Here is a 60948-nt window from a genome sequence, read left to right on the forward strand (position 1 = left end):
ATAGTCCAAATGACGTGGATTTAAACAACTATCACGGCCGAACTGCTTTCAAAAAATAGCAAACTCCATATCGTATAGTCAGCAATAAGGCGCCTACATGAAAGATCACTAGAATATTTGCATAAGCAACTTTGTACGAAACGAAAACAAATAATGCAAAAATAATCACATGTGGTCAATAAGTCTAATCTTTTTTGTACACAATTTAATCGTAATAAATAATATTAATTTGCATATTTAACTTTGATGGACCAACATTCATGTAAGCTTGTTGTTAGATATAACCCAAATCTAAGAATTAGAATTAATGGTACCAACTTAACGTACTGTAATGATATTTTTAAATGCAAAGAGAATAACTCTGTTTTGGGGTTCTGATTTAAGCACTCTATCAACTATTCTAGCATTTCCGTTTGCATCTTATAACTGTATAAATAATGGGTTAAAAATGGAAGCCGAGTAGTCAAAAAGAAAAGTATATGATCAGCATGATAGTGGGTATTGCACGAATGTTATATCCAAAATAATGAAACAATATGTACATGGTTCCGTGGCGCTTTTCTGGATTTTACTCCATCAGAAATTAAAATTTAGAAAGTCAAGCATTTATGAGAACCGAAACATTTGAAGCTATATTACCAAAAAGGACCTAAAAAACAATCTACTCATGAGGGAGTATGACATAATACCAAGGATCAGTATTTCTGTATTTGTTATAAACCAATCATCAACTGCGCATAGGCATCTTAAAATGAAAAAAAAAACATTACAAACTTTGTTGAATTATAGTTTTCACATTTAAATGCAATTTGTGTGTAACTCACATACATAGAAACGGTTCTTGTCACTTTTATCTTGTGAAGCATTTTGACTTTACGATAATAAGTTGTGTTTTAGAATATGTAAAAAGTCATCAAAGATACCAAAAGATCTTACGACAAAAAAAGTATCGTAAGTTACTGTAACAAGGATTTGTGTAGTGAAATTATACAAATCCTTGCAGTAAATGGATATCAATTCAAACCTGCAATGATCTTGGCATAAATAAATTATAATGTGCATGTGCCATCCTAGTTGAACTAATGCATGTGACATATGATAGACTATTCGATTAGCTAACAAATTGTTCCCCGGGCTTTCTTGTTATTTTTACAGATATTGTTTATTGAAATTCGCTATTATAAAGAAAGTCGTATGAAATTATGGAATGCATCTCCCTCATGTATTGCTCGGAATTTTTTTCAACTGGTTTTGGCCATTTTGTGTTGGTCTTTTTGATGATATTGGCTCTTCGAAGTTTTAATAAGGTTTTGGTTTTCACATAGCATGGCCTCGTTGAAAATACTTTTTTAATTATCGATATGTGCATCTGGTGAAGTAAAGTACGTACCGTTTAATGTGATTAGAAAAGTTTTTTCTAATCGGTGTTTCATTCTGATAGGAGCAATTTTCTCCAAAATGAGACGATGAAAGTGTTTAACGACCTTGACTGCCTTTTCAGTCCTCGCACGGTCGGCTGGGTGTCCGAAGGCGTTTGGTGAGTTTTACATATTTTGATTGGCATATGATCAGGTTATGGTTTTGGGAAAGTACAGTGCAGTATGTAAAAGTTAAGGGATCTTGGTAGAGTCTATTGGAAGTTACAAAGAGGACAGAATAAAGTGATAAGATATTAATCATTTTGCACTGTAAATGAAAGTTGCGTTCATCAACAAGAGCCGCAATCGTATAAATATATTGATTAAAATCATAATTATGTTTTGCACTATTGAATGTTTCAAAAAACAAGAATAGTAAGACAAACAATTAGAGAGAACATTAAAAATGCACCGGATATGAATGAACTGCCCCATGAATATTTATTGTTGATGTACTCTATGCATAAAAAAAATGTTTTCAAGGAATTTAAAAATGCGATATAGATCTCCCTTTATTTAGTGCAGTAGTCATTTCACAGTTTTATACTGCAGTGGTCTGATTGTAGACTTTTGTTTATGTGTGACTTTATAAAATAGTATATATACAAAGAAAAATAAGGGAAAAAAAGAAGATATATTGTTAATCTTGGACTTTCCAAAATGCTCCATTTTATAATAAAGTTTTTTTGTAAAACAGAGAGTAAATTAAGTTAAATGTTGTTTCCCCCTATTAACAATTGCAATCACAAAATAACCCGAGTTTTATCTACGGAAATGTTGATAGCAAAGTCTTGTCTGCAAGAAGAGTTCATATCAATGATAAGAAATATAATGAATAAAAATATCATAACGTACCAAATCTCTCAATATTACTGAACAACTGCAGAGAGAGTGAATGTGTTCAAGTTCATACTGAACAACTGCAGAGAGAGTGAAGGTGTTCAAGTTCATACTGAACAACTGTAGAGAGAGTGACGGTGTTCAAGTTCATACTGAACAACTGCAGAGAGAGTGAAGGTGTTCAAGTTCAGGTTATTGGAAAGAAAAACAAGATAACAATATTCACAAAAGTAATTCAGTTGTACTTGTAGGTACTGCATCGTGAATAGTGAATTATGTTGCCTTTTTGACAAATTATAAAAAAAAAACATCTTTTTGTTGAACTAATTAATAATTTGAATCTGAATTTGTGAGAGAAAAAAAATGGTTCTCTGAGGTACTATTTCCCACAAAAAGCAACTGGTTTCAGGTTATTAGATGCAGTAATGTAAACAAATTGTTTAGAACTTTTGTTCATCTTACCAAGAAGGAAGATGCTACACATAACTCTTAATGTTTCTACAAATGTTTTGCATCTCTGACTGGCTTTTTCAAATACGTGCGTTTTATATATAATTAGTTCTCCTGTTCGGAAGCTGAACCCAGAAAAGGACTTCAGATGCACGAAGTTTATAAAATGATGAAGTTAGAAATTTGAATGAAAGGTTGGCGTTTCATGACGTCTATCGATAAGAATTTAACCGATTCGCTTTTGAAAATGAAAACGTTCCAATTCGATAAAGAAAAAGTATATATACATTTCGGTTTTGAGAAAAGGGTGCAGAAAAAAATATGAACACATATACGCGTTGTCTTAAATATAATGTTACAAATTATACCAATGAAAACTTGAAATGGATCGAGTATGTACACAGCAAAAATATAATGATACATTTCCAGTTTGATTTCTATTATCATAGCGAACCCTGGCCAATAGTACACTGTCAATATTATAATTAGTTCCCACATAAACCAATGCAAAACGTTTTCGAGTTTTTGGTTGATTGATTGATTGTTAGTTGCTTAACGTCCAGTGACAAATATTTCATGCAATATCAGGACGACCGACCAAGCTTCATAGACCCGCCAAAGCTCAAAACCTCGAGCTCAAAACAGTTATTTATTATAGTAAGTTGTGCTTCAGTCTCTTAACTAATATGCATAAAAATACTATTCCAATCTAAAACCTTCTTATTTGCAAAAGTTTGTCAGTTCCACACATGTGTAGCAAATAAATGTTTTTGTCCATGTGGATATACTTTTATGTGGTATAGAAAATTGTCATAATTGTGTAAGAACAGTCAACTTGATAATTTATTGTCGTTATCAGTTTAACCTTGTTAAAACCACATGCTCTCCGCTCTATAGGTATTTCCATGTCACGTGACTTCTAACTTAATCATGTTTAGATTTTCATATTGTAGAGAATTAGTGAAGTTTTCACTTTATTTACATAGAAAATAAGGCTGCACTCGTGAAGGTGTGTCTATTACAAGGAGTTTAATTCATATCGTAACTTATAAAGAGCAACCAATTAATATACTTGTTTGTATAGCTGAGGGCTGGACGAATACAAACTCTTTTCCAATGTTTACTAGGAAAAAACTTACTTCATTTTCTTACTTTTGTGAATTGAATTTCGAATCTTTGTTATATTAACAGATGATAACATATAGTGTCGAGTGACAATTTATAAGGATGCGAAAAAGTTGACATATATGATTACAATATTTCATAAACAGCTGCCTGGATTAACTATTTTACAAGGTGAGATTTCTAATCTAATTTGTTACCTAACACAATTGGTAGATTTTCTGCATTGTATTTTTTTTTTGTAACATGTACAAGAAAATTTGCATGCAATTGATTACTCGATATATATGCATAGATAATACAATGAACTTTGTATAAACTTACTAGTTGTATTTTTTTTAAATGTTGATACAGTTGTCATGTTTAGGTTTTATTGATATATGTAATTGTTGGAAAATTAATATGGATGTCATGTAATTGATGACAAAAACTCTAAAAACACCTGAATTACGATTGACACGTATAGTGCAAGATTTTGTCTTACATATATGATATACATCTGAATTAATGAGACGGGACAATATTGTTTCTTGTCTTGTATTTTTGTTATTCTTGGTTAAGATAAACAGAGTGACATTTTGTATGGATGTAGTTGTTACCTTTGGAAGAAAATCTACGGTATCAAAGCAGGTATGAAATTTTATCTAAATTTGATAAAAATTGTACATTGGTTGGCATGCCAGGTATGTCTGATAACAATCTCTGTCATCATAAGCAGGTAAGAATCCAGGTGTAAAGTGGTATTCACCTTTCACATTTCCGTGATTATTTCTTAAATAACTATTAGTCTTGTATTCCATGATTTCAAGTTACAGATTTTAGATATCCCATAGAGCTGCTTACTATTCTGCAACTTTTTTTTATGGATGACACTTGCAATAATACTAAAAAAATATATAATACCTGCATTTTACAACTATAACCCTCAATAAAAAACTTTCATTGCCAACTGAGGGAATATTGACAGGTCTCGACCACTGACTTTGATAAAGTTAGTACTGTTATAAACTAACTTTAAATGATTAAATACCGCTATGAAAAGGGCTTTCATTAATTTAGTGTAACGGTAGATTTTATCTTGCATTTGACCTTGCCAGCGAATTGATATAAATCATAATTCCACCCGTGTCAAAACCGTCAGTACTTATTTTTAGTTTTGTCAATTTTTCTGTCAAATATAAAGAGGTTTCTTGCGTCATTTCTGTGTTGTTCCAATGAATTTATCATTCACGGAGATAAACACAGCTTTTATTTTACGTTACAATCTAATTTTCATTAATCAAGTAATAGATTTTTCTTCTGTTTTTGGTCTAAATAAAAAAAAACACACATTAAAACTCTCAAACTGTCAAGTTCGTTTTGATAAATTAAGTTGATAAAAATAAATCAACATAACTATCGAACCCCAAGGTAAATTCAAAAGGGGGGCTCATAAAACCTGACCACAAGACCTATTCTTAGTAATGAAGTCCCTGGACAAGATTAGTCCTTTAATTATTACAATTATTATTATTATTTAAAATGTCTCTTTAGGTCCAAATAAAATATATGTTGTTCTCAAAACTTCTGGTCCTAAGAGTTTATTATGACGGTTTACCGTGACAGAAAACTGCTTCAGAAAGAAAGAAGCAAACTTTGGTTTGAAAGAGCTAGACTTTCTAACAATATTGGGCGATTAATATTTGACCAAAATATAATATTAATATGGACATGAATATTTGTGTAAGCCTAAAATAATGAGAAAGGGGATAACAGTTAACAACCATGTCACAACCCACTGTTACAAATACAGAAACAAATACATAAATCGATGTTATCATTGGCCTTCTAAATGAATTAGTACGTAAAATACCGTCATATTCTAAAATGACATATATTGTTCATTAAAAACGCATTATCAACTTGTAATTCACCAAAAGACCATGTAATACTTGATGTAGTAACATAACTCTTAGAAATAGGATAAGATAAGGACAAGTGCTCGCGTGATTTGCGTCAAAATTAATTAAATCTTGCTAAGAAAATCGGCTACCGAATTGAAACTTCAGCTAACACTTGTCATCGGATAATACAGTAACGACATCTTTCTTCCTTTACAAAAAAATAGATATTGACTGCAAAACTAAAAAATCTATTTTAAAACAAAATAATGTGTTTCAGGTTCAGTCTCGGTGTTATATTGGCTGACGATAAATTCCTTATGGTCAGCAAGTTAGCCTTTTACAATAATACTCCATTAATCCATAACTTTTCCATCATAATTGAATAATATGTTCGGCTCTTATGAATGGAACAAATATAACAGTTTGGAATCGGAACTCTGTTGATTCACACATTTTTTTACCTTAATTACATTTTAAAACAAAAATTTTGTAAAAACTATAGCAACTGTGGACTTTGACGATATCTGTCACAGTATGGGTGAACACTTTTTAGATCTTAGATTAAATTATCATATAATAATATTTTGTATAGATGATTAATCATAATTGACCTGTCATTTGTCGCGAATTGTTCAAACACTATGTCACCTGATTAGATGTGTGCTAACCGATTTGACATTCCGCCCCGCTGGGCTTACTATTTTTACTAATTTTAGCACCACATATTCTGATAATGATAAAAACTTGCAACACGCAAGGTGCACTGTAGAACTGGATTAAAGGATTATTTTTTAAGCAGGTATTTATACAAACTTCACATCTTTTATTTCTATTTTAGGAAACATTGAACGTCTCATACACTTGAGTTTTTCTTTCAGATTTTGTATTTTCATCTCGGCTTACCTTAACTTTGAGCGTGTTTTCAATTTGTTTTATTTTAATTCGTTTAAATTAAATTTTTCAAATAAGACCATCTAATTTAATTGATTCATACCTAAGTTAACTGAACTATCTATACATTCCCAGGAAATGGTGGAATGCAAAATTCGCGTATACACAAACAAGTACACGGGGTCACACCCCGAAGTATAGTTATTTAACGGTAACTTTACAGTTTTATCTGGGTTCGTGTTAGAACTAAGAAATTACTAAGCAAAATAAGCATGCTATAGGTAGTCATATTACAAAAAAAATAATCTGAATTTTTTATTTCTTTAAAAAGAGAAAATCTGTTTTATCGCGTTGATCCAATATGAAACAATATTATAAATTTCTTATTAATTAATTTTCAGAAATCGTGACTTCTTTCGATACACCCCTTCCTATGTATTCAATTCAAAAAGCTTCATTTTAATAATGTTACATCAATATATAGCCTTTGTCGTCCCAGATGCTAGAAAAGCATAATATATATGTTAAAGATCACAGATTATATTTGTTCTGTTTTCACACGGTCCAATAAATACTGAATAGTTATTAAAACTAATTGAAAAGTTAATAACAAAGTTACCGCGTTAAACCATTCAATAAATACCTTGTTCTCAAGTAAACATTGGATGAAAGACGTTCGGGAAATTTATGTACCGAGATCAGCGTATACTCAATCATTTTCCAATAATTTACGGATTTGTGACTTTAAATGTTCACTGATACTTATGAATGATATGGAAAATGGTCGTAAGATAGCTTTTCTTGGCCGCCTTTGGAGGAGCACTCACATAAATTGAGATTGCGGTAGTTTTATGTTTTTGTAATACTTAGATAGTCAATTATCAGTTTATTTATTGGAAATTTATCTCTATAACTATGAAAATTAGAATAGGAAACTCTTTAATGATTTATAGGCATTGAATTGTCAATAAAAAAAATTAAATTCACCATTTCATATGATGTGAAAGTAATGTAACAAGATATATGTACCCTTCATTCACGACACACTCATTTATAAAGTGGAAACTATGACAAAACGGTAAATGACCAGAGAAATGTAAGCATGGTATTATATATAAGGGTGTGATGTTACAGATTAATGTACCTGTATCCTTATCAAATCATTATCCTATTGTGTTTTTTAAAAGAGAGAGAAAAATAATTGCCCCATCCCGAGAGACTTCCCCCTGCTCCATCCAAACTTCCATGCTTACAGACATATTAATAACACGGAGAATGGTGAAACTACCGACAGGTCTGTGCTGTAGATAAAATTCGGTGGCATCCAATCAAAATTAATTTATCTTCGATAATCCTCGTCTTTTCACCTTTGCATCCAAATCTGGACAACGTGCTTTTCGACCTTTGAGCAATTTGAGCCAATCGATCACAGACAATGTACAAAGACTGAGTACACTCATTCCCAAAGGTTTACATGCATGCTTGCAATTTATTTATTAAACGAGACCAGATTTTAATATGTTATAGCTACTAATAGATCATAATAAGAATAAAACAGGTAATTAGGATTTCGCCTGGAGAGCAGAATGCACGTAGCGGTCTCTTTTCAAGAGACGACTTTGTTTTAAAACCTTGACAGATAGTAAATAGAGCGCTTAATTATGATCGATGGAATCTTTTTAACTTTACAGTCTTTGTTCATACAACTTTTAGATGTTAAAAATAACTATATAAACACTGTAAATATTGATGGATATTTTTTTAAATAAAAGGATTACTCGATTACCGTTCATTAAATGTATTTGGGCTTTAATTGGCTTATGATTGATTATCAAGGTGATAACATGGGGAAATTGTCTAATATGGGTTCAGATATACTTTACTTAAACTGTTTGGCCAATTAGGTCAGATGTTTTGGTTGGTGATTGATGATAATCCACAATTTATTTCAAAAGCAGTTTTGAATTTTTTTAAATAATTTAAAACTTAAATGTCTGAACTTTATTTTTCTTTTTAAAACTGTTCATAAAAAACTAAAGTTAAAAAAAATAGGATTTTCTTGGTTATCTGGAAAAGCAGTATATTTTTTGATTTCTGGCAAAGAGGTTGCCCCTGTTTTTCTGTAGGAACATTTCCAAATTAAATGAAAAAGAATCAACCAAAATGAACAATGACATTTCTCTTTGAACTTTAAAATGTGAAATATATTACGGAAGAAAAATATATATGCATTATAAGCAATTTATGGCAATGTATAAAGTTTTCTGAACAAAATGAATTAAAAGTCTATAATGAACGGGATAATTTACCTGTCATATGGAGGCCAGTTTATGTTATTATCTGATCATCATTTCCTTCAATGACACTTTTGTTGGACCGTATCAAAATCAATGAAAAGGATTCGTTTATTCGCGTACACACCACTGTCAAGGTTTGAAATCTTCACAATCAAATCACTTTCTCTTTCCCAATACAGAACGAGAGGCTTTGGGATCTTAGCTTGCAAATGGATTTTTTTTTAATCTTTTCCATCAGAAGATGTGTGCCTATTGAGTCACCAACTCATTAACGTTTACAGATTTCAGTTTGACATTGTTCACACAAATATTTATACAGTAGCGGAGTAAATAAATACAGTTTTTGTCCGTTCTAGTGGCTTTGACATGTTTTTAATTTTACTTTCATTGTGAAAACCTTTGTAATTTTGGATTAAATTTGAGGAAACATTGAAATGAAGCAAATTTGTGGAGCTTCAAGAGAGAAAATTATGTACTCATAGTTAATCAATAGTACATTGAAGAATTGTTATGTATCTATCAAAAGGCTGAATTTCCTTTCAGTGTCATATGCTGAATTAAATGGAAAAATCTAATCCGGCTTTTATAGAAAATATTTGACATGAGTGTCAAATTCAGTATATATTAGAGGCGGTTTCAAATTTACTTTATACGAAAGCAAGTAGAAGTTGCTATTGAAAGAACACCTAATGATATTTTAAAAATGAAAATTTGTGGAAATTAAGAAAGTTATTGTTGTGTGGTGTGTATATTGAATTGACATTTAGCTGGAGTAACCACTTGTACGGTGAAGTACATTATATCATATGACTTTATAATGTGCTCAATTCAAGGTCTCATTCAATATTAAAAGGGATTAATTATTTTTGTAATGTAAGACTTTATTTGTTAAAGGTAAGTAAGAGATATCCTTTTCTTAAGTCATCAACATTCTTGCTGTATCAATAAAAATTTCGGCTATTTCAAAATCGCAAAAAAAAAAGTGAAGAATACTATCGGATCTTTCAATACAAAGAGAGAAACAGGAATTACCAAAAATATTGAACATTTATAAATTGTATGCAACCTATTACTACATGTTATGTATAAAAAAAGAAGATGTGGTATGATTGCCAATGAGACAACTCTTCCCAAAAGACCAAATGACACAACTTGACAACTAAAGGTCACTGTACGGCCTTTAGCAAAGCCAATATCGCATATGTACATACTATGACAAAGTTCTAGTATAAATGATAGTATGATCTTCTGTTATGGATATTTTAAGCTTTGTTGACAGTTAGACATATCTGATTCAAATTAGTATAATTCTTAAATTGCAAAGTCCACAACTGAAATAATAGGAACTTAATATATTGCTATTTTATGTGAGGAAAAAACTCTGCGCTATCAACTAATATTTTAGAAGGCGTTGATTTTTTATAGATTTACTGATTGACAGATGAGCTTCAATCTTGAAGAATCTTTTCTTTGTGAAGAATTCTTCCAACAACTCTGAAATTGACGAGGGGTGATGATGTATGCTCCACAACATTTGTTTTATATTTTGTAAGGTTTGCTCTCTAAAAGCATAAACCATCAAAACTAAAAAAAAAAGAAGAAGTTTTTATTGCAATTTCTCAGTAAACATAGGAACTGCTTCAATTACCTGTAAACATCAATCAGAAATTTCTTCAGCTTATCAGATGTTGAAAAGGTTTAGTGTAATTTTAATCTTTTAAATATATTATGCCATATATATTATATTTTAATGGCAAGATAACGAATAGAGTGTTTATTTTTTTATTTTTTGTCATTGCAGATCATCAGAAGTAAAGATGAAGACACTTGTTATTAATATAGTATTTACCCTGTTCTCATTCTGTACAGCTTATGGTAAGTCACTAATACAAAACTAAACCACTCCCGTAGTTCTTGGAGGGGGAGGGGAAGGGTGACACTTGGAAGCCTTGAATAAATCTGGATCAAATTTTAAAGATTTGTACATACATACATGTAATACTAAGCGGCAAACAAACTACAAATGCATAAAAAGTTGTCATAAAAAATAACAAGATCTGGGTTTATTAAGTTTGAATTATGGCCTCAAACTACCTGAATATTTGAATGATACTTATCGTTTCAAGTAGAATATGACTAGATCAGTGATCGTTTGCCATTGTTTGAGACTGATCCAACATATTTATATTACAATTTTTTTTCTTCATATTTTCACTTTAAATTGGGTTGTTTTTTTCACCAAAATCCAGTATTTTGAAAGATGATTTTGGTATATTATTAAAAATAGGGAAAGAATAATTCACCTAGACACCATCCCATCTTCAAAACTGTAAACAAATATTTGAAGGATGGTTTGAGTATTGACTAACTTATGACACTACTAAATCAGTCCAGTACAAGACCCAACTTTCATGCTTAATTTAATCTGGGGTAGTAATTAAAGCCAAAACACAAATTAGACTGGCCATGATTTCAAAAATTGATAAAAAAAATCAGTGTTTTTTGTGGTTTTTCAGTCAGTGAATTTTAATCAGATAAGAACAATTTTCTTTTTGTTTTGCTTTCTTGGAGGTGAAATAATAATAAGTTTTCAAAGTACAGAGTGATTACCATTTTCTGAAGTCATATTGCGTAAAATCAGCTGATATTTCTTAATTGTTTTAATTTTAGTTCTGTATTATAGTTGATTAAATCAGAAAAAGCTGGAGCCAAAAAGTATAATTGCTGTACATTATGTGCATAGTGGTATATAAAACATATATGTCACATCCCCAGCAAATTTTTAACTTCTACTTTAATTAAATTTTCATTTCTATCTGTCAGTTCTGGTTGTAATTTCGGCTAATTTTTTTGGTTAGAAATGATATATTTTCAGAGATTATCTCGATCAGATCAAAATATTTGTCTTCCTAAACAAATGACTTTCCGGAATCAGCTGATGATATTAATCTAAATGGGACATGTTAAAATCTATAAACGCTAGACATACTACCAAAGTAATTTGAGTTCCTCTAGTATAATATAATAAAGCTATGCACAGAATTATGAAATCGTAATGAAAGTTTGATAAAATTTGCAGGGACTCCATTTGTGTAATAGCATTTTGTAGATAAGTTGTTACCGAAAGCCCAACGGGATGTTGATTAATTCCATAATCTACATGTCGTTCTTTATAATATTTGATATTTTTATCCATCTTTTACAAAAATTGACATGTACCAGTTGCAGATGTATTTTCCTCGTTTTATTTATGTTTTTAAAAAAGTCATAAATCAGATCATGACTCTTAATTTAGTTTTGAGAAAAATATATATAGCTGTGTCAGAATTGTTGTCTTTGTTCTTATTCATAAAACAGTAGATTGTATATTCTATAGCATTCTGCCTCATCAACTGAAAGTAAAAGTAAGATTGAAAGCAAAATTATTTTTTTCCAACAAAGATCCCATTAAATTTTTTACTCTTTAAGTAGTTCTAACTTTATTTTCATGTATGCAAACTGGAAAAAAGGGGGTACGTAAGTTTAAATCTGAACAGTTATGATCCTCTTGCTTTTTCCAAGCGTTTTCTAGAATAAAATTGCTAAAAATTATTTATATTTAGAAAAAAATCTTTAGACTGTTGTCATATTACTTAAGATTCATCTGTTCTTGGTGGTCAAATGGAAATTTAAAATATTAATTCGTCATAGGTTCAGATGTATTTTACTATTTTTGCTAGGTCTGCTTCCCAAGAAAAATTAATTAGTGATGACAGAGGTTAAAACAATTTCCCTAAAAACCCAAATGAGAAATGAAGACAGAGATGACTTTGGATGTAATAAGTATAAGATAAATGATGACTTTTTCATCTGTTCCTTACTGTTTTCTAATAGGTTTATTATGTTTATACTAGCTGGTATATTAGTGTATGGGGAAGCCATTTTACAGTTGGTTTGCTTCACTAGAAAAATGTTGGTATTGACTTGGAAGCATCGCAAGCTGAAATGTAAACAATTAAAGATGGCTTGTTTGAAGTGGAATTTCCTAAATGAGCAAAATGTTTCTTGTCTCTCAAAACCATCTGGTTTGCTTTGGAAACAGAATCTTAATTAAAACACAGTTCTGGCACTACCTAACTGCTGAAAGATTGCAATATGAATTTAATTTTTCAATTAGAAACTAATTAATCTGTTCATCCATGTAAATTATAACATGTCAATATTTAATGTTCAGTAATTATGATGACGGACTTGGACCATGTGTGTTAGTATCACTTTCTACACCAGAATTCTTGTAGTAATTCTTATATTTTCTTTAAAAACATGAAAGCCCTTTTTATTGCTTTTAATTAAGTAAGATGTGTGATAAATTATTAATAAACCAAATATTTTGGCTTTGCCCCTTTGCGTGTAAATGAGCAATCCATGTACACGACCCATAATCTTAATAAAGTGGTGGACATGAACTTGACCTTTGGACCTTTATTGTATCATGTTCATAGGTGTGGATATGCATATTTTAATTGATACAGGAAATTAAAAGGGTTAATAATTTACTAAATTAACAGATACTAAGTAGTGCCAACTAATTTATTGAGATAAAGGAAATTGTAAATGATTAGGACAATGACACAAGTATAAGCACATGTATTAGATAGAAAATAATGCATATTAGTACAGAGAAAAGGCAAAGTCCACTGAATGAACATTGATTTTGGATATCTTTTTCTTCTTTTTGCATTCAGCAATTTCAAATTAGTGCAGTTTAGACACACTGAAATTTTTCCATTTAGGTTCTTTTCTCCTGTAAATCCAACCACTTTTTTTTTCATTGTTTGATGCTACATTTGAAGGTTTTGGAAGGTCTGTTTAAGTCATCATTAAAGGTTAATTTATAACATGTGCACTAATTATTTGACATGCATCATATTTACAGTTGATCTACATTTGATGAGAAGCATGTGATGACATTTCTGTGGGTGGGAAATTCATTTTAACAAGGAAAAAGCGCATATGCGTGTTTTGAATCCCGTTAAAATCTAGTCTTAAATGCATGCCATCTTCCATCTAAACAAAAAAGAAGCTAGACTGATCAGCATGTTAATCTGATTTAGTTGAATTAAATCAATTTCCTGATTAATCTTTTCTTTTTTGTGACAGACCAAACACGATTTTTGTAATTCACTTCTATTCAGAAGATTTCTAGTGTAAAAATGAAAGTTATTTGTCCAAGACATTTGTGTGACAGTGAAATTTTCTTGTGTAATGGTAATTCTATAAAGATGAACAAAAGAAAGTTTGTATTACCACAGTTAAAGGTTAAAAGCTGTTCTTGCTGTAAAAATGTTATTATATTTTTAGTTGAGGAATAAATGACACAAACTATATTTATTTACATGTGTCACTTGAAAGTTCTGTAATATGATGTAACTTTGGGAGGCAATTTTTGATATTTTATGAGAAAAACATCTTTTTCAAAAAGACCTTTGATAATGGGAAATTTGTGAATGCATATCTTATCTATTTAATATAAATAAACAGTCAATTTGCAGCACTCAATCTCTTGATTGACACTCCCAAGTGGCAACTTAGACATATCTTTATTTTCATGATATGATATATCATAATTATATAATGCATTTATGACCATTTGATGCTTAGGAAATAAGTGTCCCATTACCAACACATAAACTTGCATGTGCTTGTAAGAAGTAGGAGGGAATCTAATGCACAGAATTTTCAAGAAAAAAAAAATTGGAAAAAAAACAAATTCAGTGTTAGAAATAGGTAGACTTTATGAAGTAGTTATAAAGGATATGAGTTATCCATCCATGACACAAAATCAGTACATGCTGAACAAATAAAAACATAAAAAGGAAAGGAACAGCGCTTTTATTGCTGTTCTTCATCTCATAGTCACAGTGAGGTCTTCAATAAGCTCTTAAAGATTCTTGCACCTTTAAAAGAAAATATCTTCCTTGACTACTGGAATACCATGAATAATCTAAATTTATTTCTTAGTATATAAACAAATAACAGCTATGATCACTAAAATCACTCATTTTTTCTTAAAACTCGTGTAATGCCAAATATCTGGCCTTGGATGTAAACCATATGTTGTAAGGTGCTACAAAGTTTACTAAACAAAAGTGGATATAGATGTTGCTTAACTTACTGATTCTCTTCATTACTCATGATTTAAGCACACCCTAATAGCTTTAATATAGTTCGTAATGAGCCCAAGCCTCACAAGATGCTAACTATAAAACCTATTTCTTCATCACAACTTTCAGTTATATAAAGGAGACTGATTTTTCATTCTGGAGTTCCATGTAATGTTTGAAACTTTGTGGCTGTTTAGTGAAGGAAGCAATTAGTTTTGTAAACAAATGATTTAATTTGTTTATATTTTTGGCTGATACTGGCAATAGAAATGGTAGAATAAATGGATTCTGTTTCTATTAGTGATGTTTATTTTCACAAAAAAAAGACATGCCTGCTAGATGCATGGTATTTACTTTACTAATTTGAAGAAAAAAAGTGATGATTAATTCACCATAGAAGTCACCTCTACCATCTTAATTTTTTTAAGTTATAATTGTTAATAAATTGCTTAATTTTTATTTAGCATATTCCGCTATAATCTTGAATAGGAGACGTGACAGCCGTGTTTGTGGGTGTTGAATATAAATTACAAACATCCGCATATTTAATAAATTCAAAAAATTGTGACATTTTAGATTATCTTCATAGGAACACCTGCCTTATTTGCCATAAGATTGATAAAAATGCAACATTATAGCATAGTATTTAGTTAAGCAACTTGACTTGACTGTGATATCAAATTTCATAATTGTGCTCCTAGTTGCGTTTTCTCATTTAGTTAATGTTGACTGTCACTGCTAATCTTAAATGCAATTAATTAAGTGCTGTTTGAAGTTTACATAAGACGACAGCCAGAAGGAAATGTCATTTTGTGAGTCAGTTAAAAGACCTACTATTTACATACCTCATTTAATATCTATGACAATTATAAATGGACACAACTTTTTATACCTATTGGCACTTTGTAAATTATAAGCACAGGAATTTTATTATTTTTTGTGCATTAGCAGAAATAATAACATATAATTATGAAAAAACAACATCTAGTCCAATTTTAACTTTATTTTTCAAATGAGAAAACAGAAAAATCTTCATATCTTTTTAAAAAAACAAGATATTTAAAACAATATTGAATTATATATTTTCCCTAAGAAATCGTCATTTTCAAAATTGCAAAGTAGTAGAATCACACAGGCATGGGAATATATCCTCTCTGAAAAAAAATTGCTATTTCAATTGGGAAATAAATGAGAATTTGTTCAAAATAACTGAAAACAGATGGCTGCAAAGAAAAAGTCTTTTCTTTTCTTTTTTTTTTAAGAAAGACAAAATACATTTTAAAGAGTAATGGCATTAGTTGCAGGACGTGTGAATCATGATTTTAAAATACAATAAAAAAGATTATCTTGACATTTGAATTTCATGGTACAGATAGTTCATCTATCTTTTAGAAAACAGGTGCTTCTTTTACATTAGTTTGTTTCCCTGGTAAGGGCTGATCATATGGAAAGAAAGTTGGGCGTATTCCAATAACAGATGCTTTTTATTTAAGATCAAAACAAAATGATATATATAGGTTACCCCAACATTAATATTTCACCGGTCTCCTTTAGGGGTAAGTGTTGTCCAGCTCTCTGATTAATTGCCTGACACCCCTATTTGCCCTGTATGAAAAGTATTATTGAACAATTTATGATTAAATCAGGAAATGTATGAAGATGTTACCTAAGGAAAACTTCAGGGGAAAACATGATTTACAGTGTGGGGATGGTTAGCCATTAACTACATATAGGAGAAATGTTTTTCTTGTTATTAGATAGAGAAATATTATTTTAACCTTACAACAATGAAACAGAGACTGCTTTAGTCCATTGTCAACCTTTACATTTTATAACAAAATTCATCACATTCTATTAGCCTTATAAGTTATCCTTAAAGTAACCACAATTGAACTTAATAAAATTTTTGAATTTAAAAATTCAATTATGTGATAAACATATGACTTATAAAGATGAGTTTATTTTTGGAAGGGATTATCTTTTGTTTGCTTAGAAGGAGGATGTTTGAATAAAATTTATGAAGACATCTTCAACACCTGAACAAATATAAAAGGGATCAAAATTTACCTAAAGATCATGTATATTTGGCAGCAAAAAAAGCCTGACAGAGGTGTCAGACAGCAAATATCAAGGGATGACGGCTTCAGCCGAGGAAATCATTAGGATAATGAACAAAAAACAATAAAGTACATTCTTCACAAAAATAAAAATTGCAAAATCAAAAAGTTTTGCAATGAGTTGGCATGTGGTGTCTTTAATTGCGGTACCTACTGTGTTTTAATTGTAAACCAGACATTCTCCTGGTATTGTTAAAACATTTGGAATTTTGGTAGATGCACTCATTATTTTTTATTTTTGCAGATGTATTTTCATTCTCTGTTTTTCATGTAATAAGTCAAATCATTGTCACATAGCTTTTCAAAAGAAGAATTTCTTGTGCAAACCTAAATTATGCAATGATATGACTAGTTAAATATTCGTATATATAAGAATTTCTAGTTTGGCATTTTTATTATAACTTTTTGTCAGAATAAGGAATGTGTTATTTTAATTAAGTAGTCTGTCTTTTATTCTTAGGCCAGTCATGATTATACTGCATAAAAAGCCATGTCATTATTGAATGTCATCTATATTTGCACTAAGCCTTATTCTAATCAAGTTCAGAAATATTAATCTATTTCTAGGATATTATGACCCATTTAGTTCTGTCAGAGAATGAATAACAATGTTCTTGTGTAAATTAAACACTGATTAAATTATATTTTATTTAAATTTTGATTGATGCATTCATGTAATATTATACATTTTCAAATTTATATGTAAATTGACCAAATCTTGACTTGAAAAAACAATTTATTTTTTTGCAGGGGAACAATGGGTTTCTCTAATAACAAACCAAGTTTATTTTTACTTAATTTCTAAATGAAAAGTGTATTTTTCTCTCAGTTTTAAGGTCAATTCAAAGTCTCCCCAATTTGAATTTCATTTCATGTTTGGTAATTGTTTTTAACCTAAGGATAAAAGGTGGATCAACTTGTGTTCATAAAGTCCTGAATATGCACGAAATATCTGCCACTGGACATATTACACAATCAATAATTGTCTATCAAGTTCTGGAGTTGCTCAGCTTTTCACTCCTGTAACCTAATATCCATTTGTTAAATATCTATTAGAAATGTGTGCTCAAATCAAGTTATTTATTTTATCTTAAGCCCATCTTGAAAAAGGAATAAGGGGATTTGTCAATTCTCACAAATCTGTATTTTCTATCAATTTTAATTTGAGAACCAGGGATGATAAATTTATACTTGGTTATGTAATTGATTATTACTGCATCATGAACAAATTACAGAAAATAAATTTTCAGATTTTCCAAAAATGAGACCAAAGTAATGGCTTTTATATCATCAAGGTCCTTTCACCTTTGTGTGAAAATTCTTATGAATCTTTAAAAAAAAAAGCTTGAAAACATTGTTTTATTTGTAAGTTGTAGATATGAAAAATTACTATATTGGTCCTAGTTAGAAACAGAAAGCAAGACACGTTAAATGGGTCTAATATCGGCCATTTTGAAACACAAATACATTATTCTTAATTTAACGTGTTTTTATGGAAAATTAGACCAAATATCATATATGTAAACAAAATACAAGTTAGTATGCCTGTCATTAATGTTCAGTAAAGACAAATTACTTGATTTGCATAAGTAGGTCATTACGAAGCTGTTTTGTCAAATCTTTCAACAACAATTTCTCTTAACAAGAACAGAGAATGATAAATAAGAACTACTACAAGGGAAAACATAGCTTCCACACCTGTTACATGTATTATATCATTCTTATAATCCTTTTCAAACGCATTCTTATTTCTTTGTTTAGACACTATTGCCTTGAAATTGACAAGGGAGGTAATTAGCAACTGTTGTCCGTTTCAGAAGTCACAAGTTGCCAAAAGATTGGATGAATATTTGAGAAACTTTTCTTTATACTTTTAAGGGATTTGGCTTCATAATTAACAGGGATTGTGCTAGAATTCCCTAAGCCATTAGGTATCAATAATATTTTTGGTGAAAGGAAGTGAAACAGGAGTGGGATTAGTATTAACAATTAAAACTTGAAAAACATAAAATTTTGGGACCAAATATCAAGTATGTATAAGGGAAGGATATGTGTACTTGTATCACTATCTCAAGAGCTCACTCGGTAGGCCACTTATAACCAGGACTTAGGATTTCATCCCTGACAACAATACTGTGTTAAGTCTTTCCAGAGCTTGCAGTGCTTTAAAACCTAATTCCCACGTTGGTGTCAGAATACAACACCTATTTATAAGCTTACACCCTAAAACATTGTTTACCAGTCAAAATCCATTTATCAAAATTATTAAATATTTATAACAGATATATTATACCTAAATACTCTAATTTCATTCTTAATTTAATAAAATGGAGATAACTGTAACATCCATTTAGGAGAACTGTCCCCAGGGAGTGGATTCAAATGATATACCACAGGCTCATGATCTATTTATCATATGTACATACAACATGATTATTTTTCAATATTGCAAAATAAATTGTCTTTTTATATTAATATTTAATTGTCTACTTATTGTACCAGTCATATAATGCGAATTTGATCCTCTCTTGGTAGACTCGGAAGAAAAGCTGTCAAAGCTTCTCTATATAGTATACAATAACATAGTAATTAGTGGGAGTCATGTTAAAATATGGTATCACAGTGATACTGGTACTCAATGTGGAATATCAGTCATTTGTGTAGTTTTGAAATTGAATTTTAAGTCTCTTTAGATTTACACTAGATCAAAGGGTTTTACATGAAATATCATTCAGCTGGACAACCATTTTTTTCAATTTATAAACATTTTTGACAGTTGAGTTTGACCAGCAAAAATATCATAAAATTATGGCAAGTTTAATCTGAAGTTCTGAACCTCAGAATTTTCACTTTAGTATAGAAGTTTTTTTTTATCTAAAAATTTGAGTTTGCTGGTGGTCTGTATATATAAGTCATTTGACACATGCCACTTAATGGTAGGTATGTCTCACAACCCTGGAAAATCACTGAAATTTAATCGTAATTATTCTGCTCCAAAGCATCCACGTCATAAGAATCATGACGGGTACTAGTGAAATGACGTCTCCCATACAAAGGATGATTTGAAGGTTAAAGAGAATCACGGATAAGTTCTCTTTTTAATTATTGGAAAATTCACATCAGGGTTTTTTCCAGTGACATTTGAAATTTGATAGTTGCACATTTGGGAAATTTAGAATTGGATTGAGATGGGGGGAATGTTTCACTGAGTAAATTTACTACTGGTTCATAGAGTTATCTGTTTCGATGATTAAATCAGATAATCCCCAAGTGGTTACCATGCCATTTAGTAATAGAAAAACAAAATAATGGTACATGCATTTAGGAACAATGCAATTTACACATAAAAAACTAAACTTAGTAAATAACAAGTATTTTAGAAAAGAATATACAGCATTTGAAAAGTTGACAGTAAAAATCACTAGCAAAAATGGCAAAAAAACATTGCAAAAACTAATTCAGAGTACACAGTAAGAGTTTGATATTCATATCAACAAAGATGCTGAGACATGCAAGGCACCCGTTACAATAAAACATTAACAGTTTGATATTCATATCAACAAAGATGCTGAGACATACAAGGCACCCGTTACAATAAAACATTAACAGTTTGATATTCATATTAACAAAGATGCTGAGACATGCAAGGCACCCGTTACAATAAAACATTAACAGTTTGATATTCATATCAACAAAGATGCTGAGACATACAAGGCACCCGTTACAATAAAACATTAACCATTTTAGTACTATAACTAAGAATTTACTTTTATTTTTTCCATCATATTTTCTACAGGTCCACCCACTTTAGCACATCCGTATAAAAGACGACAAGTTGTGGATGTAAACACTACTAAAAAACTCTTGTGTCCAGTGGAAGCTAATCCACCAGCGTTAAATCAGTGGTATAAAGATGGAGATGATGTGAACGGAATATGGGATAAATTCAAGATTTTATCGGATGGATCTTTACGTATAACTGACATTACAATGGAGGATGCTGGGAACTATCTGTGTAAAGCTGTCAATGGTTTCGGTAGCTACTCTGTCAATTACACATTAATTGTAAAAGGTAAAGATTTCATACAATAATTGCTTAATTTTTTCCAAGTCAGCTCCTTGAAAACTAATCAGACACTTTGTGTTGCTTAATGCCACAAAATTTTAAGTGTCCAGGATTGAAATTAAAAAAGAGAAAAGAGGCTAGCAAAGCCTCAATATAAAATCATAATCTCAGAACCATGGTCGAAGGTAAAAAGAACAGAAGACATTCTTTCATAGAACACTAAAGATGGAGCAACTAGAGAAATAATTTATGAGAAAATAGTACAAATGTATTGTGGTTTTGTTGTCATTGCATAAAGTTACCAGGTTTTTTTATTCTATTGAAAACATTTCATTTTTATTGCCCTACATAATGGAACTGGGGCAATTAAGCGAAAAGTCTTTTTTTTTGGTGACAAATCTCCTAAGATTTAATGTTTGCGTTCTTTTCTCAAGGGTATAGTTGTTATTACTACAAACCAAATCAATATTCCACAGAGATTACTTCTAATTATCCTTAAGTGATAGTCTTTCTACTCTTGTTGGAATAAAAATGGCTTTTTGGAACCATGAAATTGACTAAAACTAGAATATTGGTAATTATACCAGGTGAATTTCCTGCCTCTGTGACAATAATATCATCCCAATAACATACAAATCTTATTGAAAGAGACAATGCTGTAGATATTGCCATTTTAGTTGCTGTTAAAACTCGATAATGCTCAAAAGATGGAAATTTGACAAATATATTGAATATTGAATTAACTTTCCTGTTAAAGTACTTCTGAATCATGCTCAGTAATTGCTGAATGTGTGTATACTTTAAAAACCTCTTGAGGGAATATTGTTTAAACAAGTGTTTCATTTTAGAAATTGGAGTTAATTTCATTTTTGACATTTGCTTTTTTCATTGTAATGATTTATTCGAATAAGGAATATTTGATTTGACACAACTCATTACTTATCAAAATAATACATATTAATTGACATCACTTGTCTTAATGTATGGGTGCAGTACACTTACAAAAGGGGGATTTTGAGGGGGAATCTTATTTTTATTTGGCATCATATATTAACACTTAAAAAGATCTTTTAATTTCAAGTGGTTCTTTAAAACTTCATGTTTTTTACTTTTACAGAGAAAACAATATTCAGATTTCTGAAAGATTTTCATGTTAAGCAATATGATTATCCTTTAAATCAACACAAACATCAAAACAGATAGCCATGAAATATTGAGATAAATTTCTTTAAAACTGACTGTTCATTTTGCTTACTAATGAATCCAATTAAAGATGGTTTTGTTGAGGGTCAAAGGGTTAGGTGATTGTTTTTGGAGGGTCACAGGGTCAGAAACAGAAAAGTAAATTAGTGTTTTTGTGTAAAGGGGTAAGAAAGATCATATCCAGGAACTGTCAAATTAGTCTTTTTAAACACTTTTTTAAGTTGAAAAGTTTTTATGCAGATATACAGAATGGTTCTCAATGTAATGGAACCTACTTCAGCCATTAAGTGAATTCTACTTTTTGATAAAGATTCATGGGAAAATAATTATTTCAAATTATTAAAACTACCAGTAAATATACAATATTTTAATGCCTTTTATTATGATGACACAGATAAGATAATCATGTTGAAAATAATATTCTGTTTGAAAGTTATAGGTTCTTAACGCCATTTAAATCAGGGTTAAAGAGCTGAGGTATAGTGTTTCAGTTTAAAGAAGTTTGACAGGGCTGAAGTGATCTTTAATTAATGTGTTTTTGTAATGAAGACCTCTCTATATATTGGTACTTGTGGACAGTTTGACCTAGAGTGAACTATTTTACTCTAATAATAACTTAAGGTCAACCATTTAACTTTTATTACCCCTTTTATTGCATTCAGTGATTTATTACAGGTGGTTTTATATGCAGGTCATTTAGGGTGATAAAATGGATAGCAATGTAAACAAAGCTTCTGAAATCTCTGGTGCAATTCTGTGCCTTTCATTTTTACTAAATTTAAACTTTTTTTGTTTTACAATGTTTAGTTAGAATAAAAATGAATGTATTTTTGTGGTTTATGTTTGGATTGCTGTCTCATTATAAACATATACCTTACATCTTCTAATATTAATATGTAATTTACCAAAAAATAAAAGGTTGCTTCCAAACATTCTACTTTTTTTCATTTTTATTAAGGAATTTTCTCTTTAATATGTGTGAAATTTGCAAGGTTTAAAACATTCTAAGTGAAAAACATGTGAATCAGGTGTGCTAATAACAATAAATTTTGCCTGATTGAAAACTGGAACCATCTGCTTCATTTGACCAGCGGACATTGGTCCATACCTGTACTGGATGTAACTATATGAGTACATTAGACAGGTAACTAACCCAATTCTAATGTAGTGAAGCTGTTATCAGTGCAAGTTTAAAGGGGACACCCTTTGTTTTTAAGTGACAACTGATAAGTTTGTCATATTTAAATAAATAAATGATACTAAATGATGGCACCCAAATAAGACTTATAATAATACAATAGATGATAATGATGGGAAATAAACATTGTAAAGGTCGCCATTGTAAATATCTATAAATGTCAACACTAGTAATTTACATAACTCACACCACTGTAGGAAATTAGGCTGTCATACTGAAAAATGTCACAGAACTGGAAAAAAATATTCAGAAATGTTTTTGGTGTTGGTTTAATGGGTTCTTGATATATTCTGACAATGTGCAAATATTTACTTATATATTTGAATAAATAAACCTATTTTTTTGTCCTCATTTGACATCATTTAACTTACTCAGAATGAGCCTGAGTTACACAAACTGAAGTATTCTGGTAATTACAGAATGAGACTTTCTTCTACATTTTCCATGGCAACCAAACCATGTGTCCTTGTACAGGTATAGCTTAAGCAATTGGTGGATACTTCATCTTTTCATATTCCCAACTTTATAATTTTATTCTAATTGAATTATGAGAAGTCTTTCAAACCTATGAATTATTTTCCCAGTAAAATCCTGTAGGTCTATTTCTAAATGTTTTTTTATATTCACCAAACACCTGGAACTTTTGTTTTGGGGGCCATGTTTAATTGAATCCAATTTTTGCACCTAGTTGACACAGAGTCAGTGATTCTTCTATTTTTATTGGTGTAAAGCTGTTTGAATATTGTGAATGAACATGTCTTAATACTACGGATTAGTGAATCTACCGTAGCACACCTCAAATTGTGGTGCGAGATCGCCATTGAAGTCATCCATTCTTGTGGAAAATATAAACGGTCTTCATTGAAATAAGATGTTGTGGTCTTCACTCTCAGCAGACGATATTCAGTTTGTAATCCTCAAATAAAAGAGAAATTTAAAAAGAAAAATTAACTTCCCATGACTCCAGGGGTGTATTAATTGAAGATCTAATATCAACGAATACTTTAACAAAACATACTGTGTCTATGCATTTATAGATGGAAAAAGACAAAATACCAACTTTAGAATAATTCTAAAAAGAAAGTTTTTAAATATTCAGATCTCTGAGTATTTTTTGTGATGAAGTTACGTTTCTTTACTAAGTTTAACTAAAAATTTAAATATTAATCAATACCTTGAAATTGGTGATAGGGTCAATTGGTCCATTTTCAGAGCATCGTTTGTCACATCTTATAGATATCTTGTATTTATTTATGAAACAAAGTTTTGATTTTCAATTTAAACCAAAGAGTCATAGTTATAGTTTTAAAAATAACAAAAACTTAGTGATAAAGATATCACATGAATTGATCCTATAAATTGATTCCATGTTGAAATATGTTTGTACTTTTATTGAAAAAAAATTAAAAAAAAGAGATAAAACAAGTTATTTTGACAATTGAACAAGTGACATGTGTGTTTATGTAGTACAAATACACATTTGGTAAACTCTACCAAAAGGAAATGAAGAATAAAAACAAGGGACAAAATCTGCTGTAATGCGACGTGATTAATGAGTCTTTGGTTAATTGTAACAATGACAGCCAATGCACAATAAATGAATTAGTCATCTTATGCAATCAAATTAAGAGCAACTCTTCACTTTTCTAAGCTTGATTCCTGAAAGAATCCCCGCGGGTTTTTCTGAAATCTTCAGAGTTAGTAGGCAGATGTCACCAAAAATGAAAATGTCTTTTTCTCAAATAATGGTTATTAAGACAATCAAGACCCTGTCTTGGCAATGTTAAGTTCTTTGTCTCCAAAATGTAAATAGTTTCATGACACACTGCAACATTATTATTAGACACCTTTAAATTTTTGCATCTCATGCAATTTCTAGTATAAAAATCTGAGAAACTTAGTTTTATTTGTTACTTTGGGAGAGAATAAGGTGGGAAAAACCACTGTTCTAAATACATATTTATTTTCATTCAAACATTAACAAAACTATTTATTAAATGATCTAGATTGGACTTAAGTAAACTGAAATCTAGACACAATATTGGTCATTTAGACCACTGGACAAACACATTTAGAAGGAATTTCATTTTCTTTAAAGTTCTCCCGATTTCAATCTCCAGAAATAACAAAAAGTCTTAGGGCGATTTAAACACAATCGGGAGAGGTGTATTGCAATTGTACCTAGATTTCTAAAGGAGTAATTGAAAATAAACAACTTAAGAAAGCATGTGGCATTTCAAAGGTATTTACTGACAGTACTTTGAGTATAAGGTTGTGAAAATAAATACACCAATATTCAATTAAAATGGCAGACCTAGTAATAATATGATTTTATACTTTAGTAGTGAGTTCATGTTTTCATAAATAATATTATTGTAATCAGATTTCACTAACTCCATTAAAATTTGGCTCAGAAATTAATATTCTCTTTGTGGTGTGACCTAGCTTGTCTTATTTGAACAATCAAGATTGTGATCTCTTGGTAGCTTCTGGTTTTACTTCCAAGGTGCCATATCTCATTTTTACTTTTTTGACATGAAGAAAAATAATCTCAATTTTCTTTTCATTTGTTGAAATAGCTGTTGGAAATTTAAAGAAAACACCTAATCTATGAAGTTTCACGGGGAGTCTTGTGTATGTATGATACTTTATAAAATCTACGGAAGGAGGAATTAAAATATTGTACTGGATTCTGAAATAAGAGGGGTTCCAACATCATATTGTCTGAAGTTATTTTATAATAAAAACTCTTTGAAAATTACACTTTATGAAAACAGTGCCCTTAGTTCCACCAATTAATGAATAAACAATCTGCATTTTTTTTGTTATTTTAATGCTTATGGGTGAAATTTTCTTTTACATGCAAAGGCGACAATAAGCTGATCTTCAATCTCTGCATTTGATACAAAATTTGCAGGTTTGGTTTAAAAAGACGGAAATAGAAAGGATTCATAAGCAGAATAAAGGATTTCATTCATAAGTTATCGTTTAGCACTTTAATATGTTGTTACTTTTAATTTTTAGTGAAATTTACTAGTTTTCCTATCAATATAAGTTTGATGTAACCATGTTGTGAAGGGAAACGGATTAGCCGATGGGTTAAACAGTTAATTAAAAATACCAGCTTGCAAATATATTTCCCGAACTTTCTGCAGTGCATATGGTAAAATATTTTGACATGTACAGTTGTATTAAATGTAGAGAAACCTGCACTTAATTGCTGACATGTATTTGTTTAAGTAGCAATATGCACCTGTAAATCACTTTTTCATATACCCTCTATTAATGTCAATTTATAAAACATAACGCGAATAATTCAATTATTTTAGTGGATTATTTTTAATGGTTAATACATCTGTGTTATTATAAATCCAATCAGAGGTTGAAGTTAATATAATTGGACATATTTATGGAGAACCTAATGATTAGACCACAATATATTATTAACTGGACATCATTGTAATAAATGTCCTGTCCATCAGATTTAGTCTGGACATGACAAGACCATTGTCCACCCTTGACTGACCACTATAAGGTTACCATTAAAGTCATTCAATAAAGTCTGTTAGCATTTCGTTGCTGAAATTTTTTGTATGATTTGTATGATATTTTGATATTAGATCTGAGATAATGAAGGGGTATTCAATCGTATTACATCCCGCTACAGCCAGTTCAATAAATGAAATTATTGTCATGAATAACTTTAGAAGCTACAATTATTCAAGAATGAGATCACAGGAAAAAATTTCAATATTACAAAGACAGCAAATTCTAGGATAGAATCAGCCTATCGAATAGAAATTTTCTTTTAATAAAAAAAAGCTTCATTCTTTGATATAGTTACAAATGAATTTTATAAATTTCTGTCTTTAATAGCGTATCATACTTTAAATATCTTCTGCACATCTTTAATGCATGCGCCTGTAACATAAACCAATATTATGAAAGCCCATAAATTTTTATCATATTACATCTATAACACATTTATTGCCATAATAATTTTTTAATCTATATAATTACAAATGTAGTTATGTTATAATAGTGCCAATTTAACACTAATACACCGGTTGATACAGGAAAAATGATACTGGTAATATTATCAATATTGGCCAAGTTTGCATCGATTTTAATTGGTTTATGTGATAATATCCGTATGATTACATCTTAGGGACACGCATTTTCCATAATTTATAACACTTTATTGGTAAAAAATATCACACTTTTTATGCTGTTTAAAAGCAATAGATTTTAATCCTGTCTATTCTGAGTTAGATTTATGTTCACGCTCTATCAGCAAATAGTATGTCAGGGACTTTGGAAAAACATCTAGACAAAACTGATATCTCTAGAAAACAAGTTTTTACTGATTTTTTTTTTGGAGTAATATTATATCGAGAAAAAAAAGAGTTGAGGAATTAGTAGTTTAAATAAATAAAAATGAAATAAGTGACCTTAGGCATACCAGAAAACCCATGTCCATATGAAAACATCAACAACAATATTAAATTTAAATTATAAATCCATTGCAGATGTCAATTAAATTTTTTCTCTATAAAAAATGAATTAAATTGAATATATATCCAGATAGATTACATGCCAGCAGATTTGTTAGGTAGAATAATGATATATTTTATAACAATGGAGAGTGTAAAATATCTAATTTCATTCACATTAAGTTGTGCATTAAGATTATTATCTTAAAGGCTGTCTGCCTCATCTGGCTTCATGTTACATCTTTATAACTTCACATTATTTAGAATCAAGGTCTATTGTGGTGGTATCACCATATTCTATGTAGAGAATAATACTTGTTGCATCATTGTCATATTAGACTTCTCAATCCTTCGATTACAATTTTGCATTATGCCCCGTACAAACTTTTAAAGAAACCTTCCTGGAGGGCATGTAGCACTTGCCTTTCTTTTCTCCAGAAGTAATGGAAAAAGTCATCAAAAGCTTACATAGTCTATCCCAAGGTCAGTGGTTTTCTGGTCACTCCGCTTTCCACCACCAATAAAAACTGTCACCATGAAATATCACAGTTGTGCTGAAAGTGGCGTTCAACATCAATCAATCAATCAGATGCAGAACAAACACATCACATCCTCCTCTAAATTTCCCACTAAAAGCTTAAGTCTAAAAGTTGTGGCCATGTCTGACTCATATGTTCAGTAACATAATCAACTTTAGAATTATGACAGTCATCTTGTTTACTATGATTGGGTTTAATAAATTAAACTTCTAACCATGAGTAAAGTAAAAATGTTAGTAAAATGAGGTTAGTCTTGTCATGTTTATTATATAGGTAGTGAAATGTCTGTCGCCATTCTGACAACACTTCTTATGTACAAGTATACAATACAAGGAAAACGTCAACATAATTATTGTATTATCATATCACTATTTAAAAGCAAAAACTATGTTAAACTATTAATAAAAGAATGGAAAAAATGTTGGCATTAAACGTTTCCTATTTAGTTTAACCATATATGACCATCTTTGCAGTTATAATAAATGTAAATGTTGACAATAGATTTTTAATGCTGACTTTAATTTTTGTTAATTACTAAACAAACAGAATTACGATGAGGAAACTGTCTAAATTATCTAATAGTGTTGTGATGAAGGAAAATTAAATTGGATTTTATTAGCATGATTTATTTCTTTTCGTTCAAATATGATATTATATATCTACCCAGCTACCATTTTTCTAGTGACCACACAGCCACAAAGTACTGTTTACTGTTGAAGGCTTGTCAGGTATTAGTTTACAAAAGGTTCTAATATAACAAAAACTATTGCCTTTATTATTTGACTTATTAAACAGTTTGCATGACACAATGTATTTTATCATCCCTACAGTGACACTAATAGTGATGTATAGGCCTTTAAACCATCTGCTCTAGTAATTTCATACCATATATTTTTTGTAAATTTTACCATATTTGTTATAACTAAACAAGTCTTTGGAAAATAATATTTGATTATGGCCATTTAATTGAGGGAAACAATTTATGTAACAGTATCAGATCTAGGACTTCAGTTTAAGGAGAAAATAAGGATACAAAAAAAAAAGGGGATAAAATTTTGTCATTCCCTCTGCCCCTTGATTTTCCCGTTTTAATGGCTTAAAGAAAGAAAAAAAACCAAGACATTGTCATATTTCTTCCCTAATTAAACGTTGAAGTATGGAGAACATTGGTGACATGCTAAGTTTGGCTCAGGTTAGGGTTTAATGTAAACATCGCCTGGTATGCAGGAGAAAAGTATATTATTGATGTAAGGTAATGTCTTATTGCATGAGATTGTCCCATCAATTTCATTACCCAGACATGAACAGATATATGTTAAGTTATTTAGGAGATGAAATATTGACATGGTTTTAAGGTGAAATATGAAATTGTTGTAACGATAAAAGTAAAATTGTAAATGTTTTAGTGTTTGACAATACTACATGTACTATTTAATTTTGCCCAAATTAAACAACAATCGTAAACGACATACAAGGCTTTATATATATAGTTTATGTTTGAATAATAATAACCCAAAAGTAAAAAGATGGCGGAAAAACTGATTTTTTTTAAAAAGTTCCCAAGAGCCCAGCTGTAAATGGCTGTCTGTTTTACTGACAGAGGAATGTTGGATGTAAATATCATTGACAGGGGGTCATTTTCTTGTCTCTCTCTGTTTCAGTCACTTGACTTGTTAACTTTAGATAAGACAGAATCACTCATTTGTCTGTTTCCTGGTAAAGAGCATTGTGATTAAAATGTAAATGTATAGGCCTGCAATCTTCACACACACACACAATATCAGAAGTGTATTGTGATTAAAATGTAAATGTAGGCCTGCAATCTTCACACACACACACACACACACACTATCAGAAGTATATTGATAAAGGATCATATATTGTTTTGTCATCTTTTATAAACAACATTCAGAAATTTTACAATCTACTTGTATATCTCTTTTACTTCTCTTTATTGTCTCCCTTTCACTTCTGTTGAAAGAAATCTAAATGAACTACATTCACAAAACAAACGTGATGCAATTGTACTCTTGAGTAAATGCATTACAAAAACTTGCTTCATTCATTGATAGTAATGACAGCTTAACATATTATATACCCTTGACAGAAACACTTACTGTTACAGAATACAGTATATTAAAACATTTATAATCCCTATCTGCAAGGTGTTGGATGTAAATTGGCTGTAATTGAAAACAGGTTATACATTTGCTCTTACAAGAAAAAAATAAGACACAGAAAAAATCAAACATACAATGTCAGAAGTTTTTTCTGTTTAATTGATAGATTCTGTTCAGTTGAAACATTTCTATCCATGAAATATGTCTCTTATATTTAGTTCACAGTGGGGCCCCTGGTTTTATCACTTAAATCCCAGTAGCGAAAATACATTATGATAAATGCCATATTGCCAAATACTCATTAAGAATGAAGTAATATCCAGCGGAAAACAGTTTCTTATCTGCACAACTTTTAAACAAAGGTTTTCTTCACGAACAATTAAGTTATCATATTTTCATGCAACTTTTGTCTAAATGAGCCAAATTTTAATCATATTTAAGAATGGAGATGTTTTACATTAAATCTCACAATTCAGATTAAAAAGAAATTTAAACTGATAACAAGAAGTAGTTATGAATGGTTTATAGAAGCAGTTAATTTATATTCATTGAATGAAAAGATTGGTGCATGTATTGCATATGTTTTATTGAGATTCTGCAAACAAGCTCTTTGACTGCTGACAAATAATGTATTAAGTTTTACTCTTTTAATAGATGAATCTACAGGCATGGTTAAACAAGACAATAATCTGTATCCCAAATCAGATAGTGAAGACTTGTCCAAAGATGGAGGTACGACTATTTATCATAACTAGACCAAAAGGTCATATGTACTTTAGTGACAGCAGTTATGCTCAACATTTTTTTGACAAATTTCAAATATACCCCTAGCAGAGTTGATGGTTTTGAATAAAATTTAGAATGAAAGAAAAATTAATGACAATATAACCCTAATGTCAACTATGGTCGGAGTAAAAATAAGCCAATATTTCTTCTTGAAGCAATATAGAACTTAAAGGTCAACTATACTTGGAGAGAGAAAAGCCCAATGTTAAACTAAGTTAAAAAAGCTCAATGAACAACTTTGAAAAAGAGATGAAATAATTTTGAATCAATTGATGGAAGAGATATGAGTTTTAACCGCACAAAAATATTAAGAATAAGGTCATATAAAAGACTAATTATATTTATCATTATTCTTTTTGTTTTAGCTTCTCCACATTTTGTTCACAAAGACAAGATGAAACGACAACATTTCGCTAGACCTGTTTCCAGTTCTGTGAGATTCAAGTGTAAAGCTACAGGAAACCCAATTCCACATATAGCTTGGTTAAAAGACAATGAAGTTATCAATAATCATGGGAAGAAACCGATGTGGACATTAAAATTACTGGAACTGACCAAAGCTCATTCTGGCAAATATACATGTCTAGTAAACAACCGACTTGGCTCCATTAATTATACATACACCTTGGACGTTATAGGTAAGTGTACTAATTAAACCCATATTCTAACACTTTAGTCACTCTTAATGAATTATTAATATTATACTGTCATAAATTGCTAAAGATGACATTACAAATGGATTTATAGCGATTTTTTAAATGAAATCATCATTGTAATGGAAATGAGTAATGAATTGTGTCAGTTTATCTGTCCCAAGTTAATTGTGGTACACAAACGTTGTGGTATATCTGTGATTTAGTTCCTGGACGTAATATAAAAGTAGACAATAGCCCTTTTGAGTAACATCCACAGTACTGCTTATGTAATAGGCAAAAAACTCCCTTAATTAATGAAATTCTAAATTGAAAAGATTTCATTCAGTTTAATAATGAGATATTTAACAAGAATTTATTTCAATTCGACTTTAATGTTGTTAGTATCAGTCTAACAGGCGTCCAAAATGAAACTTTTCTTTTTTTCTGTTTTCCACAAATACTGTACCGCCATTACAACAGCAATAAAGATAGTTTCTCCTGAATTTGATACATTCCTTTTAGTTTGATCTCTAGATATGCACAAAAAAATATATTTAAGTCCAAGATATTAAATTTATTTACTAAGATACCGGTATACTAGACAGAATAATGGAGTCATAATTTAGAATCAAATCATAAGCCTTCTGATATAGATCCCTGTTATCATCTCTTTAAAACTTTGAGATTTCAGTCATATAACATTACGTAAAAAATGGGGTTATGAAATATAAGTATATTTTACTTCTCTGATAAGACAGAAAAAAAGGCATTATCTTTTACATTGAACTCTTCTTTTTTAACAGGTTGTCTTTCAAAAGCTTATTTAAACTTGACTTTTATGCCTCTAGTATCAACCAGACTTCAAAAGTTAAACAATTTCATGTTTTTGTTGTTTCAATCAAACACCATACCACCTTAACAACTGTAATAAAGTTATTTTCTACTGGTTTCTATTTTGGTTTTATATTTCTATCAAAAATGTCAGCTTTGCACTACTTAGTATTTATCAGACGTGAAATGAACTTTACAACTGACGATAAATTCTTCAACAATCATTACAAAACAAATGAAGTATTCTTATGTTAATTTTTTATGAAATCAGAAATTGATGATAATTTATATTTTTCAGAACAATACCAGGAAAAACCAGAATTAATTGGTCCTCATCCATTAAACACAACTGTAGATTATGGCCAGCAGGCATCTTTACAATGTAAAGTAAAAAGTTTAATAGAGCCACACATTCAGGTAAGATATTGAGTTATCTCCCTGACCATGCTGCTACGCTGCTATGTTCAGTGTGATATGAGTTATCTCCCATATTTGCGGGATTTCTTTAAATAAAAATATGTATTCAGTCCTTCTGATTCAATTAAAGTTAATAAATAAAGTTTTCTATCTTAATTATCAAACAAGTTTATTGAGGAATCGTAAAGATGAGTTTAAAGCTTTATTTATTAATTTGTAATTTTTTGCATTTTAAAGTATACTATACAGTATAATTTCCTCATTGTCAAACATATGTTCATCTGTTAACATCCATCTCCTCCATCTTTTGTCCCATTTGCAATCATACATCATCTTTTATTTTAACTACATCCACTGGACATTAAGCAATTAACAATCAATCAATCTTGGGTTTTTTTAAACTTCACTATACAATGTTTGAATAAAAAATTAACAAAAACAAAAATCAATGATAATTGTATATATAAATTTGATTATTTTCAGTGGTTAAAACTCCTTGAGAACGCAAAAGTTGAGAACAACCAGTCTACTATCAAAGTAGGAAAAGAATTATTTGTTGTTTTAAAAACTGGTGATGTTTATTCCATTCCTAACGGGACATTCCTCAATAAACTAGTGATAAATCGGGCCACAGAGGAACACAATGGAATGTACATTTGTTTAGGAGCTAACATTAGAGGATACACCTTTAAAAAGGCCTATTTACAGGTTAGACCAAGTAAGTACAATAAAGGACTATCTCAAAATGGACTATTAACATGTTTCATCATTCTTGTTACTGGTATATGTAATTCTACTACAGTTGTCAGCAAGAAGTATTCTTTTATACATTCATTGAATATGTTTGAATTTTATCGAGGCATACATTCTTGAATTGCTGAGTGGGATGAGAAAATTCAAATATGATAGGTAACCCTTGTAAGGTAACCATTGTACAGATACATCAGGTTTTAACTTAAAATTGTATTATTTTTATGTAAAATTGGTTAATGATTAACTGGAAACCTTTTGAAGTGTGTATTAAAATAGCAATGATTGCGTTAAAGTCTATTGATGCGTAAGATTATAAGCAATGGATTAAATTAGTGGAGGGATGATATCTGCAATATCCTTTATATAAACGAGAAACATCTAATGAGATCAGGGGATAAATAAGGTAAAAGTACATATTGACCAATCAGGTGGAAGAAGTCTTTGATTTGTTTTTAACCGGATTTTTGTGACAAAAATGTCGGTTATTGATTTGGGGATGTACGGCGGGCGGCCGGGCGGCCGGGCGGTCGGGCGGGCGGGCGGGCGGGCGGGCGGGCGGCAATCAAATGTTGTCCGTGCATTAACTCATGAACCGTTCAACCAAAGCTTTTAAAATTTTAATATGTTATTACTGACAACTATACGAAGGTCAAGTTCAATAATGGCGATTTTGACTTTTACCGTTCAGGAGTTATGGTTCTCGAAAGATTGAAAAATGGAGTTTCCAGTCGTGTCCGTGCATATACGCATGAACTGTTCTACCAAAGCTTCCCAAATTTTAATATGTTGTTACTGATGACAGAATGGAGGTCAAGTTCAATAATGACGATTTTGACTTTTACCGTTCAGGAGTTATGGTTCTTGAAAGATTTAAAAATGGAGTTTCCAGTTGTGTCCGTGCATTTATGCATGAACTGTTCTACCAAAACTTCCGAAATTTTAATATGCTGTTACTGATGACAAAATGGAGGTCAAGTTCAATAATGACGATTTTAACTTTTACCGTTCAGGAGTTATGGTTCTTGAAAGATTGAAAAATGGTGTTTCCCGTCGTGTCCGTGCATTTTCTCATGAACCATTCAACCAAAGCTTTTGAAATTTTAATATGTTGTTACTGATGACAAAAAAGAGGTCAAGTTCAATAATGACGATTTTGACTTTTACCGTTCAGGAGTTATGGTTCTTGAAAGATCGTAAAATGGCGTTTCCATTCATGTTGTTGCATTTACTCATGAACCATTCAATCTAAGCTTTTCAAATTTTAATATGTTGATACTGATGACAAAATGGAGGTCAAATTTGATATTGACGATTTTCACTTTCACCATTCATCAGTAATGGTTCTTGTGATATTGCAAGGACACAAATAAATGTTAATAAATCCGGTTTGCTGTCGTTGTGACAGCCTCTTGTTATTTAGTTAGAATATTAAGTACTTTGAATAATCATTGATTCAGGTGGCTTACAGATCGCTATGTGTTTTGATATAAGTAAATGAGAATGCTGACTATTCGAATAGATTAATTGTTGAAAATTAAAAATTTATTGAATATACAATTAATTATTTCTCTTCTATTTCAGATCCAGCATTATCAGAAATGACCTCTGATACCTCCAGTTCATCGCTACCTCTAACAATAGGTGTGCCTACATGTTTCGCATTAATTGCAGTGACAATTGCTATAACTCTCCTTTATAGGAGGAATAAAAATGATAATTCATCAAACATTAATAAGGGACCACGATTCAATGCAGTTCCTACAACGGAGACTGAATCGTTTCCTTCAATGCACTCTAACCATCCTACGAACTTACATGTGAATCCTATGCATGGGGTTCCACATCCGAACTTATATCCTGGTCTGCCTAACAGCCAGTACACTGGTATATCTAATAACCAAATGTTCCCATCAAGTATGGGCTCATCTAAAAATCATAGTATTGACTTCTATACAGACATTTCATCAGTATCTCAGAAGCATCACCATCATCATCATAATACACCACAGTTTTCATCATCACAGTATTCTTCATAGCCAAAGAGAGACAACTTTAATTACGGAATACCTCAGACTTTATTAATCGCCAGTTATCGAGAAAAGATCAAGAAATTTTATTCTGTATTTTACATGTTAGTGAATGTTCTGATATGATATTGAACTGTTTTGAGTTTGTTAATGAATGGGAAGGGAGGGAACTGTTTTTGATTTTTTTACTTCTTCAAATTTTTGATATTATGTTCATCAATGGTCAATTATCTTATCAAAATTAATAAAAGTGAAATGTTCTTAAATTGGGTTTGTATCTATGTCTATTACAGTGATGTTTATGATTAAATCTTCTACTTTTTGGTTCAGAAGCAAAAATGGGACTGAGTACAGAGTAAAATTTCTGGTGAAAACCAGTTGATCTATAGAAATAGTGACTAAATATTTTTGTCATTTACTGCAATACGATTTTTTGTTATGTAAATACCTTTTTATAAAAGAATTTATACTTATTTGTAGCAAGAAGTGCTTTTTGTTGATTCTGTTAGTTGTGTACATAGTTTATATGATTTAATATATAATTTAATTTCATTCCTAAGGATTTTCTTTCACCAAAGAGGATTTCTTCTTATTATTTTATTAATATAATTTCTGTATAGAAGTATTTTAGATATTTAAAGAAAAATATTTGAAATTCAGCTAAGTAAAAGGAATCTCTTTTTTGTCCTTTCAACATTAGGTGTTTCATATAAAATTTAAAAAAATCAATGTTATATGATAAATCTTGTTTTTCTTCTCTCTTTTGTTAAGGATATTTTTTATTTCTGAAATATTGTGTGTTCAGTAATTTGTATTAATATTTTAACTGAAAGCTCTTTAAAAATAAGCATGGATGGACTTATTTCTGCCAAGTTAATGCATTTGAAACAAGTATTTGAATTCAATAAGAGAATCTATGTGTATATGTGACCAGTGGGTTAAAGTTAAACCAAATGTTATTATAAAGATGATTTGAAATCAGTTGTAAACTATGATTTAGAAACTTAAAACAGGGTTATCACTTTTTACTTCATTTTTTTTTTTTACTTTTATATTGGTACGAAGACCACCATTCATGAAACAAAATATATTTTGTGATATTTATTTTATGCCAAAACGCTGAGATATGTTTTGTATATGTTGTATTTGTAAATAGTTTGTACATTGATCGTAGAGGTGTATCTTTGGTGCTGTATTTTAGGCAGTGAAGCCAAAATATGTATAGAACCTAGTCAACATAGCTATTATACAGTATTTGAGACATATCAACCAAAGGCTTTATCACAACAAATGCTTTATCATTATTTTCTTTATAAGAATTTTTCCTTGTGGAGTAGGTTGCTTGAGTTCTCCATTACAACTTTGGAGAACAGATATCTATTTATTTTGTCTTTGCAGACTTTTTAATACTAACATAATTTTTTTTTTTTAAAGGTGAACTTTATTTCACAGATATTTAGGACAGATAGCCATATTCTATAAATTTACTACCAAACTCTGCTTAAATCAGAATCTGAACTTAACCTTTCAATAAGATTATATGAATATATTAAGGAATTGAATCTAATGTAATCTTAATTTTCTGTTCTGTAACATTTAACTTGAATCTTTAACATAAATGAAAATCTTTTTCTTGATTTTATTTTCTTGAATTTATTTTAACTCACAACAACTATTTACTCTAGTTAAATGTTTTGATGTTGATAGTGGAGAAATCAAGCACCTACTCCTTCAAACATGTGCCAGCGCTCATGTCTTTGGATTTGTAAATTTTCATGAACATTTGTATATAAAGAGACATTTTCCATGCTTTTTTGTTGAACAGATAGTTAAAACGAAGTTGCAATAGATAATACTGTGTCATGTGATTATTTATTTTAGTTTCATATTTTGATACCGTTGAATAATTTGTAAGAGAAAGAAAAAGATGACTGTTAATAGAATGTATGAATCTTGGATATTGACTGTGATGGGTGATAGTTGTATAAGAATGGAAGCTGTGATTGAAAAGTGAGGTTGTACATGTAGAGAATTATGTCTGTGGTCAGTGATACAAAAGTGGTTGTGTTTGAAGTATTCCCTTTATTGCTGATATGTGAATTAACTTGAATTTTGTCAACAGAAAATATAAAATTTATCACATTAAAAATTCTCATTGAAATTTTATCCCCAAAAATCTGTCTCTATATAAATAGAGATCAATTCATTTAAAAAGGGGATGTTTCTTATGGGTGTTTTTTCACGAACAGCTTACAAAATCTACTAAAATAGAAAAGTATAAGTTTAAGTGAAAATACACTGATTTCTATGTTCAATTAATACTGAAATATTTAGACTGATTGTTCCTTTATATTGAAAGTGATATCTCACAGCATTGATAGTACTTATGAATGATTGTTTTGAAAGAATAAGAGAATATGTTTATGAATGATGGTGTGATATCTGAATGATTTTCTATGATTGTTTGATACCTGTATGAGTCCTGAATGATCTTCTATATTGTTGCTGTCTACTCTTTTGTTTTTGATAAAAGTCAACCAAAGGAAGTTGACATATTTGTTATGCCTTCAAAATAAATAGTAAAACAAAACATGTCTTTTTTTATCATTATATTTAGCATAACCATGCTTATTTTATGCCATTGCGAAAGACCAGAAGTAAATATGCCATATTAGGCCATGTCCATGTCACAACTGTATCAACCTCACTGTATTGATACCAAAATACTTCATTTGATGCAAACTTGGATAATCGGATAGTTATTCTCCTGCTCTAAAAGTGGGGATATATTACAAGCACCTTGTCTGTCTGTCTGTCCATTAATCCAACAAACACTTTTCTCAGAAACAAACAAACAATTTAACTTTACGTTTGATCAGCAGCTTGACAGTGATGAGTTGTAACAAGTGATAAACGTCAGATACTTACTCCCTGTTTTATTATGCCTTGAGTTAAGTGCAAGATATGCTTATAAAAAAGAAGATGTGGTATTATTGCCAATGAGACAACTATCCACAAAAGACCAAAATGACACAAACATTAACAACCATAGGTAACCGTACGGCCTTCAACAATGAGCAAAGCCCATACAGCATAGTCAGCCATAAAAGGCCCCGATAAGACAATGTAAAACAATTCAAACGAGAAAACTAACAGCTTTATAGCACATCTAGTATGTTAATAATTATTCCCATTTGTTGAGGTCACCAAAACACCAACAGCTGAATCTAGTACGTTTATAGTAATTACCATTTAATGAGGTCACAACAACACCAACAACTGAATTAGGATTAATTAGTACGTTTATAATTATGCACAGTTATTGAGGTCACTGAAACACCAACAGCTGAATCTGCATTAATGACTTTTCCCAGTTAATGATGTAACAACAACACCAACAACTGAATTAGGATCAATTGGTACGTTTATAAGTATGCACAGTTAATGAGGTCACAACAACACCAACAACTAAATATAATACGTTCATAATTATGAACAGTTATTGAGGACACCAAAACACCATAGCTAAAAATATACGGTTTAACATTACACCCAGTTATTGAGTTCACCAATACACCAAAGATGAACATAATACAGTTATAATATTCCCAGCTATTGAGTTCACCAAAACACCAAAGCTGAACATAATAAAGTTATAATATTCCCAGCTATTGAGTTCACCAAAACACCAAAGCTGAACATAATACATTTATAATATTCCCAGTTATTGGGTTCACCAAAACACCAACAGCTAAAGATAATGTGATTTTAATATTCCCAATTATTGTGTTCACAAAAACACCAACAGCTTAATATAATACGTCTATAAGTATGCACAGTTATTGAGGTCACTAAAACACCATCAACTAAATATAATACGTTAATAATTATGCTCAGTTTTGTAGTCACCAAAAACGCCAACAGCTAAATATAATACCTTTATTAAGTACTCAGTTATTAAGGGTCATATAAACACCAACAGCTAAATATAATACGCTTATAATTATGCTCAATTAGTGAGGCCACCAAAGCACCAACAACTAAATATAATATTTATATAATTATGCTCAATTATTAAGGCCACCAAAACACCAACAGTTAAATATAGTATGTTTATAATTATGCTCATTTATTGAGGCCACCAAAACACCAACAGTTTTAAATATAAAACGTTTATAATTATGCACAGTTATTGAGGTCACTAAAACACCAAACAGCTGAATATAAAACGTTTATAATATGCTCTTATTGAGGTCATCGAAACACCAATCAGCTAAATATAATACAGTTATAATTATGCTCAATTATTGAGGCCACCAAATCACCAACAACTAAATATAATACGTTTAAAATAATACAGTTATTGAGAACACCAAATCATCAACAACTAAATAAAATACGTTTATAAGTATTCTTATTTATTGAGGCCACCAAAAACACCAACAACTTAATATTATACGCTTAAAATTATGCTCAATTATTGAGGCAACCAATACACCAACAACTTAATATAATACGTTTATAATTATGCCCAATTATTGAGGACTTCGAAACACCAATCAGGATAATATAATACATTAATAATTATGCTCAATTATTTAGGCCACCAAATCACCAACAACTAAATATAATACGTTTATAATATGCTCAACCATTGAGGTTACCAAAACACCAACAACTTAATATAATACGTTCATAATTATGCTCAATTATTGAGGTCATCGAAACACCAATCAGGTAAATATAATACATTAATAATTATGCTCAATTATTTAGGCCACCAAATCACCAACAACTAAATATAATACGTTAATAATTATGCACAGTTATTGAGTTCACAAAAACACTTACAGCTAAATATAATACGTTTATAAGTATGCTCAATTATTGAGGCCACCAAAACACCAACAACTAAGTATAATACGTTTATAATTATGCACAGTTATTGAGGCCACCAAAACACCAACAACTAAATATAATACGTTTATAATTATGCTCTATTATTGAGGCCACCAAAACACCAACAACTAAATATAATACGTTTATAATTATGCACAGTTATCAAGGTCGACAAAAAACCAAACAGCTAAATATAAAACGTTTATAAGTATGCTCAAGTATTGAGTTCACCAAATCACCAGCAACTAAACATAATACGTTTATAAGTATTCTCAATTATTGAGGCCACAAAAGCACCAACAACTAAATATAATACGTTTATAAGTATTCTCAATTATTGAGGCCACAAAAGCACCAACAACTAAATATAATACGTTTATAAGTATGCTCAATTATTGAGGCCATAAAAGCACCAACAACTAATTATAAAACGTTTATAAGTATGCTCAGTTATTGAGGTCGACAATACACCAACGGCTAAATATAATTTATTTATTGGCATGCCCAATTATTGAGGTCACGGGCAATGCACATACAGAATGTGGCGGGGTTTAACTAGTTAGATGTCGCCAAACCCTCTCCCTTACATGGGACAGTGGTGAAACAACACAATACAAGAACACAGTATGTAAAAAAAGTAAACGAAAAACAATTATGCTAAACAGCAACAAAAACACACCACTAAATTACAGATCTTGACTTGGAACAGGCATATAAACAGAAGGCGTTCAAACTATAAATTGAAAATTGCTTAACTTGATCACCAGATGGATGCAAATCAAAATACATCTAACCAAAACAAAGAGTGGATGTGGACGGGTACTTCTGCACAAAAAAGACTTCACAACAAGCAAGAGGATAATTTACTGTCAACTAACTCTAACTCCGTAACTTTTATCAAACAAACAATCGCAAGTTTGTAAACTGAACAGTAAAAAACAGCATTTGACACGAAGAAGAATTTCCGCCAGAATCAATAGGAAATCATCATCATCATAAATCTGCAAAAATCATGCCATTTGTTTTAAATTGAATCACGCATTTGTTCTTGAATTTAATGTGCTTGCTGTCATGTTGAATTGCTGATTTGGTTTTAAATTGATAACACTTATTTCTACTGATTGAATTTTCCAAGCCAAAATGCTCGGAAATTCCAAAACGTCAGCGAGGTATCCTCGAAAGAATGACAGCTGCAAGTGCCGCTTGACACATCTTTGTCAAATTGAGGACAATGTAAATGGAATGTGCATTAGATGTGAAATATTTAGTGATAAAACAGTTAAATCAGTTAAAGAATACATTAAGAATACGGACGAATAAAACAACTAAATACCAACAGTCTTAGCTGATATGGACGACCAAAAAAATGAATTTCAAATATAACAGTGATGCACTTAAGTTTTGAAGATATGTTTAATAGGAATTGCTTGTTATATCTGTAAGCAAATTTTAAAATAGGTGATTGTACAAACCATGAAACGTTAATATTAAAGAATGTCCTTCGAGTTACTAATAATATCTCAGTGCACATACATAAACTCATCATAGATACCAGGACTAAATTTTGTATATACGACAAACGCACGTTTCGTCTACAAAAGACTCAACAGTGACGCTCGAATCCAAAAAGTTAAAAGGGCCAAATAAAGTACGAAGTTGAAGAGCAGTACGGACCAAAATTCCTAAAAGTTTTGCCAAATACAGCTAAATAAAAGGAGACACACGGTAAAAGTCCTAGAAACAACAATCTTTATGTAAAATACTTATAAAAGTTGACTCCAGCGATTCACACATACTAGTAATGCATGTCCCGGAAAGCTTAACAAGTTTCAATAAAACGTAATCATCAAGTAAATGAAAAAACAAGTTTTTCTCTTGATAGATCAGGCCGAAATTCCTTAGTTTGGCTACAGACTATTTCTTTTTTGATGTTGTTCAAAATGACCTGTTAAAGTGTTCTCGCTGCATTGAAGACCAATTGGTGATCTTCTGCTGTTGTCTGTTCTATTGTCGGGTTGTTGTCTCTTTGACACATTCCCCATTTTCATTCTCAATTTTATTGCCATAGTGAAAGAGACGGGATTAATGATGTCAGACAATAATCAAGCCCTTGTAATGTTGGGAATGTAATAAATTCTATGTTTGACCTTTGTCTTTGCGGAGGCAAAGTTTCAACAATAGTGAAAGATCCACACCATACAATGATATCAGGAAGTCACATATATTTCACACAGAAAATAGTACCCCTGATTCTATGACGTACTATTAATTCGCTGGGGTGTAGAATGTCTTCTCTGAAACGTGTCTACGTTTTCAAACCAGCAATGACCTTAATCGCATTCTCTACAGCCAGGACACCACTAGGGCAACACAATTTACACTAATACTTAGAAAATATTTAATATCGTACGCTGTAATGGCTGTATAAATTACGCAGTTTCAGTATTAAAGTGTTTTGTCATTTATTAGGAAAATTGACACATATTTTGAAGCCAACACATCCGATAATCCATCACTGAGTAATGCCGTTCAGTGTTGCCAAACAGAGAACAGCTGGCTTTAATTCTATTAATAAGTTAAAATGGACAAAGAAAGGTAATTCACAAATAGCTCTGGAAAAAGTAAATCACGGTATTCTAATTAAGCGGCTGTGTATCCAAGATGAACAAAAGATTAATAGATCATGAACGGGGTTGCTAAACGTCCAGTTGCAATTATTACAAGCACATTCAGAATTATAGATATAGTTTAAGCAACTCTGTTTCGTACCGTTCATTCGTCAGTACGAGACCTATACGCCGGGTATTTTAATATGCTTGCGCAAAAGTTAATAATGAGTATGAAGACCTGTAACTGCAGAACGAAAACATTATGCTGGATCGTTTAGTCTTTGATCTTACTTCACACTACGGTGTTCTTAGTGGAGAAGCAGGAAACACAAATCGGTTCAAGTCTTTGGTTTGTCTGACAATCATCGGACTGACGACCTCAAGCACTATAAGTATGCACGCTAAAATGACACATGCAGTGTGTAGAAATAGTGAGGGGTGTGATACTCCCAAAATTGTTGAGAAAAACAAAAGGTTCAAACAATATCAAAAATGTATTTTGACATCGTCGAGCAACTTGAAATTGGATAGCGAACAATAAGGAACGTCGGACATAAAAGGGATAGCGGACAATAAGGAACGTCGGATAAAAAAACCCCGGATGGTTGACAAACAAGGGCTTAAGCACTGTACAATTCGCCTCATGATGAAAAAGCAACCAAACATAGAAAAAACAAAGGACACATTCAAACGCTTTTAGTTTACCATATTATTATAACTTATCTCCTCACTTAAGCTGTTATAAATCTATTGACTCTGTCCCTGCTCAACCTTTAACATTATGAGTTGATATGGGTTCGCCTTATCTTTAAGGCTAAGCTATAATATTATTGTATTTTACAAAAATCTTACTATGTTGAAACTGGGAACAGTATACCTAACAATATATCAATATATATGTTCCTGGTTGAAAGGTAAACGGACAGAAAGTCACAGGATATAAAGTACCCACTTTGACATCTTGTTTTCATAACAATTAATTGAAGATTATTAATATTTATTGAATGCATTTTAATTCTAAATTTGCTTTATATATCATAGTTCAAGAAAAAAAACAAAAATATTTTTAAAATGATTTTTTCTTGTTCAAAGAAAATTAATCTCAAAACTGAATTGTGACTTTTTATCCTGTGACTTTTTGTCCTTGACTTTTTGTCTGTGACTTTTTTTCTTGTGACTTTCTGTCCGACATTCGCTAAAACAAAACCCTTTTCATCTTCAAAGAAGTATGGACAATCAGATCATACACATTCCTTCGTAGTGACATAAATATTGTATACGGTGAGGCATGATCAGGCATGCTTTTTATAAAAAGCTTTTACTTGTCTTCTTCTTCTATATATGTATTTCCTTCCAATCATGGAACTCCTCAACGGATATTATTCAAGTGGGGAGTTAATAAAAACTTAAATCGTCATACCTGCCAACTTTTCAAAATGCCCATGGGGGTTTTGCGTTCAAGATGGCTGTCATAGTCCTAAAAAACCTTCAAGGGAGCCTGCAAATACATTTTAATGTTGTTTTTTGGCTTCTTTATATTTATATTAGCCTACAGTCATTGTAAAATTTATTGTTTTGTTTAAATTGTGGACAAAATTGCTCTTTCAAATTTTCGATTTGTAGCCTCCATGGGGGAAATCCCCCGCAAATAGTGACAGTTGGCAGGTATGAATCGTACTTCACTAAAAGTTTTCCACAATTAAATTTTTTTCATCCACTGTTGAAACTTTCGGAATTTCAGTGTCTTTCCGAGTTTTCTTTCGATTTCCAATTATTTTACTACTTCCGAATAAACAAAAACATGTGATCAGGAAATCGACGATGTTCAAACTTATTGAATCTATTTTTTCTGCTTTAAACAAATATTTTCTGCTTTTTCTACTTGTTCTAGTTACAAAGTCGTCTTCAGGTATACCTTACTCGTTTTAAAATAATTAGATTTTTGAGATTTTCTATGATATTTTCCAAAGTTCACGTAAAACCTTGGCTTTTGGTTGATTTGTTTACCACACTCAAAAACTAATACAACTCAGAAATTTTAATCGTTGAACTATGGGGTCAAACTTTGGAATTATCCAGCTCTTAAATCCAAATGCCTTTAGGGATTATTAGAGCAGTTTTAGTTATTGTTTATATTTTGGTGGCAAAAGGGAGATAACTCTATTTGATACTTTATACTTCAAACAGTGCTCAGCAAATTGTATTGTCATTCCAGACACTAGCTGGTTTCTCACTTTCAATAAGGAAATGTTAAACAAGTATTTATTTTCAGAGGTGTGAAAATGCTGTGCCTGACTTGTACTTTTGATCACCTTGACAAGTAATATTTATCTTGTCTGAGCATGCTGAGTTGCTAGTCACTAGAATGACTAGTGGTCGAGTACTGTAATAAGAAATAATCAGGATAATACATGTGTAGATAAGCTTTATTTAGAGTCAGCATAGTATACAAATAACAATATAACATAAGCTCTCATGAGCTTTTAACCGACATTACAAATTATACTTGACAAAATTCAATGAACAAAAAATATGGAATTATTCTCGCAACTTTTAAATGGTTTGTACTTAGATACTGTAGATAGGGTACATGTACCTTATGACAATTATATTTTATTAATTTAGATAGTTTACCATGTGACCAAAGAAGTTATGGACAGGGTTCTTATGTGTGTGTTTGTAACTCCACCTACTGTGACAGAGTAGAATCTAATGTTCCCATTCCTAAAGGCAGATATACTGTGTACACTTCAAATAAAGATGGATATCGTCTTCATAAAACCTATGGACAGTTTAATTCCACCCCTTCTACAACCAACAAAGGTAAAATACAATTTAATTAATGAAATTTTTCAACTGTTTTTATTTTGAAAAAAAAATGAATTGTAATTACAGACCTTTGATAACAATTTAAACATGATGATTTTTCAGACACTGAAGTAATTTGGAAATATAAGCCAAGGCATTTAAGAGCTACAGGTTAATTTTACTCCATTTGTTTTCCATGACGAAAATGAGATAATTGAATAAAGAAACACAAGATTTTTTCATCTTAGATATCATTGATTGATGCAAGTCTTTTTTGTAAGATTTTTATTGTTTATAAAGAGATAAAAGAAGCTCATTAATTGTATCAATAATTTTCTAGGCTTGCAAGTACATATATATATATAATTATATCTATCACACTGTCATGACTGTAATAGTAAGTAAGGGTATTTGGTATGAATCCAAATGATGTGTATTTTAAGCTGCTTACTATATTTCATGAATTTATAGTTAACTTATGTTCTGCACTCTGAAGTCAAAACTCAATGAGAACTGGTAATAAAGATAAAATACATGAATATCTGTATAATCAGATAAAAAAATGTAGTTTTGCACCACATATAATTCTTACAATTCAAAACCAAACATTTTGCCAAAAATGCCAACAAAAAAATAATCTTTTGAACAGAAATTTTGAGGCATAGAAAATAGGATAGTTTATGAAATCGTCTACATAAATATTTTCTATTTTTTTTTACCTTGCATTGATTATCTAATGCATATAATTATAAAATGTTTAATTTCACAATCAGTTTTTGCAAAATCAACCATAGCTGACATACTTTAAAGTTGAAAGAAGTTAAAATGACCATACATGTATATATAAATATATATATTTTGATACATGTATATCCATGTTATACTAACCAAAAAATCTACATGTATTTATGATGCAGGAATATTCACTATCAATAAAAATGTGACGTACCAGACCATGATTGGCTTTGGTGGAGCATTCACTGACGCTGCAGGGATTAACATTGCTAGCCTGTCAACTGAAGCTCAAGAAAATCTACTCAAGTCATACTATTCTCCTGAGGGTGAGTCAAGATCTGTTGATTGTGTTAATTCAAGACACTTTGCACGTATTGTTCTTTACTTCTGAAGTTTACTTATTTAAGTAAGCAATATCTTACAAATTAAGATATTTATCATATATTCAACTGTTCTCCTTATATGGTGCCATGATACTAGCCTACTTCCGAAACTAAATTTACTCATTTTTGACTTTAAAACCAGTTCAGTCATCTCAGTACTGTTTACTCCTGGTACATTTTGTAAATCAAAACCTGTGATACCTTAATTTCAACCTTAGTAATAGTTGATGTGTACAAATGTATAACAACAGGTTTGTGACTTCATTAAAATATACTGCCTTGGATTTCTCACTTCAAACCAATGCCATAAAACTTTATGATTACCAGGAAATTTTGGTGTGTGACTGAATAAAAAGGGACTTGAGACTTGACCCCCAGCGCAAGCAAATTGAAAATAGAATAACAAAACGTTAAATTGGAATAAGTCTTAGATGTCAAGTTCAAAAAAAGATGTGGTATGGTTGTCAATGAGACAACTTGCCACAAGAGACCAAATGACAAAGAAATTAGCAACTATAGGTCACCATACAGCCTTCAACAATGAGAAAAGCCCAAACTGCATAGTAAGGTTATATAAGATAAAAAAAATTAAATATTGAATAGTTTTTGAAGGAATCCAAGTCTACATAGCTGATAAAGATTATATCTATGTAACGTGACAGTACCCAAACCTACGTTTTTTTATGATCAAGACAAAAATGTCCATTCTGTGTTTATTTTGTAGCCATATCCTTCTTTATTATATAGTTACACCAATTTGATATTTAATCCATATTGAATCATAGAAAAATTGGTCTAAACTGACCTCCAAACCATCAATGATTCTGAAATGAGGAGTACCCAAATTGCATTCATGCTTAAATTTGCATTGTCAAAAGTCTAATAACAGAGCATTTGAGTAGTTTCTTCAAATATTTTAAACATTTGGGTATTAGTCCATGCTTTCTATTCATTTTCTTTAAAATGGATACTTGTAACATATTGTATTTGCTCATTTTAAAAAGATGACGTTTTGATGACGTCGCATGGCGACGTTTCAGTACATTTTGCTTTTTCAGTAAACACTTCATCTGTTGATAAATACTGTGAACGTTCCGTGCATATCTAAATAGTTTTACCTATGTTGAAAGATGTGCATAGTATCAAATAATAAAAATACAAATTGTTTAGTCTCTAGGGAAATCTTGTAAGATTTCCGTTGCTATTTTTGCTAAATAGGTGCAATTTGGGTACTCGGTGCAATTTGGGTACCCTTACGTTAGACATATTGATTAAGTTGACACTTGTATAGTCAGTTTAAATTAATCATTCTAATTTGAATTTAAATTTATTGTTGTACATGTATATTATTTTTGAACAGGTATTGAGTATACCGTGGGAAGAATACCAATGGCTAGCTGTGATTTTTCAACACATCCATATTCCTATGACGACCATCCTGGAGATTTTATGTTACAAAACTTCTCATTGGCTGTTGAAGATTTAAAGTATAAGGTGATTGTTTTAAAATTTAGATACAAAACAACAATTTAATTTTCTTTAAAAGAATGGAAGTATATTAATATGTACCTGAATAAGACATTGTTTAAATTATGATTTTTGTCTAACAAAGATTTGCTAAAGACACAACCTGTTTAAATTTCCCATATAAGATGGATAAGTTTAAGGCTGGGTCTTTAAATATTAAATAAAATTAATACATCATATTCTGTCAAAGTGAGATAGTGATGAAATTATCCAAAAAAAATGAACGTCCAAAGTGATTTGTTGTGGGTATGTTAACAAATGAGTGGACTTATAACTGTCATAAAAAAATAGTATTTTCATAGAGAGGCGTAAAGGGGGGAGGTATCTACACGGAAGAACGCGAAATAAAATTGCCATTTCACGATGAACGAACAATTAGAAATTTCTTGCACATTGATCTTTTTACCGATTTCACAATATCCTGTTGTTTCTGAAAATTTAGGAAACCAGTTTTGGTTTTTATTTAGATTCCTTACATTATAGCAGCTCAGAAAATGAACAAAAGAAACCTGACTTTATTTGGAAGTCCTTGGAGTGCTCCTGCTTGGATGAAAGACAATCAAAATATGACAGGAAAAGGAAGCTTAATAGGACAACCTGGAGGCAAATACTATAAAACATGGGCTCAATATTTTGTTAGGTAAGAAAGTCAATATATATTTTTGGCACAAGATGACTTCAATATACAAATTTAAATACAGACATCTGGCTATAGTTTAAAAATGATCATATATTGATTTACGCAAAAATTCCTACCCATTCATATACTGTATATGAATATCACAACCCTTTATTTCACAGCTATCATAACATCTTGAAACACATAATTCATTCATATTATATAAAAAGATCAGAACACAGTTTTTACAGACATTTCTATGATCTTTTTATGATATGATACGTACTGTACACTCCCCTTTTTAGAGGTGTTTTCCTAAGAATGTACTTTTAGAATGTGCCATGCTGCTCCAAATCACAATGTGGTCTCTTTCTATATGAAGGTGTAGACTGATGTGCTACTGGTATGGGTCACCTTTTTGGAGTGTCAAATATATCAATGGGGTGCAATTTGACAGATGTAATGTATTTATAATAATGGGTTAGAATTTATGTCCATCTTCAGTTAGCAATAATTTGGAATTTTATTTTAATGGTTTATTGGTATATTTCACTTTTAGATTTTTACAAGAGTATAGTAAACATGGCATTGATCTATGGGGTATAACAGCACAGAATGAACCTTCAGATGGAAAACTTCCTAATTTCAAGTTCCAAGCTATGGGATGGACAGCTGCCCAACAAAGAAGTTTCATCGCATTAGACTTGGGACCAGCTTTGGAGAAAAATGGCTTTCAGTATATCAAGTTAATGATATTAGACGATGCAAGATTCTTATTACCTTATTGGGCAGAACAGGTTTGGCATTGAATTAACAAAGAATTTATAAAAAAAATTGAAACTTTAGAGAGAAAAAGATTCCAGCATAATATGTTAATGATTCTGTATGGTGCAATGTTCTTTTAACCTTGTAAAAGGTTTGACATTGAATAAATGATGAATTAAATGAATAAAATTGAGAAGAAAATGGGGAATGTGTCAAAGGGACAACAGCCAAAGGCCACCAATGGATCTTCAATGCAGCGAGAAACTCCCGCACCCAGAGGCATGCTTAAGCTGGCCCCTAAACAAAAATGTATACTAGTTCAGTGATAATGGAAGTCAAACTAAACTTGAAATATACACAAGAAACTAAGATAAAAATCATAAAAGACTAACAAAGGCCAGAGGCTCCCGACTTTGGACAGGCGCATGAACACTATGTGTTCATTTATTTTCATAGATAAAGTAAAACTTGCATGGTTTCGTGGAAGTCTGCTTAACAAACCTATTGGAAATTTGTCATTTGTTGAAGATTGCCCTAGTCGCAACAGGTTGTACAATTTTTTGTCGTGGAAGATCTATAAAACAGTTGTCGTGCAAAATGGTAAAAAAAATATTTGAGTGGTCACATCAGCTAAGATATGTCGACGATGGTTCTATGATGGGTACAAGACAGAAAAAAAAAGAATTGTAATTGTACTGTAGTGGGTTTGTCACTAGTCGGTCTTGTGACAGTCATGCGACAGTTGTACGACAATCGTGAGTTGTTTGTGGCTATTTTTTAGGTTTTTATGTGACTTTGTCTTGGGATCCGCGTGTTACTGTCCTGTCACTGTCAGATCACTGTCATGCCACTGTCGTACAATTGTGGTGCCACTGTGATGCGACTCTCAGAGAAAGCTCTTGAAACATGCCAGGCTCCATCTGTATGAATCCAACGAAATCACCGGCAGATTCCTGCGCCAACTCTTGCATCAGTGTGATATACTGCCCAAACATCAGGCACCTTGTTCCATGGCTAACCAACCAACGTCTGGCATTTCATTGGTTCCTTTACTGTTCATGGGCTCGAATCAAAGATTACAGAACCATATTTTGCCCTTGTTGGAGTCGCAGGGTCGAGCATAATCGTTCTGATGGAATAGCCATCCTCTTTAAACGGTAGACAATATGTTTTTCCAAACATTCATGACCCACAATTTGACCAAATTTCATGTCGTGGCGCTGCATAGAATGTGTTGTGGGTTCCTTGTGACCAGGCCTTTACCCACTAAATACACCAAAAGTGGTATCCAATGAATGATAATGAACATTCATTAGCATTGGAAGAAAATAAACCTTTATTTATATTGGATCAGTGAATACATTCTGTCACAAAGAAAATCTTTGACATACCAGAATTTTCATTACATTTTTCTCAGGACTACAATACAAGGATTTCTGAATTTGGTTTCAGGGTTTATTTAAGTCAGCTATATATACCATGTGGTGCGTTTTCAGATTCATCACTCAACAACTTTTAATATTTGCTAAAAATTTTGGTTAGGGTATCATCAGTGAGCCAACTACTAAAAACTCATGCACTTGAGCAAAATGATTAACTAAGTTGCATTTAAGTGTTTACTGTAGACAATAGGAAATTTAATGCTAATGCCTTATGTTGATATTTTCAGGTATTTTCCAGTCCTGAAGCATCAAAGTATATCTCTGGAATAGCTGTCCATTGGTATGAAGATTTTATTACTCCAACTATAGCTTTATCCAGTACTCATCAGAAATTCCCAGATAAATTTATACTGGCTACCGAGGCCTGTGCAGGATCTATTCTACCATTTGGTAAAGTTATTCTGGGAAGCTGGGAAAGGGCTGAAAGTTATGCTCATGATATTTTACAGGTAAATTGCTATTTTTACTTATTTAAAAGTGTAAGAAAATTTTAAAGTTTACTTTAATCAGTATCTATATATAACAATTACATTATTTTATATTGAGATTAAATTATGAATTATTTCAACTTTTTTCACAGCTGGCTAAGTATTCAGTATAGTGTTGTTAGTGTGTGACAACATGTATGATTTTAAAAGTAGCTGTTTCAATCATAATAACATGATTTTCTGAAAGGAGAATGATTCTTGTTTAGGGTTTTACATATAAAAAGATAGTTTTTTAGTCAGAAAATATAAAATTAGACATATTTAGCATGTTGGACAGAGGTTATGTTGGACGTAACAGGACATTGAAAATTTAATATTTTCCTTTTATATGAAGGCTTTGTTAATAAATATATTAATTTTTCTCTGACAGTTCATAAGATCTTCAATTAAAGTATTTCATTTTGTTAAATTTTTCAAAAACTAACTTATAAGTTTGAAAAATCTTAAAATATGTCGGACAAACAGGGACATTTTTGGATGAGAATTTGTTCCATTTGCATCATTCAAAGTCAAAAACAAAATCAAAACTATGCTGTTTATACTAATATCTACAGCTGTTGTTCCTCAGCAAGAGGTAAAATGGTTCATTATTAAATAAATGGATAAAACAAAACCATAAAAAAACTGTTGGATGAACAGTGACAGAACTCATTTGTTGTAGGACAAACATAGGACAGATTATATTCCCTGTCGGACAAAGATAGGACAGAATTCATTATTTTACTGATTCTAATGGCAATTTAAAAATGGGCACCTCTTAAGAAGAGTTGAGGTAGGGTCTGAGAACTATTTTTAAATTTATGTGGACTTGTTAGTTGTTAACAAGTTTCTTTTTACTTTTAAAAAGCTGTTACGTCCGACATTAGAAGATTTTGTCCTAAGGTTCGTCCAACAGAACATTATCGGACTCTTGTTACGTCCTAATTTTCAAAATTATGTCAAATTTAGACTGTCAACAGTTTAAAACCTCTTTATTTTTCATATATACGGTAGTATTTAAGGTTAAGTTATTGTCAAAGTGGAAGCAAATTGATTCCGTGACTTGTGGTAGCCATTGTAGAGAATATCTTGGATGTTGGACGTAACATTAATTCGGATGTAACTTCCATCTCTTGGTTGGACAGAAAGAGTGTTCTCCCCTTCGATGTCGTTGACCTCGAGTAAAAAGGAACAGTTGACAGCAATACTGTATGTGCATTGCAATTGTCGTAAAATTTGTTGTCATAAACATTAAAAAAAACTTAAACTGAGTTGGCAACTTGCAAATTAAAATTGAAATTTTCGCCCGTAACGGTTGGACAGATTTTTCAAGAGTAAACTTTAATGACGATTCCTGAAAAAAATAAAACTTTCTGCTGTAACTTCATGATGAATTATCACATTTTAGTTAAAAAGTTCAAGCCTCAAGATATTTTGTGCATTTAATTGCCCTCTATTGCTACATAACTTATATTTCATTTTCACTTAGGAAGAAGACAGAAAATGTTAGTCCGACAACGTGACCATTTAAAATTGTTTTTAATCCTTATTTTTCGAAGATTTTTCATGTTTTAATGCCCTAAACCTTGACAAAACTATTGTATTACCTGAAAATCCTTTTTACCTAGTTGACAATCATAAAAAAAGGTTTATAAAACAATTTTGATTTTGGGTCATTCGACCATGTCACAAAATAAGCAGGCAAAAAATAGGGAATTCAACACTTCATTTGTAAAATACTTTATTCAACAATAAACTTTTCCTATGAGACTGTTTATATTATCTCTTCATCATACAGTGAATTGATTAGCTACCTGCATTAAAACTCAAAATAATTTAAAATATGAAAAAAATGCATTTTTCTGGGACACCCATTGAAACAGCACTTTACTGAATACTTAGCCAGCTACATATCGGCTAATCCTTACATTGAAGAAGGAAAAAGTTATCAGATCTATTTATCATTTCTTGCAAATTAGACAGAAGCTTCTTTGATCAAAAGACGGTATTTAATGTTAAATTATTAAACGTTGTTTATATCAAGAGCCTACTTATTGCAATATATCACTGAACATCTGTGCCAAGAGTGCATGAGACAATCTGATTATGCATATGGAAATTGTTGCAAAATTAAAATGGGTTATTTAGAAGGCATTTAATTTATAGAAACAATTGAAATAGCTCTATAGAAAAAAATCATGTGTGAGGATATCCTTAAGCAAAAAAGTCATAAAAATAAATGCAGATTCAACGATCTTGAAGACCTACACAATGTAAATTTCTCAAAAAGAAAAATGAAATTTGACTCATTGTGAAGTTTTATAGGTAAATGTAGCAATGTTCTGTAAGATGTGCATGGAAAAGGTGGTCAGCTAGATAACGTGGTTCTGTGGTGAATGATCTGTGTGTCTAACAAAACCATAGGTGTTGCAACAGTTATTGCCACACTAGTACAGATTTATATGGACCCCATTTAGACCTGTAAACACACTGGAATAAACGCATTGAACTCTATTCCATGCACCTCCACGGTTTTAAACACAAGTTATTTTAAATATATATATAGCTTGTTATTTCTTTCAGGATGTCAATAACTGGGTTACTGGATGGACTGATTGGAATATAGCATTAGATATGGAGGGAGGACCAAATTGGGTGAAGAATTTTGTAGACAGTCCCATAATTGTAAATGCAAAGAAAGATGAATTTTATAAACAACCAATGTTTTATGCCATGGGTCATTTTAGGTTTGTAAACAGTAAGATTCATCTGCCAAGGAAAAGATATTAATATCATGTTATTCTAGATAAATTTATATTTTTTTCCAAACAGTCAATATTTATTACATCTTTCATTGATCAATAATATGGTCCCCTTCTTTCTACATGTATGTCCCTATAAAAAAGAAGATGTGGTATGATTGCCAATGAGACAACTGTCCACATGAGACCAAAATGACACATACATCAACAACTATAGGTCACCTTATGGCCTTCAACAATGAGCTGGTTTGATGTAAAATTGAAATGTCTAATATTCTAGATGGACTTATAATAACACCTAGCTACATTTTTTTTTACAGTAAGTTTGTACTTCCTGGTTCAAAGAGAATAGACATTAGAGGGAGTGAGGTTGATGGTTTACAAATCTCAGCATTCTTACAGGGAGATAACTCTATAGTTGTTGTAATACTTAACAGGTAAGTCAACAAATATCAGCATTCTTACAGCTTTATACTTAACAGGTAAATACAGGTAAATAAAAAAATATTAGCATTCTTACAGCTTATGCTTTGTAATACTAAACAGGTAAATCACCATTCTTACAGGGAGATAACTCTATAGTCTTTGTAAATCTTAACAGGTAAATCAACAAATATCAGCATTCATACAGGGAGATAACTGTATAGTCCTTGTAATACTTAACAGGTAAATCAACAAATATCAGCATTCATACAGGGAGATAACTGTATAGTCCTTGTAATACTTACCAGGTAAGTCAACAAATATCAGCATTCATACAGGGAGATAACTCTATAGTCATTGTAATAGTTAACAGGTAAATCAACAAATATCAGCATTCTTACAGGGAGATAGCTCTATAGTCATTGTAATACTAACAGGTAAGTCAACAAATATCAGCATTCTTACAGGGAGATAACTCTATAGTCATTGTAATAGTTAACAGGTAAGTCACCAAATATCAGCATTCATACAGGGAGATAACTCTATAGTCTTTCACATGATGATTAGACATGATTTTAACTGTTTTAAGTTGAGGGAATTTGTTTTCTGAAAAACCAAGTGTTAATGATGATTGAAATTACCACAAAAATGTATTACAAAACAAAATTTCATACTCATGCTTACTATTACAATCATCTTTTTGATAGACAGTAAACAGTTTCATTTATTAGGCATTTTACAGTTTCATAAACAGTATGGCTACATATAAACTCAATCTGTAAAACTTAAAGCGAGAATTAAAATAGACTCAACAGTAACTATTTAGAATTATAATTTCTATTGTCTTTACTTTTTCAGATCAGAAAATGATGGCATCATATCTCTACATGATCCAGAATTGGGTTATATTAATTTATCATACTCCAAACATTCTATACAAACTGTTATATGGTGGACATGAGGATTCTGAGTCCAACCTCGTTCTTTATATCATGGTATTGTGGCTCCAGCATATTATCACTACTATAAACAACATGTGTAGACTGTTTTGATCTGTACTACTCTTATGATGTTGATTGGATTGACTTGGAATTTGGATTAGAGTTTATTTTAAACACATTTTTAAAAGGTTATTTGAGGGGGTGACACACTTTTTAAAAATGACCGATGTAGGATAAAAGGGGGAGGGTATAGCATGTGGAAATGTGGGATATGGGGTAAAAAAGGTGGGGTCTAGGAAAATGAATGGGAAAAAAGTGGCAAATGTAAAAAAATTACAAAAAAGCAGGATTTTGAATATACACACTCTTTGTCACTCTGATCTTATTTCAGTCATCATCTTAATAATTTATTTAATGAAGGATTGCTATCACTGCTATGTTTCATACTAAGAGTCACATGCATTGTAATTCCTGTTCATATAATGTCATTTAAAGCTCAATTCAGGGATAAATATGAAATCATTGATATTAAATATTTTAGTTTCATTTAAAATGTGCCATATTGTTATTTATATAAATAAATCATGTTAAGTTTATATTATTTGTTATATTGACTTATACATAAAATAAAAGTTAAGACAGAGTTTATTATTGAAAAGTCAGGTCTGAAAGGAAGCTCAATATATACTTCATAAAGAATTGCTGTGATCAAAGTTCTTTAAAATATATTGAAGATTTGAATAAGTGGAAGAAAGATGCCTTTGGATTTAAATGGTTTGTTATAAACTCATCATAGAAACTAAAATTAAAATTGTGTATGCCCAACACAAGTATTTTCTACAAAAGACTCATCAGTAACAAGTACTTGAAACAGAAATGTAAAAAAATGCCACATATAGTAGAAACTTGAAGCGCATGGAGGAACCAACATTCCAATTACAGCTAAGGTAATCTTTTTGTGGGTTGAAAATCATTAGTATTTCAAAAAAATGCAAATTTGGTACAGTCAATTTATAATTATGACTATATCAGTGACATTTCATGTCAACACAGAAATCCTGACTACTGGACTTGTGATTCTAAAGATACAAGATTTCAATATCCGTAAGGTGTAATATTCACATATCTCACATTACAACCACTGTGCTGAGATTGATTAAATTTAAACTGTGTAATGCTGTTTTGAAGCTCCAGTGGTCCTCGAATGTTAGAGCTAATGCTAATGAGTACCTGCTGAGTCAAAGCAATGACTTTGATATATCTATTTGCTGCCTCCCATTTATGTATGCACATTTAACAGTGAGAAAATCACAATGTGTTCTAGTAAAATAAAATGTCTACCTGTGGACTGTAATGTTGTGCACATGCAAGTAAAAAAATCAGACTCAGTATGTCAGTTTAGCAGGGTTTATATTCATATCATTTCTCTGTCCTGGTTATACATTTAATTTGCCACTGGACGATAAAACCAGCAATCCATCAGCATCTGCTGTTTTAATTGGTAAGAGTTATCTCCCTTTTATTAAATAAAAAACCAGTTCTGGTTTGTTATTCAAGCTTTATATGTTTAACCATTAAGAATCAGTTAGTATTTAACATGTGCACTAACTTGAGAATGCTCAGGTTTATTTACTCCAAGCATTATACTATTGTTGGGATCATTTTAAGTAAGGCACCTTTTGATTTAAAAAAATGTTATGATTTTTCATTCATGTCCAGCACATGCATATTTGAAATATAAGGGTTTGTTTTTCCAAAATAAGTGGACTTTAAATGGGAAATATGAGGCAACTTTTAAGGATATTCCAGGCAATTTTCTCTTCAGGACAATAGTTGAGCCTGCAACTTTTGTTGCAGAAAGCTCCACATAGGGATATTGATCCGGTGGCGGTGTCAGCAGCGGCGTTAACTAACTTCTTTTAAAAAACTTTATATTTTAGAAGGTGGAAGACCTGGATGCTTCATACTTTGTATATAGATGCCTCATGTTAAGAAGTTTCCGTCAGTCACATGACATACCTGTCAACCTGTGACGAAGAAAATGCAGGTCATGACCTGCATTGAAGAATCAAATCTCAGGTCATAACGCGTACGAACTTTTTCGAGCTGAATTTCAGTATTTATGGTACATTTTCTTATAATGTATACCAAAACATCAATGCATATTCACTTGGTTAAGTCATTTTAAATCTTAATTATTATTATTTCATTACACTTTAAAAGATTTTTATAAACGCAGAATCTGGGTCAGTTGACAGGTATGTCATGTCCAATGTCCTTGACCTCATTTTCATGGTTTAGTGACTACTTGAAAAAAAAGTTAAGATTTTTTGCAATGATAAATTCTCTCTTATTATAAGTAATATGATAACCGTATTTGGTATGTGCTTACCTTGCAAGGTTCTTATGACTGTCAGACACTTTTCACTTGACCTCAACCTCATTTCATGGATCAGTGAAGAAAGTTAAGTTTTGGTGGTCAAGTCCATATCTCAGATACTATAAGCAATAGGTCTAGTATATTCGGTGTATGGATGAACTGTAAAGGTGTACATGTTCAACTGGCAGGTGTCATCTGACCTTGAGCTCATGGTTAAGTGGTTATATTTAAGTTTTTGATTTTTGGTCTTTTTTCTAATAATAGGCAATAGGTCAACTATATTTGGTATATGGAAATATTTTATAATATTAATGTCAGTCACGCAGGTTTTATTTGACCTTGACCTCTTTTTCATGGTTCATTGCTCAGTGTTAAGTTTTTGTGTTTTGGTCTGTTTTCTTAAACTATAAGCAATAGGTTAACTATATTTGTTGTATGGAAGAAATAGCTGCCTGGCATGATTCATCTGACCTTGACCTAATTTTCATGGTTCATTGGTCAATGTTTAGTTTTCTTGATTAATATTAGATTTATATGACAGTTGTAAATTAATAAAGTTTTATATTTAGGACTGTCAACATAAAATCAATGATTTGTAAAGAAGCAGAGACATTTCAGCGTGTGCAATCTTATTTAATAGCTTATGATTTATTGCCTAATATTTCATTTATTTCTTGCAACAATTCTATAAACATATGGACAGGCATATATTGCATTCCTGGTGTAGGTGCATATATGTTGGTGCATATATCTTATTTTATTGCTAAAACAAAGCTTTGTATTTGTATAATCGCTATAGAATTAGTAAAAAATCTAGAGTATCAATTTGAAGTAGAATTTGATTTATGTATTTTTCTATTAAAAATTATCTTTGTAACAAATTTAAAATTCCAATTAAAAGCTTGTTGATTTGTTTTATCTGTGCATAATACACTAACTAAAATATAGCACTCATGATATTAAGCAAATAAATAGGGCCTCGCCGAGTCGGGGTTGCCCTGTAGTGAACAGTCTGTCCACCCGTAACAAATTGTATATCTAGAGAACTGTTATAATTTCATACTTTATTCTTGACCTGTATATTAACCAACACCAGAGGGTGTTTCATGATGTTTGTACAACTTCCAAGGTCAAAAACTTTGGTTTAAGTTTACAACCTCATGTCCTATGGTAAAGATCATGTCTGCTGTATATCTTGAGAACTATTATGATTTGAAAGTTTATACTTGACATGTATATTAAGCAACACCAGAAGGTGTTTCATAATATATTACAGCTTCTTAGATCAAAGGTCAAGGTCAAAAACTATGGTTTCAATTGAAGGTGTGTCATAGTGTATTACAACTTCTAAGGTCAAAGATCAAGGTCAAAAACTATGGTTTCAATTGACAACCCCATATTCAATGGTAAAGATTGTGGCCGCTCTATATCTTTCAAAGTTTAGACTGACATGTATATTAACCAACACCAGAGGGAGTGTCATAATGGATGTACAACTTTCCAGGTCAAAGGTCTAGGTAAAAAAAATGGTTTCAGTTGACTACCCCATTTCCTTTAATAAGCTGTGTCTGCTCTATATTTTGAGAACTATTATGATTTCAAAGTTTATACTTGACATGTAGATTAACCAACACCAGACAGTTTGTCATAATGTATGTATGTCTTTCTAGGTCAAAGGTCAAGGTCAAAAGCTTTGGTTTCAGTTGACTACCACATGTCCTATGGTAAAGATACATTTATTTACTACACATTATTCACAGCCGGGCCCACAAAGATAACTCCCATCTCAATGATCTATTTTCCAATTAACTAATAAATTCAGAAAACTGGTGCATGACAAAACTGCTCAGTATAAAACCATCATTAAAAGTTTATAAACCAGAAAATTACGTTTTCAACTTCTTGGCCCATTGCAGCAAACTTGGTGAATGAAAACTCCTCTACCTATGCCCCTTATTT

General features: G+C 31.0%; 2 protein-coding genes across 7 annotated transcripts; both read left to right on the plus strand.

The window, feature by feature from the left end:
- The first annotated feature begins 3613 nt into the window (after positions 1–3613).
- Positions 3614–38819, plus strand: LOC139520997 (fibroblast growth factor receptor-like 1). 6 transcript variants are annotated; one of them, XM_071314124.1, is made up of 8 exons: positions 3614–4004; positions 10703–10776; positions 20958–21233; positions 31435–31512; positions 31932–32204; positions 33331–33449; positions 33933–34167; positions 35784–38819. In XM_071314124.1, the coding sequence occupies exons 2-8, from the start codon at positions 10719–10721 to the stop codon at positions 36236–36238; spliced, it is 1494 nt and encodes a 497-aa protein (XP_071170225.1). In that variant the 5' UTR covers positions 3614–4004; positions 10703–10718; the 3' UTR covers positions 36239–38819. The 6 variants fall into 6 exon arrangements, with proteins under 6 accessions (XP_071170225.1, XP_071170229.1, XP_071170231.1 ...); XM_071314128.1 differs by lacking the exon at positions 3614–4004 and adding an exon at positions 4293–4460; XM_071314130.1 differs by lacking the exon at positions 3614–4004 and adding an exon at positions 6476–6512.
- Positions 38820–45516: 6697 nt separating this feature from the next.
- LOC139520998 (lysosomal acid glucosylceramidase-like) lies at positions 45517–57252 on the plus strand. Its single transcript, XM_071314131.1, has 10 exons — positions 45517–45646; positions 46363–46560; positions 47463–47606; positions 49024–49157; positions 49658–49830; positions 50369–50606; positions 52244–52465; positions 55067–55230; positions 55566–55682; positions 56527–57252. The coding sequence occupies exons 1-10, from the start codon at positions 45559–45561 to the stop codon at positions 56627–56629; spliced, it is 1581 nt and encodes a 526-aa protein (XP_071170232.1). The 5' UTR covers positions 45517–45558; the 3' UTR covers positions 56630–57252.
- The last annotated feature ends 3696 nt before the right edge of the window (positions 57253–60948 follow it).

This window comes from Mytilus edulis, chromosome 4 (assembly GCF_963676685.1).
Source record: "Mytilus edulis chromosome 4, xbMytEdul2.2, whole genome shotgun sequence".
In the NCBI taxonomy this organism is placed as follows: Eukaryota; Metazoa; Mollusca; class Bivalvia; order Mytilida; family Mytilidae; genus Mytilus; species Mytilus edulis.

Excerpts from the sequence above, each read along its gene's own strand:
- LOC139520997 (XM_071314124.1), top strand. The coding sequence starts at position 10,719 with ATGAAGACACTTGTTATTAATATAGTATTTACCCTGTTCTCATTCTGT. Across the intron at positions 10,777-20,957 it reads CTCATTCTGTACAGCTTATG|GTCCACCCACTTTAGCACAT; the intron begins GTAAGTCACTAA and ends TATTTTCTACAG. Across the intron at positions 21,234-31,434 it reads TTACACATTAATTGTAAAAG|ATGAATCTACAGGCATGGTT; the intron begins GTAAAGATTTCA and ends CTCTTTTAATAG.
- LOC139520998 (XM_071314131.1), top strand. The coding sequence starts at position 45,559 with ATGTTCAAACTTATTGAATCTATTTTTTCTGCTTTAAACAAATATTTT. Across the intron at positions 46,561-47,462 it reads CCCTTCTACAACCAACAAAG|GAATATTCACTATCAATAAA; the intron begins GTAAAATACAAT and ends TTTATGATGCAG. Across the intron at positions 55,231-55,565 it reads TATGCCATGGGTCATTTTAG|TAAGTTTGTACTTCCTGGTT; the intron begins GTTTGTAAACAG and ends TTTTTTTTACAG.